The sequence below is a fragment of the Meriones unguiculatus genome, chromosome 7 (genome assembly GCF_030254825.1).
Source record: "Meriones unguiculatus strain TT.TT164.6M chromosome 7, Bangor_MerUng_6.1, whole genome shotgun sequence".
NCBI classification, from domain to species: domain Eukaryota; kingdom Metazoa; phylum Chordata; class Mammalia; order Rodentia; family Muridae; genus Meriones; species Meriones unguiculatus.
This window is the reverse complement of record NC_083355.1, coordinates 29,045,796-29,117,884: the sequence shown is the minus strand read 5'-3', so window position 1 is coordinate 29,117,884 and position 72,089 is coordinate 29,045,796.

The following is a 72,089-nucleotide window of genomic DNA, read 5'->3' as shown; positions in this document are numbered from 1 at the left end:
TCCCCCCCAGGGGGAGGTGATCAAAGAGCACAAAACTGAAGTCCAAATGGATCAAAGACCTCAACATAAAACCAGACACATTAAATCGGCTTGAAAAAAAAGTGGGAAATACCCTAGAACTCATTGGTACAAGAGAAAACTTGCTGAACAGAACACCAACAGCACAGGCTCTAAGAGCAACAATCAATAAATGGGACCTCATGAAACTGAAAAGCTTCTGCAAAGCAAAGGACACCGTCATCAAAACAAAGCAACCGCCTACAGATTGGGAAAGAATCTTCACCAACCCTTTATCTGACAGAGGACTCATATCCAGTATATATAAAGAAGTAAAGAAGCTGAAAAGCAACAAACCAAGCAATCCACTTAAAAAATGGGGAACAGAGTTAAACAGAGAATTCTCTGTAGAGGAATACCGAATGGCAGAGAAGCACTTAAAGAAATGCTCAACCTCACTAGCCATTAGGGAAATGCAAATCAAAACAACCCTGACATTTCACCTTACACCCATGAGAATGGCCAAGATCAAAAACTCAAGTGACAACACATGCTGGAGAGGTTGTGGAGAAAGAGGAACCCTTCTCCACTGCTGGTGGGAATGTAAACTGGTACAACCACTCTGGAAATCAATCTGGTGTTTTCTCAGACAACTAGGAATAGTGCTTCCCCAAGATCCAGCCATACCACTACTGGGCATATATCCAAAAGAGGCTCAAGTACACAAAAAGGACATTTGCTCAACCATGTTTGTAGCAGCTTTATTTGTGATGCTATCTTTTTAAAGCGAACATATAATTAGCTAATATTTATTTCAGATTTTGCAGCTAAACTAAAGTCAAACAGTCCTCAGAATTGTCTCAGATATACATAATCCAATATAAAAATTTTAAAAATTACTTAACATGGTCTTATATCATTGAATGTATCAAAAAAATCATTATATTTAGTTGGTTACTTTGAATACCTGAATATAGTCATAGTATATTGTTGTTTAAAAAAAGGACATATTTTAACACAAATATTTATGGTGTATGTACATTATTAATATGTTCTTTTTTCATGTTCTTTTCCTGTTGAAAATATTTAAACCAGATTTTGGACATTTATAAGTGCATTTTACTTATACGTTAGTAATTAAGAGTGGGTTTGGTAGTTGATTTTGATAGCCTTAGTCTATCATTGGTTACAGACTCTAGAATTGTGTTCCTTTCTACTTTTAATTCTGACAGGACTCAAGTTCAAGTGAGAGACTCTAATTGCTATTTCTCATTGTCAGTAACTGTGATTTCCTTAACTCAGGGTGCACAAAAGAAGATTTACTCAGAATAAACTACAACCTATCTTGCATGCTGTTTCTACTTTTGTACCCCCTAAATTTCTGGAAAAATTAATACAATGGTCTTAATAATAATAATAATAAACTGTCACATTTAGTTTCAACTTCTTCCAACACATTTTTTCTTAATCCTTAGTGCTTAACAAAGTTTAACAAATTCTTAATCATGAATCTACAGTTGTCTCTGCATCATGCTCTATCTTTGTTTTCTTCCCCTTTCTTCTCTTCCCTTGTAATTAAGAAACACTATGACAAAATCTGAGAGTCATTAATATTACAAGACAGGTTAGTAACTGAGCTTACGTGAAATAAGCTCAGTTTATATTTCAAAAGACCTTTATAATAGTTATATTATATTAATTATATTATATTATAATAGTTTATGTAACAAAAGAATTTTATAATAGTTATATTGTTTTTACTTTTACAATAGTTATATTGTTTTTCTCATGTATAGAAGATGCAATTATTAAACTTCACTCTGTAAATATACCAAGTACTAAAAGTTATGGTGTTCTATGATTTAGTTATTTTTCATGTCTAGTCAGTCAGTTACTTAGTTACTGTTTGGTGTTTGTTTGTAATAGGGTCTCACATAGCTCAGGCTATCTTTAAGGTTGATATGTAGCAGAGAGCATCCTTGAACTCTTGATGATATCGCTCAACCTCCAGAGGTCCAAAGCACTATGATGATCAGCATTTGACATTGTATCAATCTTGGTCTATGATTTCTATTACATATTTGCACCTATATTGTTCTCTGTCTTATAAGCAATTAAAACAGGTATCAATTCATATTTTTAACCTCAACAATTTCTTTGTAATATAGATTTTACTTGGATAAGTATTTTAGTAAGTGGTTTGCTTTGACCTTGCAAATTTACAAATTTCAAAACAATTCTGTGCTTTTATAATTCTCACTTCAAAGAAGATTTTTTTTATTGTTCATTTCTCTATTATGTTTGATTTAACATTTGGAGCCATTTGGTAAATGTATATGTCTTCTCTTTCACATCAGGAATTGATATAAACCCTGATTAAGTCATGGACAGTCTTCTATCCTCATTTCACACACACACACACACACACACACACATACAGAGAGAGAGAGAGAGTGAGAGAGAGAGAGAGAGAGAGCGCTGTGTGTAAGGATCATTGGACAGAGGGGGTTGGTTTTCCATGTATAAGAGTACTAGCATACTAGTCGCTACAGTGAGAATCACACACTAGATTCTAAGGTCTGTTAAGCATAACATATCTATGGTAATAAAATAACAGATGCACCACAGTAAGGTCACAACCCACCACCAATTGGATGTGCACAAACAACCTTAAACAGGCACTCGATAGACCTTGGGAACACAATGCTCTTCCACATATGACAATCATGCTTTCTATTATCCTGTAACTTTGATCTTAAGTGTAGCATTGATGAGCATGAATTCTTTACATTTAGAGAATTCTTTTAGTGTCTGGAGAGAAAACAATTCTGTCAGAGATACAATTTGGGGTGGTTAGAATGAGATGTGCCCACCCACATGTCTCAGAAATGTGAGTACTTCTGATCCTAGTCAGTAGTTGTTTGGGGGGTATTAGGTTCTATGTTTTTTTCTGGAGGAAGTTTGTCAATATGGGGCAGGCTTTGAGGTTTCAAAAGATTTGTACCCCTCCGGGTGCACTTTCTGCATTCTGCTTGCAGTACGAGATGTGAGCTCTCAGCAATATCTACCACCATGCCTTCACTTAGCCATCGTGAACTCTAACCCTCTGAAACTTTATTTTCAATTAAACACTTTCTTTTAAAATTTCCTTGCTCACAGTGTTCTTTTTTTCTTTTTAATCACAGCAGCCTAAAAGTAACTTACATACACCATTTAATTCCTAGGTTATTTTTGATAGGGTTTTTCCTGACCCAAGAATCTCACAAAAATCTGTGCACTCTTGCTCTTCTCTGTACAGTGAACCTTTGACTCCTAGGATAAAGGAAGAGTTGCCACAGGATAGCTTGTGTCATTTCTACCTCCATATCATCCCTCTCCTCCAACTCATGGCCCATGACTTCTTCATGCACAATCACCTTTTTCATCACATTATTTAAGTAGGTCTTTCACTCTCCCCCAATCACTTGGCTTAACAGTTACAGATTCACAGCTCATTTAAACAGGCTGGCAACATGCCTCTAAGGAACAATGACATATCTTCTATATACTGTGCCCCTGATACACTATTGAACATCCTTTCCATATCCCAAGAGAACATTTTATTTCAAACTTTTTTTCCTATTTTATTTTTTCAATGCCCACCTGCTAGAAGTTTTCTTTGTCTCACCCACTTATGTCATTTAAAATGACTTTAAAACATCAGTTTAACACAAATAACAAGAAATCCAATTTTTTTTTCTTGTAAGAACACCAATGTAATTACCAAACCATCAGCACTGATGACTATTGCTTAGTTCTTTATATTTGATATCTGATGGTGGCTAAAGGCAGTATATTTATTAATGACTAACAAAAGGGTTTTAACAACACAATGTATTTTCTAAATAAATTCTACAGACAAATTCTCAGTGTGCAAAATAGTCTAGCTTGCCAATGAGGAGTTTACAACGATTAAAAGGATAACTCTTTCTTAACTTACAGCATAGCTGCTAACATCAGCTTATAAACGCCATTGAGCTCAGCAGAAGGTCTATGCACATAAGACTGTTTACAGAGATGTCATTATTTATATGTTTTATTAAAATGCATTGCAATACATATTTGAAAGCTTCACATAGGATTAAAATACATCAAGCTTATTCTAAGATTACTCCAGCAAGGAGTATTGTCATTGTGAAAGATGAGTAGAACTAAGACCTATTTTAATGTTTTATGAAAACATTATTAAAAAATCCATCATTAGTCACATTCTCCTTCAAGTCGCTTAGCTCAGTTAAAATACATTAAGCTTTCTTTAAAATCAATAAAGTGTTTTAAAAGGTTTCTTCCTGGCACAAAGCAGATGGAGGATATATTTATTTTAATCTCCCTTAAACACCCATGCCTAATCCATCATTTTGGCTTATATACTCCCCCCACCAATACCTCTTTTGTTGTTGAATGAAGCAACATTTCAAAATGTATGCTTCAATTATTTCCTTGCTCCATATTACCGCTTCCATTTAGCTTTATATTATATTATTTGTATAGTTCTCAACGGTGGTCACTTTTTAGTTTAGTTTGGTATTGTATTATTTCTATAGTTCTCAGGGGTGCTCACTTTTCCACTGTGAGGATCCATACAAACCTCAATTGACTCTAAAACTGGGAAAACACAGGGCTCACAAGTCAAACACTGTGACCAACATCTACAAGAACATGGATTTAATCTGCACCCCATAGTGATACACACACACACACACACACACACACTCACAACATGAAGAAGGAATCTTTCGTGTATTATATAGATAAAATCCCTGTCAATTTAAAAAATATCTTCTGGTTTACCTCACTCAGGATGGTCTTTTTTAGTTCTATCCATTTGCCTGCAAAATCATGATTTCCATGTTTTTAATTGCTGAGTAGTATTCCATTGTGTAAATGTGTCAAAATTTCTGTATCTATTCCTTGGTTGAGGGACATCTATGTTGTTTCCAGAATCTGGCTATTATGAATCAAGCTGCTGTGAACATACTTGAGGAAATGTCCTGGTTGTGTGGTTGAGCAGCTTTCGTGCATGTGCCCAGGAGCATTATACCTGGATCTTGAGGCAGCATTATTCCTAATTTTCTGAAAAAGCGCCAGATTGATTTCCCAAGTGGTTGTACAAGTTTACATTCCCACGAGCAGTAGAGGACAGTTTCACTTTCTCTACAATCTTTCAGAAGCAGAAAGATGCAATCATATGGATCTCACTTACAAGTGGATATTAAACATATAATATAGGATAAACATACTAAAATCTATACTCTTAAAGAAGCTAAACATGAAGAAGGAATATAGGGAAGATGCTTAATCCTCATTTAGAAGAGCAAACAGGGTAAATATTGAAAGTAGGAGAAGACAAGGAACAGTATAGGCACCTTCCATAGTGGACCTCTGAAAATTTCTACCCAGCAAGGTATCAAAACAGATGCTAAGTCTCATAGCCAAGCTTTGGTTAGAGCGCAGGGAATCTTATGGAAGAAGGGGGAGATAGAAAGGGACAGGAGCTGTACAAGGAGACCAACAGAGTCAAAAATTCTGGGCTCGGGGCGCCTGAAGAGATTGATGAATAGAACATGTGCCATGTCCTTGGTTTGGAAGGTTAGATATTTCATTGAGTCAGGGAGTCTGAAATCAATGTGAGCCACTGTGTTTTATAAAGCCATCTGCCTTTACACACTCAAAATCAGCCAATTTGAATTGTTGTTTCTTTGTTTGTGTGTTGAATGATAGGGTTATAACTCAGTTGGTAAAGGACCATGCATATAGAGAACCTAGACCCCTGCCCAGAGGAAGCCCATAGGCTGCTCAGTTTCCAAGTGGGTTTCCAAGTAAGGGGAGTGAAGACAGACATGGCATGAACTTGGTTGCCTGCTCTTTGATCAACTCCTCCTGGTGAGGTGACCTTACTAGGCTACAAAGAAAGAGGATCCAAACAGTCCTGATGAGACCTGATAGGGTAAGGTCAGATAGTAGGGAGGAGGACCTCCCCCCATCAGAGGGCTAGGGAAGGGTAGAAGAAGGAAGAAGGGTGAGAAGGGGAGGAGATGAGAGAAGAGTCTAGAGCCAGGGTACAGAGTGAATAAATTGTAATTGATGATGATGATGATGAAGATGATGATGATGATGATGATGATGATGATGATGGACTATAGCTAAAGAAGAAAATTGATGTGAAAGGAGGTATTCTAGAATAGAACCAGGTATATGAGATTCACCTGGCAAGTTGTGAGGATAGCAGAGACATGGCACCTGAGCTCAGGTAATCAGCCATGTGGCAGAATATAAATAGGTAAAAATGGGTTATTTTAAGTTATGAGGTAGTCAGAGAAGATCCTAGCCATAGGTATTTGTGAAATAATAATTGAGTCTCATGAGTCACTACTCTGGGAACTTAGGCAGGAGAAAAAAAACCTCTTTCTACCACACCACCACTATGTCCACCACCACCAAGTAACTTTGACTTTTATAGAACATGCTCCATGTCCTTGGTTCAGAAGGCAAGTCATTCCACTGAGCCAGGGAGTCTGAAAACAACGTGAGCCATTGTGTGACTCTGCCTTTTAGACACTCAAAACCTGCCAACTTCAATTGCTATTTGTTTTGTGAGTGATAGGGTTATAACACAGTAGGTAAAGTGCTTGCTGAATGCTCACAGAGCCCTTTTTTCAATGCTCAGCATTTTATATACTGGGTTTGGCTGTACATGGCTGTTATCTCAGCACTTTGCAGGTAAAGACAATGGGATCAGAAATTCAGAGTCATCCTGTGTAAATATACTGTATAATTGTTTTGGCTTGATATATTGAAAGTAATTAATATTGAATGAAGAGAAAGCAAAATGCTGGGTCTGGACATTAGGGAGGAGAAGGGATGTTAGCATCCAACTGGTTTAGAGATTAAGATTTGCAAGATGCAAATCCAGAAGAATCTGTTACATGACACTGAGAATATGTTCAATGCTACTACGCCACCACTAATTAAGAATGAAAACTAATTCAGGTGGCATGTTTACTATTTTATGTATTTTCCCCTAAATCTAGTTATACATATTATTTCTCCCTTTTTTAAAAATTTTATTTATTATTATCATTTACTAAAATTTATTCAATTTGTATCCTGGCTGTGACTCCCTCCCTCATCACCTCCCAATCCCACCCTCTCCCACTTCTCTCTCTCTGTCCCTCCCTTACTCCACTGATAGGTGAGGTCCTCCTCCCCTTATTTTTGACCCTAGCTTACCAGGTCTCATCAGGACTGGCTGCATTGTCTTCCTCTCTGGCCTGACAAGGCTGCACCCACCTGGGGGAGGTGATCAGAAAGCCGGTCACTGAGTTCATGGCAGAGAAATCCCCTACTCCCCTTATTAGAGAACCCACTTGGAAACTGAGTCTATGGGTTACATCTGAGCATGGGTTTATATCCTCACCATGCATTGTCCTTGGTTGAAGTATCAATCTCTGCACGGTCCCCAGGGCTCAGTTTTATTGGCTCCATTGGTCTCCTTTTGGAGCTCCTGTCCCCTCCAGGTCTTTCTATCCCCTTTTCTTTTATAAGATTCCCTGTACTCTGCCCAAAGTTTAGCTATGAGGCTCAGCTTCTGCTTCAGATAATTGATTTTTTACTAAGAAGCCAATACAATATATGGGGGGAAAGATAGCATATTCAACAAATGGTGCTGGTCTAATTGGATGTCTACATGCAGAAAAAAATGCAAATAGATCCATATTTATCACCCTGCATACTAAAGTCTAAGTGAATCAAAGACTTCCACATAAAGCCAGACATACTAAATCTGTTAGAAGAAAAGTGGGGAAAAGCCTTGAATTCACTGGCACAGGAGACAATTTCATGAACAGAACACCAACAGCACAGGCTCTAAGAACAACAATCAATAAATGTTTTGTGTATTTTTAATAATAATTTTAAAAAGAAATAAAACAAAAACAAAAGCCAAAGGGAATGACTACTCCATTAATGGACACTTTCTTATGGCATGTGTTGATTACGTTATTTTTATATATTCAATATATGGATTCCTTCTGTTTTTTGTTTTTCATATCTTGCATCTAGTTTATAGTCTTCATTGTTTGTACATTTTGTGGATGAATATGATAGCCCTAATGTTATATGATTCTCTTTACAACGATTTTTGTATGTTTGTTTGTTTAATTTTGTTTTTATTTCCTGTTTCAAGTTCCTCTTCAAAGTTCTCTTACTTTGCTCAGTACAACTCAAGACTGAGTGTAGATATTTTATCTCCCTCTTTCATTCAAAATGTTATATTTAGTTGACCATTTAACAGAGGAACTATGCTGTACTCCGGTGTCAATGGAGCCAATTATATGACTCAGGAATTGGGGAATTTTCTGCAGTTGTCTTCATCACTGGGTAGAACTTTTTTTGTGTAAACATAGCTTCTAGAGCTTTAAAAAAAGTCTCATACAATAAAAATCAAGGGGGGAGGGGCAAGATGGCGGCGCCTGGAGGACTCATTCTGAGCAGCAGCACAGCAGGATCAGCACAGTGAACAGCAATCAGAACTCTCGGCCATAAAACACAGTCATTGTGTTTCCCAGGTGAGAGGATACCTTACGGTGGGGAATTCAATCAGCTTTTAACTCACCCGGCTAAACCGCGGAAGAGATCCCGTTCCGCCAGAGGCTTGGCTGCCGGCCGCCAGCCCCAGCCCCAGCCCAGAGCCAGTGTCTCTGGTCACGGTCCCAGACTGAACCTTGGGCACCACACTATCAGAGACTGGAATTTTCAGTCGAGAGATAACCCCAGGGTACAGGAAACGATTGGGACCGGCCTTAGGTCACCCAGACATCCCCTGGAAAAGACTCCGGCGGGTTCCACGGGCAACGCAGGAGCCAGCCCGGAGCCAGAGCTTGGGACCCAGGTTCCTACACAGAGCCCTGCCTGCCTGCGCGCCTGATTCGCCGCCAGAGATAGAAACGGCGGGTCTGATCTCAGAGCACTCAGCTCACCCCCAACCTGAAAAGGTCCCCGGAAAATTACCCAGCTTAGGGAGCCACTCAGGCTCCCAAAAGCTGCAAAGGCAGACACAGGCAGTTTCTGCGCACCAGACAGCTGGCAGAGACTGAGCCGCCATCACACAGCTGTGCTCCAGGCACAGGCAAATTTCTGTGGCCAGCCAGCTGGCGGACACTGAGCAGTGTGCACCAGGGCAAAAAAAGACACTAGGAGTCCTTGTCTCCAGAGAATCCACGGGGAAGGAAGGAAACTGTATTGATCTAAATCACCCAATCCTTCCCTAGAAAAAGTCTAGCAGTCTAGTGGGGCCGAGGCGCCAGCACTCAGCTGTGCTCCAGACACAAGCACAAACAGTTGAGGCGCGCCTGATGTCCAACTGGGTCACAGCAGCTGATCATTAAATTTGCAACAAGAAACCCAGAAACAGGGCAGCTGCCCTCAGGACTTCCCTGGGTGAGAGGAGAACCCTCTCGACTAACAAAGACCACAGTTACCACTCAGGTCTATATCCCTGAGGTGAGCAACTCCTGAAAAAACACCAGCCATCCAGGGACTATACCCAAAAAGCTGAGAAGACATCCTTCAGGAAAAACCAGGTTTCTGCAAAGAGGATTCTCTCCACCACAGGATCCCCAGGAACCACCAGAAAATAACCCCAAACTCCTAAGGTAACACAATGGGTAGAGGCCAGCGTAAAAGCTCAAGCAACAAAAGACAGAGCAATATGGCATCTCCAGAACCCAGTTACCCAGGGGCAAGTAGCCCTGGACACCCCACCATAACTGAAATCCAAGAAGATGACCTAACAAGTATGCTCATGAAGATGATAACAGAGGAAACAAATAAGATTCGTAAAGACATAGAGGAAGATAAACTCAAACAGAATATTGCCATCCGTAAAGAAATAGAGGAAGCTGCAGCCAAACAGTTTATGGCCTTTAGAAAGGAAATGCTTAAAACACTGAATGAATGGGCTGGAGAGATGGCTCAGTGGTTAAGAGCACTGTCTGCTCTTCCAAAGGTCATGAGTTCAATTCCCAGCAACCACATGGTGGCTCACAACCATCTATAATGTGAACTGATTCCCTCCTCTGGCAGGTGTAAATGCAGATAGAACACTCATATACATAAAATAAATAAATCTTAAAAAAAAAACTGAATGAAATGATAGAAACAGAGTTGAAGGAACTAAAAGAAAAACAGGAAAGTACAATCAGACAGGTGAAGGAAGTAAACAAAACAACTCAAGACCTGAAGATAGAATTGGAAAAATTAAAGAAAACACAAATGGAAGAAATAATGGAAAGGAAGAATCTAGGGAAGAAAACAGGAACTACAGAGGTAAGCATAACCAACAGACTACAAGAGATGGAAGAAAGAATCTCAGGTGTAGAAGATACAATGGAAGAAATCGATGTATCTGTCAAAGAAAATGTTAAATCTGAAAAATTCCTGACACAGACCGTCCAAGAAATGCAAGACAATATGAAAAGACAAAACCTAAGAATAATAGGTATAGAGGAAAAAGAAGACTCCCTTCTCCAAGGCCCAGAAAATATTTTCAACAAAATCATTGAAGAAAATTTCCCCAAGCTAAAGGAGAGGCCAATTAGAATACATGAGGCCTACAGAACACCCAACAAATTTGACCAGAAAAGAATATCCTCCCGCCACATAATAATCAAAACAGTAAGTATACAGAACAAAGAAAAAATACTAAAAGCTGCAAGGGAAAAAGGCCAAGTAACATATAATGGCAAACCCATTAGAATCACACCTGACTTTTCAACAGAGACTATGAAAGCCAGAAGGGCCTGGACGGATATCATGCAGACCCTAAGAGAACACAGATGTCAGCCCAGGCTACTATACCCAGCAAAACTCTCAGTCCTCATAGATGGAGAAAACAAGATATTCAATGACAAAAACAAATTTCAACAATATCTACAAACAAATCCAGCATTACAGAAGACACTGGAAGGGAAAATACAACCCAAGAAAGCTAGCTACATTCAAGAAAACACAGGAAATAAATAACCTCACTTCAGTAAAACAAAAAGCAACCAAGCACACAACCTGATGACCACAGCCGACATCAAAATCAAGAGATCTAACAGCCACTGGTCATTAATCTCTCTCAACATCAATGGACTCAACTCTCCAATAAAAAGACACAGATTAACAGAATGGATACGTAAACAAAACCCAGCAATCTGTTGCATACAAGAAACACACCTAAGACACAAAGATAGACATTACCTGAGGGTAAAGGGTTGGAAGACGACTTTCCAAGCAAACGGACCCAAGAAGCAGGCAGGAGTAGCCATTCTAATATCTGATAAAATAGACTTTCAACCAAAATTAATCAAAAGAGATGGGGAAGGACACTTCATACTCATCAAGGGAAAATTCCACCAGGAAGACATCACAATCCTGAACATCTATGCCCCAAATACAAGGGCACCCACATTTGTGAAAGAAACATTGATAAAATTTAAAGCACATATAGATCCACACACATTAATAGTGGGAGACTTCAACACCCCACTCTCAACAAAGGACAGGTCAACCAAACAGAAATTAAACAAAGAAACAATGTCTCTGACAGAGGTCATGAATCAAATGGACCTAACAGACATTTACAGAACTTTACACCCAAACACAAAAGAATTTACCTTCTTCTCAGCACCTCATGGAACCTTCTCCAAAATAGACCACATAGTGGGTCACAAAGTGAGCCTCAACAGATACAAGAAGATTGAAATAATCCCATGTATCTTGTCTGATCACCATGGAATAAAGCTGGACCTCAACAATAACAGAAATAACAAAAAGCCTACACACACATGGAAACTGAACAACTTGTTACTAAATGACAGCTGGGTCAGGGAAGAAATAAAGAAAGAAATTAAAGTCTTTCTAGAAATCAATGAAAATGAAGACACAACATACCCGAAATTGTGGGACACAATGAAAGCAGTGCTAAGAGGAAAGTTCATAGCACTAAGTGCCTTCAAGAAGAAATTCGAGACAGCTCATTCAAGCGCCCTAATGGCTCACTTAAAAACCCTAGAAAAAGAAGAAGCACACACACCAAGAAGGAGTAGACGGCTGGAAATAATCAAACTCAGGGCTGAAATCAATCAATTGGAAACAAATAAAACAATTCAAAGAATCAATGAAACCAAGAGCTGGTTCTTTGAGAAAATCAACAAGATCGACAAACCCTTAGCCAGGCTAACTAAAAGGCAGAGAGACACCACCCAAATCAACAAAATCAGCAATGAAAAGGGGGATATAACTACAGACACTGAGGAAATCCAAACAATCATTAGGACTTACTTCAAAAGTCTATATGCCACAAAATTTGAAAATCTAAATGAAATGGACAATTTTCTTGATCGATTTGACTTACCAAAGCTGAACCAGGACCAGGTAAATCAACTAAATAAACCTATATCCCCCAAAGAAATAGAAGCGGTCATCAAAAGTCTCCCATCCAAAAAAAGCCCAGGACCAGATGGCTTCAGCGCAGAATTCTACCAGACCTTCAAAGAAGAGCTAACACCAATTCTCTTCAAACTATTCCACAAAATAGAAACAGAAGGAATATTACCAAATTCATTCTATGAAGCCACCGTCACCTTGGTACCTAAACCTCACAAAGACTCAACAAAGAAAGAGAATTTCCGGCCAATCTCCCTTATGAACATTGATGCAAAAATACTTAATAAAATACTTGCAAACCGAATCCAAGAACACATCAAAGATATTATCCACTATGACCAAGTAGGCTTCATCCCAGGTATGCAGGGGTGGTTCAATATACGGAAATCCATCAATGTGATCCACCATATTAACAAACTGAAAGAAAAAAAACCACATGATAATCTCCCTAGATGCTGAAAAAGCCTTTGACAAAATCCAACATCCATTCATGTTCAAAGTATTGGAGAGATCAGGGATACAAGGCACATATCTAAACATAGTAAAGGCGATATACAGCAAGCCTATAGCCAACATCAAACTGAATGGAGAGAAACTTAAAGCAATCCCACTGAAATCAGGGACAAGACAAAGCTGCCCACTCTCTCCATATCTCTTCAACATAGTGTTGGAAGTCCTTGCTAGAGCAATAAGACAGTTGAAGGAGATCAAGGGGATACAAATTGGAAAGGAAGAAGTCAAATTATCACTATTTGCAGATGATATGATAGTATACGTGAGTGACCCCAAAAACTCTACCAGGGAACTCCTACAGCTGATAAACACCTTCAGCAAAGTGGCAGGATAAAAATTAACTCAAAAAAATCAGTAGCCCTCCTGTATACAAAAGACAAAAGGGCTGAGAAAGAAATTAAGGAAACAACACCCTTCACAATAGCCACAAATGACATACGGTACCTCGGAGTAACCCTAACCAAGGAAGTCAAAGACTTGTATGAAAAAAATTTCAAATCTCTGAAGAAAGAATTAGAAGAAGATATGAGAAGATGGAAAGATCTCCCATGCTCATGGCTTGGTAAGATTAACATAGTAAAAATGGCCATCTTACCAAAAGCAATCTACAGATTCAATGCAATGCCCATCAAATTACCAACACAATTCTTTACAGACCTGGAAAGGAAAATTCTCAACTTCATATGGAATAACAAGAAACCCAGAATTGCTAAAACAATCCTCTACAATAAAAGATCTTCTGGAGGTATCTCCATCCCTGATCTTAAGTTGTACTATAGAGCAACAGTTTTAAAAACTGCATGGTACTGGCATAGAAACAGAATGGTGGATCAATGGAACCGAACAGAGGACCCAGAAATAAACCCACACACTTATGGACACCTGATCTTTGACAAAGACGCCAAAACCATACAATGGAAAAAAGATAGCATCTTCAACAAATGGTGCTGGTCTAACTGGATGTCTACATGTAGAAAAATGAAAATAGATCCATACTTGTCACCCTGCACAAAACTGAAGTCCAAGTGGATCAAAGACCTCAACATAAAACCAGACACATTAAATCGGCTTGAAAAAAAAGTGGGAAATACCCTATAACTCATTGGTACAGGGGAAAACTTCCTGAACAGAACACCAACAGCACAGGCTCTAAGAGCAACAACCAATAAATGGGACCTCATGAAACTGAAAAGCTTCTGTAAAGCAAAGGACACCGTCATCAAAACAAAGCGACCACCTACAGATTGGCAAAGAATCTTCACCAACCCTTTATCTGACAGAGGACTCATATCCAGTATATATAAAGAACTAAAGAAACTGAAAAGCAGCAAACCAAGTAATCCACTTAAAAAATGGGGAACAGAGCTAAACAGAGAATTCTCTGTAGAGGAATACCGAATGGCAGAGAAGCACTTAAAGAAATGCTCAACCTCACTAGCCATTAGGGAAATGCAAATCAAAACAACCCTGAGATTTCACCTTACACCCATGAGAATGGCCAAGATCAAAAACTCAAGTGACAATACATGCTGGAGAGGTTGTGGAGAAAGGGGAACCCTTCTCCACTGCTGGTGGGAATGTAAACTTGTACAACCACTCTGGAAATCAATCTGGCGCTTTCTCAGACAACTAGGAATAGCACTTCCTCAAGATCCAGCCATACCACTACTGGGCATATATCCAAAAGAGGCTCAAGTACACAAAAAGGACATTTCCTCAACCATGTTTGTAGCAGCTTTATTTGTAATAGCCAGAAGCTGGAAACAACCCAGATGCCCCTCAACTGAAGAATGGATGCAGAAATTGTGGTACATCTACACAATGGAATATTACTCAGCAATGAAAAATAAGGAAATCATGAAATTTGCAGGTAAATGGTGGGATCTGGAAAGGATCATCCTGAGTGAGTTGTCCCAGAAGCAAAAAGACACACATGGTATATACTCACTCATATAGACATACAACATAGGACAAACCCACTAAAACCTTTGCATCTAAAGAAACTAAGCAAGAGAGAGGACCCTAATTAAAACGTCCAATCCCCATCCAGAAAGGCAAAGAGGATGGACATCAGAAGAAGAAGAAAACAGGAAACAACCTAGGAACCTACCACAGAGGGCCTCTGAAAGCCTCTGCCCTTCAGACTATAAAAGCAGATGCTGAGCCGGATGGGCAACTGTTGGGCAGGTGAACGGAATTTTAGGTAAGAACTGGGAAATAGTAAGAGCTGGAGAGGACAGGGTCTCCACAAGGAGAGCAACAGAACAAGGAAATTTGAACATAGGGAACTTCCCAGAGACTCATACTCCAACCAAGGAGTATTCATGGAGATAACCTAGAACCCCTGCACAGATGTAGCCCATGGCAGTTCAGTATCCAATTGGGTTACATAGTAATGTGAAGAGGGACTGCCTCTGACATAATCTGATTGACCTGCTCTTTGATCACCTCCCTCTGGGGGGGAGCAGCCTTACCAGGCCACAGTAGAGGACAATACAGCCACTTTTGATGTGAACTGACAGACTAAGATCAGAAAGGAGAGGAGAACCTCCCCTATTAGTGGACTTGGGGAGTGGCATGCAAGCAGAGGGAGGAGGGAGGGTGGGATTGGGAGGAGAGGAGGGAGGGGCTTATGGGGGGAAGCAGAATGAATAAAGTGTAATTGATGAAAAATTTAAGAAAAAAGGGAAAAAAATAATTTAAGAACCTTAAATGACTTTCAAAATTGGAGGAAAACATGGAGTTAGTCAATTGGCATGGAGCACGTCTCGCCCCTGGGGGCAATGGTCTCCTGAACCTACTCAGACCTTGGACACCACCACTGCTAGTTCTAAAACTGACGCAGGATGTTTCAACGAGGGGTTAAGGCTTCTCATAATATTTCCTATAAGCCCACACCTGTTTGTCTATATCCCCCATTTTTATTCATTATTAGCCAGATAGAGCCAAGTAATTGTGGTAATGATACTTGCTTTTTTGCCCAATGCTGGAATGCTAGTAAATTTAGGTATGCCCTGGTTACTCGCATGCCTCACTGGGTGCCTGTGCCCGTTGATGCCCCTCACGCTATGACTCTCTTCAGACAGAAAAGGGATCTTGGAACTACAGCCACCATTGTTACTACCATCTCATTGACAGCTGTTGGAGCTACCACCAGGGCATTAGCCATGAGTCATACTGAGCAGACTGCTCAGACCCTGAATAATCATTTAGCCAATGTAGCTCATGCCTTAGTTGTACATAAAGGAATTAATGCTCAACTAAAAGGAAGCTTGATGGTGTTCAATCAGAGGATTGACCTCGTGCAGGAGCAAATTGATACCCTATGGCAAATCGCTCAACCTGGCTGTCAATAAAAGTATGCTGGACTTTGTGTCACTAGCATACAACATGAGAATTTTTCCTGTGCTGCAAATCTGTCTAAACAATTGTCGAGCTATATTTTAGGTAATTGGACTGGAGAATTCGATACTACGATGGAGCAGCTGAGAGTGGCCATTGTCACAGTAAATCCTACCGGAGTGGACGCAGGACTAGCCACAGGATTATCAACATGGATTGCTGCAGCCATGAATCATCTGAAGGAATGGGCGGGCATGGGAGTGTTAGCAGGCCTTCTGGTGTTGGTCTCCTTGGTTTGCCTGTGGTATATATGCAAGATTAGAGTCTCACAACAGTGTGATGCAGCCATGATCATTCAGGCCTTTACAGCCATTGAAGCAGGACATTCTCCCCAAGCATGGTTGGATACCATAAAAAGCTAAAATGATACGCTCAGGATGCGAGGCTAAGCACTGCACTCAGGGTCAGCCGCTTTGGACCCAGAGAAGAGCATGTCTGATTGTATGCGGGTTGATGCCCCAGGTCCCACCTCTGAGAAAAAGGTATCGGACTGGTCTGATGCTCTTTGGGTGGATGACACCTAAATGAACATCTGTACAAAGTCCCAATTAATTTCTAATATCAGAGATCAGACTTCTACTCTTGCCTGATGCGTCTAAAACAAAAAGGGGGAACTGTAGAGAGCTGCGGAATGCTATGCCTTAAAGATGGAGCTGGTTTCTGCCTTCCACCTTCCCGATGGTGAGTGCTCTCTGTCATGAACAATTCCACATTTGGCTAAGGCTGAGGATCTGGCTTGCTTCCATGTATGTGGACCTATCTGCATTGCCCCCGTGGCACGCCTGGGTTGGCTACCCAGAGGCTATTTAAGCTGTGGGCTGGCTTTCCCCGGGGTCCGAGGATTGTTCAATGTTCCGGAATAAACTGCATTGAAAAAAAAAATCAATAGAAGTTTCTGCTCCCTTTCCCCGCCACATCCCATATCCCCAGATCCACTCCTCCTTCTTTTATCCCTTCAAAAAAGGGCAGAATTCCCAGGGATGTCAACCAGACACATCATAGCAAGTTACAATCAGGCTAGGTACAAACTTCTATATCAAGGCTGGACTGGACGAGGCCACTCAGTAGGAGGAAAGGGGTCATAATTGTGTGCAAATGAGCCAGAAGCAACCCTGACTCCCATTGTTAGGAGTCCCACACCACAAATCCACAAGGTACACAACCATAATGTATCTGCAGAGGACCTAATACAGACCCATACAGGACTTTTGATTGTTGCTACAGTCTCTGGGAGCCCTACGAGCTCTGGTTAGTTGATTCTGTGGGCTATGTTCTCCTGGTGTCATTGATTCCTCTGGGGCCTATAATCCTTCCTCCTCTTCCTCCAGGTTCCCTGAACGTCACTTAATGTTTGGCTGTGGGTCTCTGCATCTGCTCCCTGCAGTTAAATCTTTCTGATGACAATCGGGCTGGGCACTGATCTCTGAGTACAGCAGAATATCATTAGCAATCATTTCATTGACTGCCCCCCCCGTCCCCCAATCGTGTTTGACTCTATTCTAGGTCTCTGAGCTATCCAATCTCTGCTTCCTGGCTATCCATGTATCCATGTACCATCAGGTGTAGGCTCCCGGTTGTGTAGTAGACCTCAAGTTCAATGGGTCATTGGCTGGAAACTCCCTCACATTCTGTGTCACCCCAGCATATTTGTTTCCAAGTTGGCCTCAAAGTCTTAGGCTCTGTTGATTTCGCCCTTCTTCCTCTGAGTAACCTGAGACCTGAGTTAGTTATATCATCTCACAGGAGGAAACTTTTTTCTTTAGCTTCTAAATTATGTAAGGATCATTTCTTGATTTTACTTCCTGAATTGATTCATAATGATGAACAATATAATGTAATAAGTAAGGTGTCTGTAATAACTTTTTCTGTTTGTCATTTCATAGTCCTGTGGATCATAATGGTCTGTAACTTGTTTTCCCTTGAAGGTATCATCCATGTATTAATATTAAATGTTTTATGAAGATGAAGAAATATACCTTGTATGTTTACACTTAGAATTCATCTATTCCCTGCAGTGTCTCACAGCCTCCTCTTTGCACAGATGTCACCCCTTCTTTTACTCCCATTTTGATATGATAGATATATCAGATTTCAGTTTTCTAGTCCATTTTTGTTGTTCTAAGTACTTTGAGAGTTTTCCTGTTTTTAAAACTCAAGTCCAGTTTCTGTTAAATGGCAACACTCATTTTCTACCCGTAAGTTCTTAAAATTGATGTTGTCTTAGTCTATCAGATCTCATCAGGAGTGGTTGCATTGTCCTCTTCTGTGGCCTGGTAAGGCTGCTCCCCCCTCAGGGGGAGGTGATCAAAGAGCAGGCCAATCAGTTTATGTCAGAGGCAGTCCTTCTTCCCATTACTATGTAACCCACTTGGACACTGAACTGCCATGGGCTACATCTGTGCAGGGGTTCTAGGTTATCTCCATGCATGGTACTAGAGGGAGACCTCCCCTATCAGAGGACTTGGGGAGGGGCATGCATGAAGAAGGGGGAGGGAAGGTGGGATTGGGAGGGGAGGAAGAATGGAGTTTATAGAAGGATACAAAGTGAATAAAGTGTAATTAATAAAAGATAAAAAAAAATAATGTGGTCACTTTCATTGGGAACTGTAGGTTTCATTTAAATATATGAAGGTCTCAACCCAAACAGCATGCATGGTCTTGACCTAGACCGTTACTCATACATAGCTTGGTCTTTATGTAGATTACCCAGCAACTGGAGTGGGGCTGTCTCTGACACAGATGCAGTTGCTTGCTTTTAGATCACTTTCACTAGCTGGTCTTCCTTGTATGGCCCCAGTGGAAGATGATACGCTTTGCCCTGATGTCATTTTTTGTGTGTTGGGTGGGTTGGTATGGGAGAGGGACTTCCCTTTTCTGAGGAGAATGGGATAGAGGAATGAGGGAAGACGGTATGAGAGAGAGACCTGGAGTAACTGAAGGAGAGCACTGTGATGGGGATGTAAAGTGAATAAGTAAATTAATGAGGAAAAAAAAAGTCTCAAAGCCAAAAAAAAAAAAAAAATGTAGCATTTCAATGTTTAACTAACAAAAGAAAAGTAGTAAAAATAGTATAAAGGTTCAATTATCCTACAGTATTTAGGTTTGCTGACAAGCCATTTGACCTCTGGGTTACCACGTACGTATTTGCAAAATTAGCCTGGCAAAACCTACCACTTGACATTTACAACAAGTAAAATAAGCATGTTTGTTATTATCTTAATTCCAGAGCTTGTTCCAAATTACACAATCCTACTTTATAAATCATCACTTTTCACTGTGGGGTACAGAAAAGAAGAATAGGCCCATGAGATATTGAATAATTGAATAGTACCGAACAGAAACCAAAGTTCCATCTGTTCTTTTGTATAACCCACGGTTTATTGTCAAGAGAGACTTTTCTGCCTTAGAATTTAAGATAAAAATACCTCCATCTAAAGGTGGCTCATTGGACCTGGACTCTAAACAAATACTCCAGGCTATGAGAGGTCGCTTTCCAGTGAAAGTATCTCTACATCCCTCTCTCTAATGTCCATGTGCTAATATATCCATATATATGATATATATATCCGTATATATAGACACATATTTATACATACATACACATATATGTGTATATATGGATATGTATGGCTCTATGAATATATATGGACATCTATCTATCTATCTATCTATCTATCTATCTATCTATCCACATATATATGTATGTATTTGCCTTACAGACATGAAACTTAACTTGGCTTATTTATTTTATAAAAAAATAGTTTATTTTATGTCTATATTATAGGTGTGTATGTTTGTCTTAGGATGTCTATGGCTACAATAAAAGCTTCATGACTAGAAAACAAGTTGGGTAGAAAAGGGTTTATTTGCCTAGCACTTCCAGATCATTGTCCATCATTGGAGGAAGTCAGGACAGGAACTCCAGCAAGGCTGGAACCTGGAAGAAGCTGGTGATGCAGAGACCAAGGAGGGGTGCTGCTTACTGCCCTGCTCCATGTCTGCTTTTCTCAGTCTGCTTTCTTATAGAACTCCAGCAGCTCTGAGATATCACTGCCCGGCATGGATTGCTCCTTTCCCCATTGATGACTAATTAAGAAAATGCCTTACAACTCTGTTTCATGGAGGCACTTCCTCAACTGAGGCTCCTTCCTCTCTGATGACTCTAGCTTGTGTCAGGTTGACACACACAACCAGCCAGTACGAGCTCTCTATGCCAAAGACTGCCAATGTCGCTGAAGTTATGGGCAGTTGGGGTTTTTCTGAGATGGGTGGTAGGAACTGAATTTCAGGCTTCAGTAAGAGCAATATGGGCTGTTAATTACTGAGCCATCCCTCCGTCCCTGATAATTTTGTAAGTATCTAATGTATTTTGATAAACAGGTGTTAGTACGCTAGAAAATAATGACAACACCAAGAAACAAGTACTTTGCTTACTAATATACCTCCAAAACAAAATGCCGTGCACTTGGATAAGCTAAATGCATTTTTAACCTCTAGAATGACCTGTCATTCTAAATACTGCCCTTCAGTCATTTTTAAGCCAGGGTATCCTTCTCCTCTGGTCCCTATAAACGAAGTTTACATTTCAGTGAGGTCTCAGAAGCAATTTCCTACGGTTTCTCACAGGCTCTCAAGCTGCAAACATTATTACATTTTTTTCCAGTATACATAATAAACCATTCTGCATCAGGGCAGTGAATCATCATAATTTTGTTATGTCAAATCTGCAGGTGATAGAAACAGTAATAATAACAAGAACAAAACAAGAAGATTTTAGTGCATTCCAGTAAGTGGCTTTTTACCAGCTGGACAGCTTTAGAAAAGTCTAGGAAACATTGTTATTATTATTATTATTATTATTACTTTACTGACACCTCTGATATCACATGGTGAGCAGGGTGAGTGTCACCACACCGCATTCACTGCCATTCACTTTCCATGTCTCTCTGTGTCAACCATAATATTCAAAATGAAGGGAGAGAGAGATCAAATGTTATGGATATAGACCTGCAGATTTACTTATATCAGGTGAACAGGAGCAAAGGATCCTGACCGCACAATGCTAACATAACCTACAGTGCTCAGTGTGTTCTCCTGTAGACCTTATCTATCTGAACGAGCATTTGGTGCACTTATAAATAGCAATCTGATACGTTTATATCTGAGTAAATTTTAAATCGCAGGAGTATTTTACATTGTTGTGGAACATCCATAAGCATATTTCATTATATTTTTTTTTATTTCTCTGACCACTTATTTGGCATAGTTCCTAGCAGGCTGTTAAAACATGTCCTTTCATTACTTTAGACATGCATAAAGAATTTATGCTCCAATAACATCACAAGGATTTCCACTGTTCTTTGCTATGTTCTAAATGAAAGCATTCAGGTGGATGTATTATCTCCATTGCTATGAAGTGGGATATTACATATTTAATAAGAATTAATTTTATATTATTTAACTGTATATATTTTATTAAAATTAGGATCATGATGGGTTGCAGACATTCTTGCAAAAGTATTTCTTAATACAGTTGTTTGTGTGTATGTGTGTGTTTGTGTGTGTGTGTGTGTGTGTGTGGTGTGTTGGGGGGCATATGCTACAACATGCATGTGGAGGTCAGCAGATAACTTAACAAAGTTCCTTCTCTTTTACATTGTGGGTCCCACACAATGTACTGAGGCTTAGCAGAATCTCCTTTACCAAGTTTACATCACACTGGCCCCATTCTTCTTGGCTTGAAGCTTGTAAGAAAATGAACACATTATCTATTCACTTCATACAGTTTTCTTTTGCTTGGTTATTTCATTTTGTAATTTAAATTATAATTTAAACATTACATAGGTTTTTTTTTTCATTCTAACCCTTTTTTTTTTTTTCAATGCAGTTTATTCAGGAACCTTGAACAATCATCTGACCCTGGGGAAAGCCAGCCCACAGCTTAAATAGCCTCTGGGTAGCCAACCCAGCGTGCCATGTGGACAATGCAGATAGGTCCACATACATGGAAGCAAGCCAGATCCTCGGCCTTAGCCAAATGTGGAATTGTTCGTGACAGAGAGCACTCACCATCGGGAAGGTGGAAGGCAGAAACCAGCTCCATCTTTAAGGCACAGCATTCCGCAGTTCTCTACAGTTCCCCCTTTTTGTTTTAGATGCATCAGGCAAGAGTAGAGGTCTGATCTCTGATATTCGAAATAAATTGGGACTTTGTACTGATGTTCATTTAGGTGTCATCCACTCAAAGAGCATCAGACCCGACCGATACCTTCTTCTCAGAGGCGGGACCTGTAACCCTTTTATGCCCACCACCAACTACCTCCCATATTCATTCTTTCTTTTTCTATCCTTTAAACATACATATAATGAGTAAATATATAAACCCAATGATCTCTTAATATGAATCTGTAAATTTTTATTTTATATAATAATAATCTTGTCCTTCATATCTTAATACAAATTTCAAAAACATTTTATTAGTATATCATCTCAAAAGTATTTTGTTTTAAGTAGATAAGCAAGACTTGTCTACTCTAGTGCTACTTAGAAGCAGTTTTCTGTGATTCTGCTCATAATTTTTTATTAAACCAGACATACTTGGGGGTAAACAATGATGGTGACAGACTCTTGGAATTTCTACAAAACAATTTAATATCCAAGGAATATGTTTAATCTAACTTGACAAGGGAATTACTTTCATTCTGACTGAATTGCTGTTTGATGGCAGTGTTTCTGAGACAGCTATTGCTTTCTTGTACTTCAGACTTCGTTTATAACACTAATATTTACACAGACATGCACTAATTGTAATAATTGCTTTAAATAAAAGGATTCACTTCTAATGAGTAGCATTTCTGGATGAAATACTAAGTGTTTTTTCTTCAGGAACCATACATACAAAAACTGTGCTATTTTAAGGGGTGAAGGGATACTGTTTAATGAAGTATCTTGAAAACATCAAGCCATTTAATACCTGTGTAGTTACTCCATCCATCTTAGAACTAAAGGAGTAATTCCTGACCCAAATCCCTGAAAGGGTGATTCCTTTTCCTCCTCATCTTTTTCCTCTTCCTCTTCTTTTTCTCCATCTTTTCTTCCTACTCATTTTTGTGTGTGTATAAAATATATATATATATATATATATATATATATATATATATATATATGAGATGGAATCTCACAATGTATATTTGGCTTATAGATCAGGTTGGCTTCATGTTCATGGCTCTCCACCTGCTTCTACCTCTTGGGTGTAGAAATTAAATTTCTGTCCCTAGATATATTCTTAAGCAAATATTGTACAATGTTTTTAGTTTAAAATTTGGTAATATCTTCCTTAATGAGCTGTTATTCAGAAATACACTCAAGAAAATGAATTAAAAAGCAGTCAAATCTGAAAGTTAATCCTGAGTTACCATCTGTTCACAGATGACATTTTTTTGTCAAACCCTAGAATATTCAGATTACAATAAAACAAAACCCTGTTACAGCTAACATATGCATTGAACACACAAAATACAACATCAACACACACAAAAAATCAAAGAAGTACCAGTAAACTATAAACTTCTCCCAGAGAAATTAGGAAAAATACGTCCAATTACAATATCACTGGAAAGTAACTGATAAAAAAATAGTTATGGTAGTAAAAGGCATGTTTGCTGAAACTATAAGGAATCAATAAAAAAAAATGAAGACATGTAAATATAAGGCTATCTTATATTTGGAATATAAGAGTGTTTATTAAATTTATTACCCAGTGCTATATTTAGATTCTATTTATTCCTACAAAATTATTAATGCTATTTTAACTAATAAATAGAAAGAAAACTGAAATTGTAAACTACAAATGAAACCACAGAGGTCTGGGAATAGTATGAACCATCTTGGGAAGGAGCAAGTCTTGAAGACACCATCCAACTTCATAACAAAAACACATTATAAAGCTACAGTAACTAAAGATAATATGCAGACATAGGTCATAGTGTGATAGAATTGAGAGCCCCTCAAATACACTCAAATGTATGGGCCATCCAGTCTTCAACAGAGATGGTTTTCATCATTTATTTATCAACATATATATATATATATATAAATGCATTATGTATACCCAGAACTATGTAAGATGTTAGTAAGAGGGCAATGGAAGCAACGTGATAGAACAGCTCTCAAAATAGACATCACTTTAATGGATAGGTTAAGCAAAATACCAAGTAAGTCTATTGTAGTCAATGTTGGAACAGAACAAAAAAAATTAAAATGATTTGGAAAGAACATAGTTACAAATTTTATCTGCAGTAACATTTTCTTGAAATGTTTAGAAACACTATTTTAGAAAAAATAAAAATGAACAAACAAAATTGTTCTCAGTGTCCTGAGGTGAGTTTTTCTTAAAGATACTTTAAGTTAGTGCTCTGATTTTATATGTAGCTACCTTAAATTCTTCATCTCAAAGAGTAGACTCAGATAAAACTATGGCATCTTTATGATTGGTTGGTGACTTGGGAATTTCCTGAACTTTTCATTGTTGGTTTTCTGGGGAGTTAATTGGTTTAATTACCTATATTAAAACTATACCCACGAACTGAGATAGATATACATGCAAACAATTTGGTTTGGTAGGGCTTGTGAACTCTAGGTCTGTAGAGAGGCTCAAAGCACTCCTCGTTGAAAACACTCTTCATTGAAAGAAGGTAAAACACTGAAACTAATGAACAAATGGTTGGAAAACATTTTCTGAAAGTATGTTTTGAAAGTCTGTCCTTTGAACAAACCACTTCTGGATATCTTGAATTAATCTTTCATTTAGGAAGCACTACTGTACATTTTTGGGGTTGTTACTGGATAAAAATAGCTTTTCATAAAAATACACATCATACCAGAATGTAAATCTGTACCATTTCTTACTGCTGCCCATGGCACTACTATTATATCAACATGTGTAAGTTAATTAGTGAAGGGTTAATGTGGTAGTACACTCCTATAAACTGGCTCTGTAGGAACAAACGCATGAAGATCATGAGTTCCAGGCCTGCCTTGACTACATCAAGAATTCAAAGACAGTTTGAGCAACATAGCAAGATACTGTCTCCAAAAGAAATTTTAAAAAAATGTATCCATATTTATATGCACCTGGATCTATTTCTAGGTGCTACCATATTTCTATTCATATGTTTATTTTCATGCCAGTATGTACACTTACTGTTATAGTTAAATACTTATTATTCATACTAAACATATTCACATTACTACTCCTTAAATAAATTTCAGTAGCTGATCTAAACTTATTCTTCAATAACCTTTAAAATGTGTTGTGAATTTCAAAGATCATTACCTTGAGAGATCATTCTATTTGGATCTAATTCACATACCATACGATTCACCTATTTTAAATCAACAGTTCATGGGATTATTTTTGGCTATTTGCAGATGTGTTTATGCATCGGTGCAGTTAATTAGGATTTATCACCTTAAAATATAGTCACATTTAGCTATTACCCTCATACTACCTTTCCCACATCACCACCTGCATTCTTTCTGTCTCAGTGTATTTGGTTATTCACTGCATTTCAGATCATAGAAACGTGTGTCCCATGGTCTTTAGCAACTGGATTCTTTCACACAGCAGATTTTTCTTGAGATCGATTTACACTGAAACTATTATCTGCCGTTTACTTCTACTTTTATTGATGAATAACATTCCACTTTGCTGAAATTCCAACTTTTCATCAATTTATCATTTGTTGGGCAGTTAAATTTGTTTACCTTTTGCTTCTGTAAGTAAAACGGTGGGACATTTGGTTTCAATGTATAGGTAAACATGAAATCAGAATGATTTTGTCATATGGTAGCTATAATGCCAATCATTGAGATAACCGGAAACTCATGGTCTGGCACAAAGCCTAAGCCAATTTATAAACCTCCCAACAGTTTTCAGTGGTTATAATCTTCCCATTCTCAATCAAAGCATGCATTTTTCTGCCTTTTAAATATTATTGGTTTTAATTTTTCCAGAATTTAACACACCAATAAAGTATGTTTATATAACAATATGCATGCTGTCCTCTGCGTGCCCTATATGTTACCAACGTATCCCTAAATGTATATCAATTTTTGATAACCCACTAAATTAAGTTAGTGTTACTCATATGTGTATTTTTTTTTTTCAATGCAGTTTATTCAGGAACCTTGAACAATCATCTGACCCTGGGGAAAGCCAGCCCACAGCTTAAATAGCCTCTGGGTAGCCAACCCAGGCGTGCCACGTGGGCAATGCAGATAGGTCCACATACATGGAAGCAAGCCAGATTCTCAGCCTTAGTTCGTGACAGAGAGCACTCACCATCGGGAAGGTGGAAGGCAGAAACCAGCTCCATCTTTAAGGCACAGCATTACGCAGCTCTCTACAGTTCCCCCTTTTTGTTTTAGACGCATCAGGCAAGAGTAGAGGTCTGATCTCTGATATTAGAAATAAATTGGGACTTTGTACCGATGTTCATTTAGGTGTCATCCACCCAAAGAGCATCAGACCCGTCTGATACCTTTTTCTCAGAGGCGGGACCTTGGGGTATCAATCTGCATGCAATCAGACATGCTCTTCTCTGGGTCCAAAGCGGCTGACCCTGAGTGCAGTGCTTAGCCTCGCATCCTGAGCGTAACATTTTAGCTTTTTATGGTATCCAACCATGCTTGGGGCGAATGTCCTGCTTCAATGGCTGTAAAGGCCTGAATGATCATGGCTGCATCACACTGTTGTGAGACTCTAATCTTGCATATATACCACAGGCAAACTGAGGAGACCAACACCAGAAGGCCTGCTAACGCTCCCATGCCCGCCAATTCCTTCAGATGATTCATGGCTGCAGCAATCCATGATGATAATCCTGTGGCTAGTCCTGCGTCCACTCTGGTAGAATTTACTGTGACAATGGCCACTCTCAGCTGCTCCATCGTAGTATCGAATTCTCCAGTCCAATTACCTAAAATATAGCTCGACAATTGTTTAGACAGATTTGCAGCACAGGAAAAATTCTCATGTTATATGCTAGTGACTCAAAGTCCAGCATATTTTCATTGACAGCCAAGTTGAGTGATTTGCCATAGGGTATCAATTTGCTCCTGCACGAGGTCAATCCTCTGATTGAACACCATCAAGCTTCCTTTTAGTTGAGCATTAATTCCTTTATGTACAACTAAGGCATGAGCTACATTGGCTAAATGATTATTCAGGGTCTGAGCAGTCTGCCCAGTATGACTCATGGCTAATGCCCCGATGGTAGCTCCAACAGCCGCCAATGAGATGGTAGTAACAATGGTGGCTGTAGTTCCAAGATCCCTTTTCTGTCTGAAGAGAGTCATAGCGTGAGGGGCATCAACGGGCACAGGCACCCAGTGAGGCATGCGAGTAACCAGGGCATACCTAAATTTACTAGCATTCCAGCATTGGGCAAAAAAGCAAGTATCATTACCACAACTACTTGGCTCTATCTGGCTAATAATGAATAAAAATGGGGGATATAGACAAACAGGTGTGGGCTTATAGGAAATATTATGAGAAGCCTTAACCCCCTCGTTGAAACATCCTGCGTCAGTTCTAGAACTAGCAGTGGTGGTGTCCGACGTCTGAGTAGGTTCAGGAGACCATTGCCCCAGGGGCGAGACGTGCTCCCCTGCACAGAAGTAGCCCATGGCAGTTCAGTGTCCAAGTGGGTTACATAGTAATGGGAAGAGGGACTGCCTCTGACATAATCTGATTGGCCTGCTCTTTGATCACCTCCCTCTGGGGGGAGCAGCCTTACCAGGCCATAGTAGAGGACAATGCAGCCACTTTTGATGTGAACTGACAGACTAAGATCAGAAAGGAGAGGAGAACCTCCCCTATCAGTGGACTTGGGGAGTGGCATGCATGCAGAGGGAGGAGGGAGGGTGGGATTGGGAGGGGAGGAGGGAGGGGCTTATGGGGGGATGCAGAATGAATAAAGTGTAATTGATGAAAAATTAAAAAAAAAAAGGGAAAAAATAATTTAAGAACCTTAAATGACTTTCAAAAGTGGAGGAAAACATGGAGTTAGTCATATGTGTATTAATGTAGGGCCATTCACTCCCTCCAGTATGGGTAACCTAAAAAGGACCACATCCTCCAAATATAATGATTTTCCTCTCCCCTAGAAACTATTCCCAGCCAACAGTGATGGAATCTGTTTCATCCTTGCTGGAGTTTCCAATGGCTTGAGCTTGTGTAGGATTGTACAGTTAATCACAGATACTGTGAATTCATAAGTACAGTAGCTATGTTCTGTCCAGAACATAACATTTCTCAGCACTCCTCATTCTCAGCCTCTAGCATTCTTTCTTTCTCTTTCTTTGCAATGTTCACCGAGCCTTAACAGAGCTTGTGTTAAGATAGATACTCTGTTTACAGATGTGTTAGATCTCTTATTATTAGTATGTTGATAAGTTTCCTAACTTTACATTGAATGTTAACAACGAACTGTAAAGAAGCTTCTCAAATCAAAGTTGAGAGCATCTCAGGTCAAAGGACACAAACATAATGATTAGGCAGATTATTTGACAACATGAACACTTAGCAAAATAACAATAGGAGGTTCTTCCCTGGGGCATTGTAAAGACTCCAGCCATGTGCCTCTACTCATACTCCAGTACTGCATGTGGAATTCCCTGGTGTAAATCAGACCTCAAATCAAATCAGACAGTTAGTTTCCCAATAAGAGCTGTGACAGCATTACTACAACAATAGGCACCTGTCAGTTTTGCAGCATGCTTGGTCTTGAACTGGTAGTGGCATTGATGTGTTTTATCTATTGCTTTGACAGTTTCTTTGCACATTTAATGCATGATTTTGCTTCACACATCCATTGCATGCCTGTTCTTGATGTATGTTTACATATTAACATTACTTGAAGCGTTCTGTTGAGTCATTAATGGTTTTCCCTCATTCGTAGATTTTCAGTCATGATGATGCTGTGATTTCACTGCTGTTTTATTTTATTCAGCCTGTTATTCTTTTCTCATTTTGGAACCTGCAGTGGTCATTTGACTTTGTTTCTTTTAAGGATGCCACACGTTATTTTTTTCTCTTGTTCTGGGCCTTGTTCATGTTTCTTTATGATTTTATCTATGTTTCCAATTATGATAATAATTTTTCTACCATACCAAGAAACGTGAGTTCCTCTGGCGAAAAATTTTATTTCTGGTATTGATTTTTTGAAGAGGAGTACATACAATGTTCCATGCATATGTGGTATACATTCAGATTTGTGTGCATGTGTGTATGCAGTATGTTTGCATGACTCAGTGTGATTTCTGGGAATTTGTTTTAATCTCATGAAAAAAAAATACCCAGACAAATCAGTTATAACCCCTATTATGCTGCTGAATGATGCTGTGCCGGCTGTTAAGATTATCTAGAAAACAATATCTCTTACTGATTTTCAGGCCCTCCTCCATATAAATACGGTAGTACATTTGTGGCACTCTCCTGTGAAAATGTTGCTGGATCAGTATGCTATACTTGATTACTGATTTTCAAGTGCAAAATTGTCATTTGATTCAGTTTTACAACTTTTATTTTTTCTTATTTTTAAATTTGTTAATTTATTTATTTAATTACAGTTTATTCACTTTGCACCCCAGCTATAGCCCCCCTCCATTCCCTCCCAATCACACCCTGCCTTTCTCATCTCCTCCCATGCCACTCTCCAAGTCCACTGATAGGGGAGGCCCTTCTCCAATTCTCTCTGACCCTAGACTACCAGATCTCATCAGGACTGGCTGCATTGTCTTCCTCTGTGACCTAGTAAGGCTGCTCCTCCCCTCAGGAGGAGCTAGCCACTGAGTTAATGTCAGAGACAGTCCCTGTTCCCATTATTAGGGAACCCACTTGGACACTGAGCTGCCATAAGCTACAACTGTAAGGGGTTCAATGTTGTCTCCATGCACTGCCCTTGTTTGCTCTATCAGTCTCAGAAGAGCACTGTACCCAGATTTTTTGATCTGTTGCTCTCTCTGTGAAGCTCCTGTCACCTCCAGCTCCTTCCCTCTCCTCTTTCTCTCATAAGATTCCCTGCACTCTGCCCAAAGATTGGCTATGAGTCTCAGCATCTGCTTTGATACAATGCTGGGTACAGTTTTTCAGAGGTCCTCTGTGGTAGGCTTCTGTCCTGTTTCCTGTTTTCTCCCTCTTCCGATGTCCATCCCATTTGCCTTTCTGAGTGAAGATTGATCATCTTACTCAGGGTCTTCCTTCTTTCTTGCTTCTTTAGGTGTACAGATTTTAGTATGTTTATCCTATATTTTATGTCTAATATCCACTTATAAGTGAGTATATATCATGTGTGCCTTTCTGCTTCTGGGATACCTCACTCAGGATCATCTTTTCTAGTTCCCACCATTTGCCTGAAAATCTTATGATTTCCTTATTTTCAATTGCTGAATAGTATTTCATAGTGTAAATGCACCAAAATTTCTGTATCCATTCCTCAACTGAGGGACATCTGGGTTGTTTCCAGCTTCTGGCTATTATGAAGAAAGGTGCTATGAACATATGAGCAAATGTCCTTGTTGTGTACTTGAGCATATTTTGGATATATCTCTAGGAGTGGTATAGCTGGATCTTGAGGTAGCACTATTCCTAATTTTCTGAGAAAGTGCCAGATTGATTTTCAAAGTGGTTGTACAAGTTTTCATTCCTACCAGCAGTGGAGAGGGTTCCCCCTTCTCCACACTATATACATATCAGAATGGCTAAGATAAAACCCCAAGTGACATTACATGCTGGAGAGGATGTGTAGTTTATAATTTTTAAACCTTAACACATAATATAAAGATATGTCTATATCATTATACACATATATGTATGTATATATGCATACATGCACATAAACATGTGTATATATGTATATTCCCTACACACACACACACACACACACACACACACACACACACAAACACACACACATACATATATTTCCCTATGGTGAGCAATTGAAAAGCAGTTATGAACAGAGCTGATTGGAGAGCTTTGACTTGTTTTCTTTTATTTTATCAACCAACAATCATTGGGATACATATATATGTGTGTGTGTGTTTGTGTGTGTCTAGGTAGGTGGGTATATCTGTATATGTATACATTATCAGCTAACTACCATTGAGTCACATATATGTATATGTGTGTATACATATACATGTGTCCTTATGTGTTTGCGTGTATGTCTCTGTGTATCTTTGTGTTTATTTTTCAGCGGTTATTGGCTGATAATCTCTCCACAAAACAAGTCAAAGCTTTCTAATCAGCTTTGCTCGCTACCATCTTTTAACTGCTTACCACAGGGAATTCTCAGACCAGCTATCCAGATACTATAAAGTAATTCTCTAATTTAATAAGTCTAGCCTTGATGAAAAGACCTCTTTTTCTGAAGGGCCCCAGGACATTCCAATAAGAATGGAATGTTGAAATATCAAGAAAATTGTGTTGGTTTTTCTCAAATTTGTCATCAATGGATCTTACTTTCTTTTATTTATTTAATTAAATTTTTATTTTGTATATTAATTATAGTTTATTCATTTTGTATCCCACCTGTAGCCACTTCCCATAGTCTCTCCCAATCCTACTCTCCCTCCCTCATTTCCTCTTATGCCCCTCTCCAAGTACAATGATAAGGAAGTCCTCTTCCTTTTCCATTTGACCCTAGCCTATCAGATCTCATCAGGACTGACTGCATTGTCCTCTGTGGCCTGGCAAGGCTGCTCCCCCATCAGGGAGATGTGATCAAAGAACCAGCCACTGAGTTCATGTCAGAGACAGTTGCTGTTCCCATTTTAGCTGCCATGGGCTATATCAGAGCAGGGGTTCTATCCATCAAAGCTCCTTGGTTGGAGTATCAGTCTCAGAAAAGACCCCTGTGCCTAGATTATTTAGTTCTGTTGCTCTCTTTGTGAAGCTCCTGTCCTCTCCAGGTCTTACTCTCTCTCCCTTCTTTCCTAAGATTCCCTGCACTCTGCCCAAATTTTGTTTATGGGTTTCATTATCTGCTTTTATACAATGCTAGGTAGTCTTTCAGAGGCCCTCTGTGGTAGGCTCCTATCCTGGTTCCTGTTTTCTCCTTCTTCCAATGTCCATTCAGTTTGTCTTTCTGAGTAAGGATTGATCATCTTACCCAGGGTTTTCTTTCTTGCTTAGCTTCTCTAGGTATACAGATTTTTGTAGGTTTATCCTAGATTATATGTCTAGTATCCATAAGTGAGTATATATCATGTGTGTCTTTCTGTTTCTGAGATACCTCACTCAGGATGATTTTTCTAGATCTTACCATTTGCCTGCATATTTCATGATTTCCTTGTTTTTAGTTGCTGAGTAGTTAGATCTTACTTTGTATTTCCAACTATACTTTATTATGATCACCTATTCTTTAGTCATTTTGATTCCAGTCTTTCTACAAACGCAAGACAAGTTATAGAGAGCTTGTCAGGATCTGAAAATAAACAGTTTTTTCCTCTTTTTGAATTTTTAATTTTTTAAATAATTTATTTACCTCCTGCTGGTCCCGGCTTTCTTTCCTCTTCCCCTATCCTCTCCCCTAGACCACAGAGTGGGGGATGCCTACTCTCCTAACATCTGACTCTAACCTATAAAGCTTCATCAGGACTGCCTGGATTCTTTTTCTTTGTGGTCCTGGAAGGCCACAGTGCCAGGGGGAAGTAACCAAAGGGCAGGTAACAAATCTTGAAGTGTGCTTTGTCAAGAGAAGGGTTCAACACCACTTGACCCCTCTCCTTCCTTCCCTCCCTCTCATAGGCCAATCCAAGTCTTCCCCAGAGGTCCCATTAAAGGACAAAAAGGATTCAAATTCTCTGTCCTTGCCCAAGAGTGGGTTTGGCCAAGCCAGTGTAGAGCTGGAAGGGTAACATGGGGCATGATCTCGAAGGAATTAAGGTTACAGTTCTTGTGATCTTGACTTTGCCCCTGAAGAGATTGGAGGGATTCTTAGTCCTAAGGCCTGAGTGTGCTCTATTTGTTACGCTCTTGAAATACTCTGTGTAACATTGCCTTATTAGTCTCCTGGTAACTTTGTCCCATTGTATTATAGATGTTGCCAATTCTATTCATTTTCAAAAATGATAGCATGTAAGGTACTGATGCTGTACTCGTTCTCCTCCTTGTCCTCCTCCTCCTCCTTCTTCTAGATATGGTTCCTCCATGGAGAACTCTCCTTGAACTTTCAGAGAAGCCTCTGCCTCTGTCTCCTGAGTGTTAAGATTAAAGGTGTGTTCCACCACCGCCTGGCAGTTGTATTTCTTGATAAATTTGTTGGGCATAAGGCATAGTTTATGTACAATCTTCTGACCCCAAACTTTATTATCTTCTCCACCTTCTATCTTTATCTTCTGATAACTTGTTTTCTCTCTGGAACCTGTCACTGAATAACAACCTGCTACTTGTCCAGGTCACTTAGTAAAATCCTTCATTATGAAGGTAACTTACATAAATAAACCACTGAGAAAAATTAAACATGTCCAAGTGTGTGGTTATGAGAAGCCAACGTTTTATCTGACCACCCAGAAATTCAGCTAAGACAAACCTGCAGTTTTCATCTAACAGAGGCAGAAGAGCTTGGGAACTGTATCATCAGATTTTGTGATCAAATGCTGTTTCCAGAATGATAGCAGTTGTATGGAAGTAGAGAAAATCAATCTGTCCACTGGAGGACAAGACATACTGTTTGGTGTGCAAGGAAAATAATTTTACACTTCTGGTCCTAAGATGTTACCTCTTTTGTAAGCATGCAGCAAGAGAAGAAACATGTGCAATTCTGTTCTTCTACATACTAAGTCTATATTTAGTGAACTATTGTCATTATGATCCTAGTTTTGCTGCTTTTCTCCTCCTTTGTTGTTGACACATGTCTATTAAGGTATTGTGAATCTTCATCCTCTGCCTGAGTCGTGGGATCCTGCCTTCTGTGACATGTTCCCTTTAGCTTTCTGGATATATTTGGAAAGATTGCTTTGTTGCCTACTTTTCAATTCCAGGACACTGTCAAAGTATCCATTCATTGTCCCGTGTTCCCTCATAAGTTATTTTTCTGTATATATTTGTTTTTTTTTTCTTTTGAGAAATTTTACCATTACAGCAACTGTGGATAATGATCCCTCAATGCCCCCGGGTTTGTTTGTCTTGTCGTTTCCTTTCCCTACTTGTTCAGCAGCATGACTGTACTATTTTAGCAAATTGAGCGTTTCTTCAGTGTGGAGTCTCAGATGGCTCACCTTAATCATGCTCACAGGAGAGAGAGAGTGGCAAGGGTGTCAGCAGGACCACTTCTGCTGTCTTTCACTGACCTCAGGATGAGCAGTTTATCTTTGCTGCTGTCCTCTGCAGCTCTAAGGCTCTAGTAGCTGCCTGACGATCACTCCATCTTGTGATAAATTACAGGTTCATAAATTGCATCACATTTTTTTTTTACAAGTGAACTAGACTAACTCCAGGAGGTAGTTTTATGCAACAGCTGTATTCTGACTTTAAGAGGTCTTTTTTTAGTCAACTTTTTCTTTGCTATTTTTTCTATATGAGATGTTCTCAGAGTTAGCTGTTTGATCTGAATTAGTTTAGACCTCAACAATCCACTATTTTTAATATAATATTTTTATTTATTACAATTTATTCACTTTGTATCCCAGCTGTAGCCCCCACCTTTGTCCTCTCCCAATCCTGCCTTCCCTCCTTCCCTCCCATGCCCCTTCCCCAGTATACAACAAGGACATTTGCTCAACCATATTTAGAGTAGTTTTATTTGTGATAGCCAGAATCTGGAAACAGCCCAAATTTCCCTCAATTGAGGAATGGATACAGAAATAATCTACTATTTTGAAAGGCTCTTTGGCCTCCCCACCCCCAAAGGGAGGAGCAGTCCTATTAGGCCACAGAGGAGGGCTTTGCAGCCAGTCCTGAAGATACCTGATAAAACAGGATCAGATGAATGGGGAGGAGGTCCCCCCCTATCAGTGGACTTGGAAAGGGGCACGGTGGAGATGAGGGAGGGAGGGAGGGACGGGGAGGGAATGAGGGATCGGGACATGGCTGGGATACAGAGTTAATAAAATGTAACTGATAAGAAAAAAATAAAATTAAAAAAAAAAAAAGAAAGGAGCCTTACATTTGAAATGCCTAATGATTTGTTTCAAGTAATATCATGCCGTTTGGAGATGGTGTCAGGCATTTTTGTATGCACTCATTCTTTACTACCTTTGCTTGTGTTGAGATTCTATGAGCCTCCATATGGAGCTCAGCATGGAGACACCAGCTGACTTCTTTCAGTGCAGCAGCTCTACCTCTTACACATGGTACCAGAGGCAGCTGTTTGACTTGCTTTTCTAACTTCATTTTACTAATATGGGAGTCCTTGCTCTGTGATTTAGGAGAGCTAAGGGTCTTCGTGACTGTAGGAGTCTGGACCTGCCTCTCCTGGTAAGGGGATCTGATAGTTTGTTATCCTCTTGCTATACTGGCCAGAAATCTAGCCTTCTAAGCTGAAAGGCTGACCTGTACCATGAGATACCTTAGTCCTTTACTTGGGTCCTCTGTCTTTTATCCAGTCCCTGCCCACCTACCCACCTAAAGTGGCTCACCCCACTTTAGGCCTGTAGCATCTGCTGTAATAACAATTTCGAGGGGGGATTATGTAGGTCAGGGGTTACAGAAGATTCTTACTGAGAATTAATAGCTTTTCACAAATAAACAGGGTTTTTTTGTTTTGTTTTGGTTTGGTTTGTTTTTTTCTGATGACAACCTTGGGAAATCTTACAAACTTGATTACAACAGTTATGGCTGCCTCCCAGGAAGTAGATTCACAGATTTCGCCATTTTTTCCTGCCATTTTCTCAGGAAATAAATATGCTTAGATGTCTACACAGATTTGATATTATGATTTATTATGGAGATGGATGTCCATGAATACCTTTGTGCTGGGTAATTTTGTGATAAATTGATACAAGCTAGACACATTTGGAAAGGTAAATCTTCAGTTGGGAAAATGCCTACATAACAGTGGCCTGTAAGATTATATTGACTAATTTTTAAGGATTGCTGTGGAATGGTCTGCTCATCATGGGTGATGTTAACACTGGACAGGGAGTCCTAAGTTGTATAAAATGCAGGCTAAGCAAGTCAACAACCAGTGTTCTATCATGACCTCTGCTTCATTTCTTGCCTCTGACTTATGCCTTGAATTCCATCCCTGGCCTCTTTTAGAAGCAAAGTGAACCTGGAAGCTATAAATTGGAAAAAAAAAAAAATCCTTTCCTCTCCAAGTTGCTTTTGGTCACAGTGTTTTATCACAGCAATACAAATATTGACTAATAATCTCCTGCTCATGTATATTGTATAATCCATAGCTGATGTTTAACTGTATTCTAGATACTTCTAGCCAAATCTACAATGCTGTTACTTTCCCTCCCACAATCACCATCTCCTCTTCTGCTGCCGTCCTTCCAGATTTGAAAGACCCCTCTGGCTGAGTCTCATTTTCATTCCTGGGCTGCAGCAGAAAATATCGTGGTCAACTATAAGTGACAAAAATATCAGAAAAAAAAACGTGGTTTAAACAATGAAAGTAATACATTACTTATTAAGACGTTTCATCACCTCTTTTGAATTGGTACATATGTTTTTAAAACAAAGCACTTGAATTTTTGATACTCATTTGTAGCTTCTCTCTTTAAAGATGGTCTTTTGTTTTTCCACCCTGTATTTTCTTCAATACGTAAGAAAGGAATATTAAAGGTCAAAGAATAATCTGTCAGTTTACCATTTTTAATACTAGACCCTACATTTTTATATACTAGACCCTAGTTCTGCTGAGAAGACCTTCAGTTCTGCCAAGACTAAGACATAAGTGGTCTGAAATAAGTGTTATGTATGTATTCAAGAAAGAGAGTTGGGAAGCAAGTGCCTGTAGCTTGCACATTAAGGTCCACCATACAGCACAAGGAAATGTCTTCAGTATTTTTGTTTTTAAGGTTTATTTGGTTTTGTTTATTTTAAAACATAATTACTTATGTCTACATGTACATGACATATACTTGTGCTTGTATACATGTGTGTGTTTGTCCATTCATATTGGTGCTTGTACAAATATGTCAGGGCATAGATGTGAGAGGTCATAGGACAACCTTGGGTATAAGCCCTCAGTTTCCACAGTATGTTGCTGCTTCAATAGCATGCTGTTTTTGCTACTGTGTACCTCAAAGTAGCTGGCCCAAGAGCTTCTCAGAATTCTTCATTCTCCAAGTGTCATCTCTAGGTTAGGGATATATGAGGAAAATAGATGCACACTAACCACAATGGTCTTTACATTGGTTCCAGGGATTTGAATTCAGATTCCCACACTTATAGCCAAGTTCTTCATCGACTGCACCATCCCTCCCAGACCACATGACTCTCCACAGTTTTTATTGGAATTTTAAGCTGGAAACATGAGATTCCTGAATCATCACTCTGTCTGGTTTCTGTAATTAATCAGGGTGCTATAGCCCCCTCCCTCATTCCCTTCCAATCACACCCTACCTCCCTCATCTCCTCCCTGCCCCTAAGTCCACTGATAGGGGAAGTCCTCCTCATCTTCCATCTGAACCTAGACTATCAGGTCTCATCAGGACTGTCTGCATTGTCTTCCTCTATGGCCTGGTAAGGCTGTTCCCCGTTCAGGGGGAGATGATCAAAGAGCCAGCCAATGAATTGATATCAGAGACAGTCCCTCTTCCCATTATTAGGGACACCCACTTAGACACTGAGCTGCCATCTGTGCAGGGGTTCTAGGTTATCTCCATGCATGGCCAGTCTCAGAATAGACCCCTGTGCCCAGACATTTTTTGGTTCTGTTGTTCTCCTTGTGGAGCTCCTGTCCCGTCCAAGTTTTTCTGTCTCCCCCATTCTATCATAAGATTTCCTGCACTCTGCCGAAAGTTTGGCTATGAATCTCAGCATCTGCTTTGATACCCTGCTGGGAAGAGTCTTTCAGAGGCCCTCTGTGGTAGGCCCCTGTCCTGTTCCACGTTTTTTCCCTTTTCTGATGTCCATCCCATTTGCCTTTCTGAGTAAGGATTGATCATTTTACCCAGGGTCCACCTTCTGCTTAGCTTTCTTAGGTGTACAGATTTCAGTATGTTTATCCTATATTTTATGTCTAATACCCACTTATAAGTGAGTATATACAATGTGTGTCTTTCTGCTTCTGGGATACCTCACTCAATATGATCTTTACTAGTCCCCACCATTTGCATGAAAATTTCATGATTCCTTGTTTTTAATTGCTGAGTAGTATTCCATTGGTTGTACAAGTTTACATTCCCACCAGCAGTGGAGGAGGGTTCCCCTTTCTCCACATCCTCCCCAGCACGTATTGTCACTTGAATTTTTGATCTTAGCCATTCTGATAGGTGTAAGGTGAAATCTCATTGTCATTTTGATTTGCATTTCCCTGTTGACTAAGGATGTTGAGCATTTATTTAAATATTTCTCTGCTGTTTGATATCCTCTACTAAGAATTCTGTTTAGCTCTGTAACCCATTTTTAATTGGATGACTTGATTTGTTGCTTTTAAGCTTCTTGAGTTTTTTATACATTCTGGATATTAGCCCTCTTTTAGATATAGGGTTGGTGAAGATCCTTTATCAGTCTTTAGGCTGCCATTTTTTTCTGATGCCACAGTCACCTTGAAACCTAAATCACACAAAGACCCAACAAAAAAAGAGAACTTCAGACCTATCTCTCTTATGAACATTGATGCAAAAATGCTCAATAAAATACTTGCACACCAAATCCGAGACCACATAGAAGATATCATCCACCGTGACAATGTAGGCTTCATCCTAGGCATGCAGGCATTGTTCAATATATGAAAATTCAGCAGTGTAATACACCATATAAATAAACTGAAGGAGAAAAACCACTTGATCATTTCCTTAGATGCCAAGAAAGCATTTGACAAAATCCAATGCCCATTGATGTTTAATGTCTTGGAGACATCAGGGATACAGGGCATATACCTAAAGTTAATAAAGACAATATACAGCAAGCCTATAGCCAACAACAAACTAAATGGAAAGAATCTTAAATCAATCCCACTGAAATCAGGGACAAGGTAAGGCTGCTCACTCTTTTCATATTTCTTCAACATAGTACTTGAAGTCCTAACTAGAGCAATAAGAAAACTAAAGGAGATCAAGGGGATACAAGTTGGAAAGGAAGATGTCAAAGTATCACAATTTGCAGATGATATGATAGTATACATGGAATAGATTTAATATGCATGACCCCAAAAATTCAACCAGAGAACTCCTTAGGCTGAAAAACACCTTCTGTGAAGTGCCTGGATAAAAAAATAAACTTAAAATAAATCAGTAAACTTCCTGTATATGAAAGACAACAGGGCTGAGAAAGAAATCAGGGAAACAACACCCTTCACAACAGCCACTAATAACATAAAGTACCTTGGTGTACTAACCAAGCAAGTGAAAGACCTCTTTGAAAAAACCTTCAAGTCTCTGAAGAAAGAAATTGAATAAGATAGCAGAAGATGGAAAGATCTCTTATTCTTAAAGTCAAATTAAAGCCTATGTTTCTTAACTCCCTGTGTATCTACTCTCAGACATTTTTTCTTCCTCCCGTACACTTAGTTTTCATTAACTTTAAAATTATACCACTAATCTGCCTTAGGATGTGGGTGTGATTTTAGCACTTAAAAATTCTTTACGGTTCATCCTCTTTCAACATTCTTGTGGCCTGTATCTGATCTATCCCCATGAGTTCCTGTGTTAAAGGCCTGGCCCTTTGCTAGCAAGGATCTTAAGAGGTGATGTCTGGTTATTAGAATTACATCATAGGGGGTGAGACTTTGTAGGCCACTCTGCCCTGGTTCTGGACTCTTGTCACTCTTTCCTGTCTGACAGAGTGTGAACAGATGATCTGTCTCATGCAGGAGTCGACTCATGAGTGAGCCACCATGCTTTCCTACCAGGAAAGCCTGGAATCTCGCTGAAACCAGGATCCAAAATTGCCCTTTCTCTTTTTCTTTTCTTTATTGTATATTAATTTTTATTTTTTAATATTAATCACAGGTTATTTACTTTGTATCCCAGCCATAGCCCCCTGCCTCATTCCCTCCCAATCCCCTTCTCCCTCCCTCTTCTCCTCCCTCTCCATTTCCAAGTCCACTGCTATGGGAGGTCCTCCTCCCCTTCATCTGACCCTAACTTATCAGGTATTTTCAGGTCTGGCTGCAATGTTCTCCTCCTATGAGATTGTTTCTCCAACCAAGCACCATGGATGGATATAACCTAGAACCCCTGCTCATATGTAGCCCATGGTAGCTCAGTATCCAAGTGGGTTTCCCTAGTAAGGGAAACAGGAACTATTTCTGACATGAACTCAATAACTGGCTCTTTTATCTCAGTCCTTTCTATCCTTTAGTTGCTTCTGTCAGGGTATTTATTCCAACTAACACCAATGTAATATACTTTTTATTAAATAAGGGCAGAGTTAATCTTCCAAAGTTCCTAAAGTCCACAGGATAAATAACCCATGTTGAGGATCCAAATTATTATATTGACACCTACTATTTCAACACACTTCATGAATCTTATATAATTTATAGAATCTTATAGAATTTTCTGTTTTTATTGTCATTCAAATGAAATATAATCACATATTCTATGTGTTGTAAAAGCAATCTGTTATCAATAGGTCTTAATTATGCAAATGTCCCAATGTCAAATACAGGAGCAATTCAACAATGATGAAAATTGTTCCTATAGCTTATTGATATTGTAATAATTTTTGAGTCTAAAATTTAGTAATCAATTCCTGTGATGAACAAAGAAAATTAATGAATGGCTTAGTTAATATTTTTGTCTTAAGAGCTTTCCTTCATGCTCTGGCTACATGTTATGTGAAAACAATTTGTTTCTCATGAGGAACAAGAACAAACACCAAAATAACATTTATATATTTAATTCAAATAAAAAATATTCCAGTTATTAGAAAGGTAATTATATTAATTAAAATAGAAAAGAAAAATTACTATAAATATTTAGTGTCTGAGGGTCAATACAACCTTGCATTCTTTTTTAAAATAATAAAATAGAAGTAACCATATAAGATGACCAAGGAAAAGTAATTAACTCTTTGATTTATCTAAAAATAAACATCCATTTTTTTAGCTATATATGCATGTGGAAAATAGCTGTAAGCCTATTGCTTTGAAGTATGAAAAATGGTATCATTTAAAAATTCAAATCCATCCATATTTATATTGAAATCTGTAAGAGGATACAATTAAACATTTCCCCCTGTTTCACTTGATAAAAATGTTAATAATACACTACAGATATTAGACATCTGGACTGAAGTGATATTGGCATGGAAGAATAGGCTCATTAGGTATTAATACTTATGTAACAGAAGTTCCTCATTTTGTTCCTTGGGGTAGAAGAAAGAAATACCACTCAAGAAAAGCCCTTCAAATGCCCTTTCCCTCAACACCACGTGGTCAAGGCATGTCTTATCATTACATAGATATGTCATTTGGCTTCTCTGGTGGTTTTACTGCTAGATCAAGACTATGGGATACAATTTTAAGCAACAATTTTATTTTTACATATTAATTCTATAAAAGTGTAGATTACATGATTTATTTAGTTACAATATAGATTTTCATACATTTGCACAGCATATATGTACACACCCATCATGTGTCTTTTTACCACTTTAATGAATGGCTGAAACCTTTGTACATCTGCACTGTGCCTTTCTTATGTTGGCAATGTTTATTTCATATTCCCTAGAATTTCGGTACATGTCTACAAGTCTAAGACACTTTTTTAAGCAACCAAACAAGAAATGTTAGAGTTTATCTTTGTGGAAACTTTAGTTTTGATGTTTCTGTTATTTTTTAGTGGTGAATCAATTTAGTTTTAGAATCTGTCTCACTGACTTCCCAAATATAATTCAAGATTTTTTTAAACTTTATTTATTTATTTATTTATTGTTTTTTTATTACAATGTATTCACTTTGTATCCCAGCTGTAGCTCCCTCCCATGTCCCCTCTCAATCCAGCCCTCCCTCTTCTCCTCCCATGCCTCTTACCCAGTCCACAGATAAGGGCGGTCCTCCTCCCCTTCTATCTGACCCTCGCCTATCAGGTCTCATCAATACTGGCTGCATTGTCTTCCTCTGTGGTCTGGTAAGGCTGCTCCACTCCCCCCACTCCAAAGAGTGGGAGATTTTTGTCTTATTCCTATTCTTTACATTTCTATAGAGCAGCAACCCCAGAAATATGTACTGACACAGTATATCAATAAAACTTGAGAGGAAAAAGAATAACAGTGAATTCTAGCAAAAAAAATAATTAAAATAATCTGAATTTTAGCTGTGAAAGGGTTTTTGGGAACAACAGTCTGAATTATATACTCTGGAATTTCGTACGCCTAATAGTCAGGCTCCTTCCAAGGCTATACATATCAAAAGTCAGAACACCCCAGCAAATTATCATACAAATATCCTTACTACTTATTTTCTTTTTAAATAACTTATTAATTATTAATCCATGTTTCTGAGTCTGTGTGAGCTTGTGGGAAATTCTTCCTTCCTTCCTTCCTTCCTTCCTTCCTTCCTTCCTTCCTTCCTTTCTTTCTTTCTTTCTTTCTTTCTTTCTTTCTTTCTTTGATGGTGAGGTGTGTAAGGCCTGTGGAATTTAGAGAATAACTTTTGGGAGTCAGTCTTCTCCTCTTACCATGTGGGTGCCAAGGTTTGAACTTATACCATCAGGTTTATTTACCCACTCACTAGCCTTTGCTTGATTTCTTAACACTAAACACTGTTATTTCTGCCTTGTAGTAATAGAAGATTTATTTTCATTGACCAGAAAAGTAGACAAAGATTTAAGAGCTTGTTGAACTTGTTATATTATTTTGTTGATAACAAATATCAAGAAATTAGTACATAGGAGAGTTGATTAATTCATGGTGACTGTAGAGCTATTGAACATGTAAGATGAAAAATGTAGAATAAATTTAGATTGGACAAAAGACAAAAAAATAAAAGAATGGGTAGCAGTGTTAACGAAGATGCCTTAGGGGTATTAAATTCAGTAAATTGTTTTTAAACAATATAAAATTTTAGAAGAAAAGAGTAGGGAGTATTAATGAATACAATCATCTGAATAATAGAATACAGTAGTAGGAGCTAACTTAGAGTGTAATGGAAAAATAAAATTGACCTCCTGTATTGATTGTACCCTTTCACTAGACTGCATCATTTCTCATAGTTCCCCTGCTGCTGCTGAGCACTGTTGTTTCTTACGTTTTACAAATAAATGTTAATACTGAATGGAGAAGGTAACTGTTTTTCTTTTTCTTTTTATTTATTTATTTACTTAATCACTTTCCAGCCTGATCCACCCCCTTCCTCCTCTCTTCCCAGTCCCACCCTCACATCCCTCCCTCCATTCTCCTATTTCCCACGTCTTAGAGAAGAAGAAGGATCCAAGGGGCACCAACCCACTCTGACACCTCAAGTCTCAGCAGGACTAAAACACTCTCCCACTGAGGCTAGACAAAGCAGCCCAAGTATGCAAAAGGGATCCAAGGACAGGCAACAGAGTCAGAGACAGTCCTTACTCTACTCCTATTTTGGGGGGACCCACATGCTAACCATGCTGCATATCTGCTACATATGTGTATGGCTTTTAGGTCCAGCCCATGCATGCTCTTTAGTTGGTGGTTCAGTCTCTATGAGCCCCCATGTGCCCAGGTTAGTTAACTCTATAGGTCTCCTTGTAGTGTTCTTGTCCCCTCTAGCTCATTCTATCCTTCCTCCCACTGTTCCACAAAATTCCTTGAGCTCAGCCTATTGCTTAACTGTCTTTGCATCTCTTTTCACCAGCCCCTGGATGAACCCTTTCAGAAAACAGTTATGCTAAGCTACTATCTGAGGTGGAGTATCATTAGTAGTGTCAGAGGTTGGCTTTTTTCCATGGGGTAGGTCTCATTGGTGAGCCAGTCAGTGGTTTGCCATTTCCTCAATATCTGCTCCATCTTTATCCCTATACTTCTTTTAGGCAAGAAAAAATTTGGATCAAAGTATTTATGGGTGGTTGGCGTCCTCGTTCCTCCACTGGAAGTCCACCTGGCTACAGGAGGTGGCCACTTCAAGCTCCATAGCCTTTACTGTTATCATTCTCAGCTAGGGTCATCCCTTAGACTCCCAGGAGCCTCCCCTGTCCCAGATATGCCCCCACAACTATTTCTGTTCTCTCTCCTGGTCCTATCCCCACCTCACCTCCAATCTCCTCACACCTGATCCTCATCCCCATTGCACTTCCCACCCAGGTTCATTCCTCCATCTACTTCAGATGTCTGAAGACAAAACCTAAGAATAATAGGAATAGAGGAAAAAGAAGATTCCCTGCACCAAGGCCCAGAAAATATTTTCAATTTTTTATTTTTTATATTAATCACAGGTTATTTATTTTGTATCCAAGCCGTAGCCCCTCCTTTTTTCCCTACCAATCCCACCCTTCCTCATCTCCTCCCTGCACCGTTCCAAGTCCACTGATAGGGCAGGACCTCCTCCCCTTCCATCTGACCCTAGCTTATCAGGTCTCTTCAGGACTGGCTGCAATGTCTTCTTCTGTGGCCTAGCAAGGCTGAGCTAATATAGCTGGTCTTGAAGCAGATCCATTCACCCTTTCCTGAGAAGCCTCAAAATTGATTTCCACAGTGGCTGTACAGGTTTACACTCCAAAGAATTATTGAGGAGTATGCTCTTTGCTCCACATCCTTGAAAGCATGTGCTGTCACTTGAATTTTGATCTTAGACCTTCTGACAGATGTAAGATGGAATTTCATAGTCTTTTTTATTTGCCTTTCCTTGATGACAAGAGCCTTTCTTCAAGTGCTTCTTGGTAATTAGAGATTCCTCTGTTGTAAATTCTCTGTTTGGCTCTGTACTTCATTTTTAAATTGGGTTATTTGGTTTGTTGGTGAATAGCTCAGGCACTAAAATCAACAATTAATAAATGGACCCTAAGAAACTGAAATGCTTCTGCAAGGCAAGGGACACTGTCAATAAGACAGAGTAGCAGCCTACAAAATGGGAAAAGATATTCACCAACCCTGCACCTGACAGAGGGCTAATATTCAAAATATATAAAGAACTTGAGAAGGTAATTTTTTAAATCCTCAACATAGATTTAAAACATTTTTTGGGATTTTATTGATGTATTGATGATTTGCTTGTAGGTCTAGCAGTGCACTATATGTCTGTACTATCCACGAGGCCAAAGAAATTACCAGATTTCTTGAGACTTTAGTTTACAAACTGTTGTGTGCCACCATGTGAGTGTTGGGAGTCAAACCCTTGCCCTCTTGTAGAGCAACCAGTGCTCTTAATCACTAAGCCATCTCTCTAGTCATACAAGGTTTATTCTGATAACAACTGGAGTTTTTTCTCCAACATGTAAAACGTCTATTTTTTTAAGGAGAAGCCTTTTCCTTTAACATAATAAAGAAGACATTAGAGAAACAAAGGAATGAAAGGCAGGGAAAGTGTGGAGGAGAGGAGAAAAGTACAAGAGACATTAATTAGTTACTTAAGTGGTCTTAATTTAACAAACATAAATATTATTCTTAATGTCTAAAATTTATATATGATTTTAAGAATTCTAAGATCATTTATTTGTTGTCCAGATCTAAAAATATTTGAGTTATGCTTTGCATATCTGTTATTACAATGAATAATAATTCATCTGGCTGCAGTCTCACACATGTACAAGCCCTGCGCTTGGAGAGACAGAGGCAGGCAGATCTGAGTTTGAGACCAGCCTGGTCCACAAAACAAGTCCAGGAGAGCCAAGACTATACATAGAAAACTGTCTGAAAAACCAAAACCAAAAACCCAAACCCAAAACAAAACAAAAGATTAAAGATACCCAAGTAGTAATTGTAATAGTATTATATTTTTGTCTTACTCTCTGTACTTTTGTTAAGAAACTGAAAAAGGAAGATATGGAGGGAGATAGTATTAATGACCAAGTGAGGCATCCTAAAACTTCTCTTGCACAACTAACTAATAATTGTCAATCCATCTGTTTTTGAATCTGTAACACAGGATAACTCGGTAGAGATATCTTAATTTATGATTAGGATGGCCAACTAGAAAAATTAGACTGTAGTAAAGATATCCAAGATGATCCAATATTTACTCTGTGTCCCTTGTATGTGCTTAGCTTCGTAGAACCTTGTTTTCTCTCAAGAAGAACCTAACATCCTTAAAACTTTGCCTCTTCTCTTTCCAGATTAGTAATTGCACAATTTTATGATAATCTAGAACTCAAAAAACAAACAACAAACACACCAACATCAAAAGCAAATGACCTTAGTAATCACATGCTTACTTTGGCTCCATTTCATAATTCGTGCAAGCCACTTGGAGAGTCCAAAAGAAGAGTGAAATAACAGCCATGCTTATCAAGAACAATTGCCTGTATGTTCAGAGATGCAAAGAATCATTATGTCCTAATTGCAAATAAACAACTATGAAAAGAAAAAGAGGATGAAGGACAAGAGAAAACAACAAAACACAAACCCATAAACCCTTACAAAACTTCTTTTCCTATAGTATTACCTAAAGAAATGCTCAATATCCTTAGTCATCAGGGAAATGAAAATCAAAAGCCCTAAGATTTCACCTCACACCCATCAACATGGCTAAGATAAAAAACTCAAGGGAATTTGTGGAGAAATGGAAATTCCGTTGCTGGTGGGAGTGTAACTTTGTACAACCACTTTAGAAATCAATATGGCATTTGTCAGAAAATTATGAATAGTGCTGTAGTACTCCAACTATAGTACTCCTGGATATATATCCAAAAGATGCTTATCATTCAATAAGGACATTTACATAGTTATGTTCATAGCAGCTCTATTTATAATAGCCAGAATCTGGAAACATCCTAGATGTTCCTCAACCACAGAATGGATACAGAAAGTGTGGTTCAATTACACAATGGAATATTACTCAGCAATTAAAAACAAGGAAAACATGACATTTTCAGGCAAAATGATGGAACTAGAAAAGATCATTCTGAGTGAGGTAACTCAGAAGCAGAAAGACACATAAGATATATACTCACTTACAAGTGAATATTAACCATATAATATAGGATAAACAGGATAGCACCGGAAGTAATAGAAGACAATTAACAGGACAGGAGCCTTCCACAGGGGACTTCTGAAAGACTCTACCCACCATAGTATTGAAGAAGGTGCTGAGACTCATAGCCATACTTTGGATAGAGTACAGGGAGTCTTATGAAAGAAGGGGGAGATAGAAAGACCTGGAGGTGACAGGAGTTCCACAAGGAGAGCAAAAGAACCAAAAAGTCTGGGCTAAGGGGGTCCTGTTGAGACTTATATTCACTCCAACCAAGGACCATGCATGGAGAAGACCTAGACCCCCTGCTCAGAGAAAGTCCATAGGCTGCTCTTTGATCACTTCCTCCTAGTTGGCGTAAAGGGGCCACAGAGGAAGATGATGCAACCAGCCTTGATGAGAACTGATAAGCTAGAATCAGATAGAAGGGGAGGAGGTCCTCCCTCATTAGGGTCCTAAGAGAAAGGGCATAGGGGAAGAAGAAAGGAGGATGTGTGGGACTAAGAGGATATGAGGGAGGGGGCTATGATTAATTAATCAATAAATTAAAAAAGCCTCGCTGCCCGGTGCCATTCATGTCTACTATAGTTTATAATGCTCTACTGTTGTCTTTCATCTGGATGACTAAGATGAGCCTTTTCTCTCTATCACTGTATTAAAAAAAACTGCACAGTAATCCATTTAAACAAAAATGAATGTTGTTTTTCTTTTTTCAATGTCTTGAATATCTTAAAACTGCATAAACTATGAAATCTCAATTTCTTATCATTTCATATTAGGTACCCTGTAACCTACCTCTTTCCTGCTATAACATTTTGGTTCTTGCTATTTTTGTACAGATATACAACTTATTCATAGATGTGCAAATGTACCAGAGTCATTTCTATCTGACTATTTTTATGTCTTTCTGTCTTCCTGGAAAACTTGCTTCATTCTGTAGGATTTAGCCAATGACTTCCCATTCTCTAGCTAAGCTGGAATGCTAAGCATCAGGAATTGTTTTATTTTTTATCAAATATTTTTTTTACATAATTTATTTTATTTTATTATTATTTTTTTTATCTGTTACATTTTATTAACTCTGTATCCCAGCCATGTCCCGATCCCTCATTCACTCCCAGTCCCTCCCTCCCTCCCTCATCTCCACCGTGCCCCTTTCCAAGTCCACTGATGGGGGGGACCTCCTCCCCATTCATCTGATCCTGTTTTATCAGGTATCTTCAGGACTGGCTGCAAAGCCCTCCTCTGTGGCCTAACAGGACTGCTCCTCCCTTCGGGGGTGGGAGACCAAAGAGCCAGTCATTGAGTTCCTGTTAGAAATAGTCCTTGTTCCCCTCACTTTGGGAAACCAATTGGTTACTGAGCTACCACAGGATACATCTGAGTGGAGGTTCTAGGTTATATCCATACATGGTCCTTGGTTGAATGTCAGTCTCAGAAAAGACCCTGTGCTTTGTAAACACTGCTAGTTAGAGTCTTACAGATGCGCTCAGTAGACTCCTGTCATACGTTCAATGCACATCCCATCTGTCTTTCTAAACGAGAATTGATCATCTTACCCCATGTCCACTCAATTGATTATCTTTTTTAGGTGTATAGATTTCATTATGTTTATCATATCTTATAGGTCTATATAAGTGAGTATTTCCCATGTTTGTCTTTCTCCTTCTGGGATATTTCACTCAGAATGATCTTTTCTAGATCCCACCATTTGCCTGCAAATTTCATGATTTCCTCCTTTTTGATTGCTGAGTAGTATTCCATTGTGTAAAAATACCACAATTTCTGTACCCATTCCTCCATTGATGGACATCTGGGTTGTTTCCAGGTTCTGGCTATTACAAATAAAGCTGCTATAAACATGGTTGAGCAAGTATCCCTTTTGTGTACTTGAACGAACTTTGGGTATATACCTAGCAGTGGTATAGCTGGGTCTTGAGGAAGCAGTATTCCTAATTGTCTTAGAAAGCGCCAGATAGCTTTCCAGAGTGGTTGTACCAGTTTACATTCCCACCAGCAGTGGAGGAGGGTTCCCCTTTCTCCACAACCTCTCCAGCATGTGTTATCGCTTGAGTTTTTCATCTTGGCCATTCTGATGGGTGTAAGGTGATATCTCAGGGTCTTTTTGATTTGCATTTCCCTGATGGCTAATGAGGATGAGCATTTCTTTAAGTGTTTTTCTGCCATTCGATATTCCTCTGTCGAGAATTCTCTGTTTAGCTCTGTTCCCCATTTTTTAATTGGATTACTTGGTTTGCTGCTTTTCAGCTTCTTTAGTTCTTTGTATATACTGGATATTAGTCCTCTGTCAGATAAAGGGTTAGTGAAGATTCTTTCTCTATCTGTAGGCAGTCGTTTTGTTTTGATGATGGTATCCTTTGCTTTACAGAAACTTTTCAGTTTCATGAGGTCCCATTTATTGATTGTTGCTCTTAGAGCCTGTGCTGTTGGTGTTCTGTTCAGGAAGTTGTCTCCTGTGCCAATGAGTTCTAGGCTGTTCCCCACTTTTTTTTCCAATTGATTTATGGTATCTGGTTTTATGTTGAGGTCCTTGATCCACTTTGACTTTAGTTTTGTGCAGGGTGATAAATATGGATCTATTTTCATTTTTCTGCATGTAGACATCCAGTTGGTCCAGCACCATTTGTTGAAGATGCTGTCTTTTTTCCATTGAATGGATTTGGCTTCTTTGTCAAATATCGAGTATTCATAGGTGTGTGGATTTATTTCTGGGTCTTCTATGTGGTTTCATTGATCCTCCTTTCTGTTTCTATGCCAATACCATGCAGTTTTTATTACTGTTGCCCTGTAGTACAGCTTGAGATCAGGGATGGAGATACCTCCAGATGATCTGTTGTTGTACAGGATCGTTTTGGAGATTCTGGGTTTTTTGTTTCTCCATTTGAAGCTGAGAATCTTTTTTTCAAGGTCTGTAAAGAATTGAGTTGGTATTTTGATGGGAATTGCATTGAATCTGTAGATTGCTTTTGGCAGTATGGTCATTTTCACAATGTTAATCCTACCAATCCATGACCACAGGAGATCTTTCCATCTTCTGATATCTTCTTCGATTTCTTTCTTCAGAGACTTGAAGTTTTTCTCAAACAGGTCTTTCACTTGCTTGGTTAGAGTCACACCAAGGTACTTTATGTTATTAGTGGCTATTGTGAAGGGTGCTGTTTCCCTAATTTCTTTCTCAGCCTTTTTGTCTTTGGTATATAGGAGGGCTTCTGATTTTTTTGAGTTGATTTTGTATCCTGCCACTTTGCTGAAGGTGTTTATCAGCTGAAGAAGTTCTCTGGTTGAATTTTTGGGGTCGCTCATGTATACTATCATATCATCTGCAAATAGTGACACTTTGACCTCTTCCTTTCTGATTTGTATCCCCTTGATCTCCTTTAGTTGTCTTATTGCTCTGGCTAGGACTTCAAGTACTAAGTTGAAGAGATATGGGGACAATGGACAGCCTTGTCTTGTCCCTGATTTCAGTGGGATTGATTTAAGTTTCTCTCCATTGAGTTTAATGTTAGCTATAGGCTTGCTGTATATTGCCTTTACTATCTTTAGGTGTGTGCCTTGTATCCCTGATCTCTCCAAGACTTTAAACATGAATGGGTGTTGGACTTTGTCAAATGCTTTTTCGGCATCTAAGGAGATGTTCATGTGGTTTTTCTCCTTCAGTTTGTTTATGTAGTGGATTACATTGATGGATTTCCGTATGTTGAATGACCCTTGCATGCCTGGGATGAAGCCTACTTGGTCATGGTAGATGATATCTTTGATATGTTCTTTGATTCCGTTTGCAAGTATTTTATTGAGCATTTTTGCATCAATGTTCATAAGAGAGATAGGCCTGAAGTTCTCTTTTTTTGTTGGGTCTTTGTGTGGTTTAGTTATTAAGGTGACTGTGGCTTCATAGAATGAGTTTGGTAGTGTTCCTTCTGTTTCTATTTTGTGGAATAGCTTGAGGAGAATTGGGGTTAGCACTTCTTTGAAGGTCTTGTAGAATTCTGTGCTGAAGCCATCTGGTTCAGGGCTTTTTTTGGAGGGGAGACTGTTAATGACTGCTTCGATTTCCTTGGGAGATATAGGGCTATTCAGTCTTTCTACCTGAACTTGACTTAGTTTTGGTAGATGGAATCTTTCAAGAAAATTATCCATTTCATTTAGATTTCCAAATTTTGTGGCATATAGGCTTTGTAGTATGACCTAATAATTGTTTGGATTTCCTCAGTGTTTGTGGTTATGTCCCCATTTTCATTTCTGATTTTGCTGATCTGGATAGTTTCTCTCTGCTTTTTAGTTAGTTTGGCTAAGGGTTTTCTATCTTGTTGATTTTCTCAAAGAACCAGCTTTTTGTTTCATTGATTCTTTGGATAGTTTTATTTGTTTCTAGTTGATTGATTTCAGCCCTTAGTTTGATTATTTCCAGCCGTCTGCTCCTCTTGGGTATATCTGCTTCTTTTTTTTTCTAGGGTTTTCAGTTGGGCCATTAAGTTGTTTGTATGTGATGTTATGAATTTCTTCTTGCAGGCACTTAGTGCTATAAATTTTCCTCTGGGCACTGCTTTCAATGTGTCCCATATATTTGGGTATGTTGTGCCTTCCTTTTCATTGAATTCTAGGAAGTCTTTAATTTCTTTCTTTATTTCTTCCTTAACCCAGCTGTCATTGAGTAGTAAGTTGTTCAGTTTCCATGTGCGTGTCGTCTTTTTGTTGTTTCTGTTTTTGTTGATGTCTAGCTTTAGTCCATGGTGGTCAGATAGTATAAAAGGGATTATTTCCATCCTTTTGTATCTGTTGAGGCTTGCTTTGTGACCCACTATATGGTCTATTTTGGAAAAGGTTCCATGTGGTGCTGAAAAGAATGTGTACTCTTTTGAGTTTGGGTGAAACGATCTGTAGACGTCTATTAGGTCCATTTGATTTAGGGATTCTGTGAGTGCTTTTATTTCCCCATTTGGTGTCTGTCTAGTTGATCTGTCCCTTGGTGAGAGTGGAGTGTTGAAGTCTCCCACTATTAAGGTATTAGGATCAATGTATGATTTAAGCTTTAATAATGTTTCATTTACAAATGTCGGTGCTCTTGTATTTGGGGCATAGATATTCACGATTGTGATGTCCTCTTGGTGGATTTTTCCTTTGATGAGAATATAGTGGCCCTCCTTTTCTTTTTTGATTAACTTGGGTTGAAAGTCTATTTTATTAGATATTAGGATGGCTACTCCAGCTTGTTTTCTGGAACCATTTGCTTGAAAAACAGTTTTCCAGCCCTTTACTCTGAGGTAGTATTTATCTTTGTTGCATAGGTGTGTTTCTTGGATGCAACAGAATGTTGGATCCTGTTTCCTAACCATTCTGTTAGCCTGTGTCTTTTTATTGGTGAGTTGAGTCCACTGATATTGATAGATAATAGTGACCAATGCATGTTAGTTCCTTTTATAATGGAGTCGGTGATCTAACCCTGTTTCATTGCTTGTTTTCTTTTCATTTTTGTTGGGATATTATCTGTATGCCCTGTTTTCTTGGGTGAATTTGTTTTCATTGGATTGGAGTTTTCCTTCTAGTATCTCCTGTAGGGATGGTTTGCTGTGTAGATATTGTGTAAATTTAGTTTTGTCATGGAATATTTTGTTTTCTCCATCTATGTTGATTGAAAGCTTTGCAGGGTATAGTAGTCTGGGTTGACATTTGTGATCTCTTAGAGTCTCCATGATACTTGCCCAGGCCCTTCTGGCTTTCATAGTTTCTGATGAGAAGTCCGGTGTGATTCTGATAGGTCTACATTCATATGTTACTTGGCCTTTTTCCCTTGCTGTTTTTAATATCTTTTCTTTGTTCTGTAAATTTAGTGTTTTGACTATGATGTGACGTGATGTGTTTCTTTTCTGGTCTAGTCTATTTGGAGTTCTGTAGGCCTCTTGTATATTTATGGACATCTCTTTCTTTAAGTTGGGAAAATTTTCTTCTATGATTTTCTTGAAAATATTTTCTGGACCTTGGAGTCTGGAGTCTTCTTTTTCATGAATTCCTGTTATTCTTAGATTTTGTCTTTTCATAGCATCCTTGATTTCTTGGATATTTTGTGATTGGAACTTTTCTGATTTTACTTTTTTCTTTGAGAGAAGTATCCATTTCTGTAAGTGTGTCTTCATCTCCAGAGATTCTCTCTTCCATCTCTTGTATTCTGTTGGTGATGCTTACTTTTGTGGTTCCTGATCTTTTCTCCAAGTTCTCCAGCTCAAGGGTTTTCTCATTTTGTGTTTTCTTTATTGATTCTAATTCTGTTTTCATGCCTTGCACCATTTCTTTCATGTGTTTGAATTTGGATTCCTGTCTCTCTACGATGGCCTCTATTTCTTTTTTCATTTCCTTTTTATATGCCACTAATTTTTCCTCTACTTGTGTATCTATTTGTTTGGCTATGTTTGCCTGTGTTTCTTTAAGGATATTGTCTATTTCTTCTTTCTTTGCCTCCAATTGACTGGCCATCTCTTTGAAAGACTTGTTCATTTCCTCCTTATGAGCCTCAAATAATTGGGCAAGCATGGCTTTAAAATCATTTTCCTGTGCTTCTGCTGAATTGGAGTATCCATTGATTTTGGGGTTTGCTGGTGAAGTCATGATGTCCTGATTTATGTTGGAAGTGTTCTTTCACCTACCCCTGGCCATTGGCTTATCTGAAACCTTCCCTGTTTGTTTTTGGATTCTGCAGATCAGACTGGTGCTGTCTCTCTCTGGTGTCTGGAGAGTTCTTCAGGAAGCTGAGCACTCTCAGCATGTGCTGAGGACTACCTGTACCTGTGGGAGGAAAGTACGCAGGCCCAAACGGGGCAAATGCAAACGTGTGTGCGCGCGCGCGTGTGTGTGTGTGTGTGTGTGTGTGTGTCTGTGTGTGTAAGTGTGCGTGGGACAGAGAGACAGAGTGATGGCTAATGTTGAACCCTTGAGTGTGTGGGAGGGGCTCTGCACTGTATATGTCGCAGGCGCTAATGATGATCACAGCACAATTTCTGGCATTAACTGTCTTAACGCCTCAATCAGGCCCACAGGGCAGGAACTTCAATGTCCCTAGTGCCCCTCTGTTTCCCAAAGTGGGTATGTGGGTGGGAGGGGGGTTCAATACATGGCTTCTGATTTAGAAGGACCCAGTATCTGGGGAACAGCAGATTCTCAAGGGTGCACTCACTTACAGGCAGGTCTCTTGGCAGAGATCGTGGTATCCGGGCTGTCTGCTCTCTGGTTTGGCCCTGTTTCTTTGATGTGCTCCGCCAGTTCTGTGCTGCTGTCACTGCCAGGTTCTGAGGTCTTGGTGCAGCTGGAGATTTCAGGGTGGTCACTTCAGCAGGGATGGGGTAACCAGGCTCTCTGTTCTCTGGTTTGGCCCTGGTTAGTCTTAAACTGGAGGGCTGTGGTGCCCCACCAGTTCGGTGCTGCTCTGCTGCCAAGTACCGCTGTAACTGGAGACTGGGTAGCTAGTCCCAATGCTTTCTGGGAAGTCCGGGGGTCTCTTTGCTGTGCTCTCCAAGCTTGGGAGGCCCAGCGCCTGGTGTGTCCAGGTTGTATGACGTTTCTGCCTGGTTTTGGTGAGTATATAGCGTATTCTCTGTCACTGTGGGATTGGGTGGGCCGTACCGTCAGTGATGGCGATCCTGCGGAGCTAGTATGGTGTCTAGCAGATTCGCGCCCTGGGAGGATGGTGCAGCCGCTGCGCGAATCTGGGACTCCGGGACACGTACTGCTGGCTTTTGTCTGCCGCTAAAGTGCTTGGGGCTCCATCTCAGCGGCTGTATACCCCAGGCAGTTAGGTCTGCGCTGAGAAAGATGAGTCCGCTGTGCCACTGTGCCGAGGAGGAAGGAGGTCTGGGGGAAGGGAGTGCCGCAAGAACAAAGGATCGTTTCTCTCCTTCCCCAAGCAAGTCCCCGGGTGACCAGAGACCAAAGTTTTCACCTCCTGCGATGTTCCCTGTTGTTCAGAAAGCCTCACCGTGGTTTTCCTGGGTTAGGGGTCCTTCCATTCACCAACTCAGAAGTTCAGGTGTCCCACCGCTCAGAAACTGTGTGTGCTAGTCGCCATCTTGGCTCCAACCCCCAACTTAATTTTTTATTTTTATTTTTTTCTTCACAATTTATGTACCAAATAATTTTCATAATCATCCTTGTAGGTAATTTATACCTAACTAGATCATGTTCAACAAATGCCTTGTGGACAACAATAACAAAGTGCTATATAAAATGGGTGATTTCATAACATTCTTCTTAGTGCATATAACACTCACCATGCAAAGGATGGTATGATCTAGGACTAGGTGGGCCATATCTAAACTGAGCAGAAACCATGACTGCATAACTATATTAATTTAAACTACAAATTTTATGATAGAAATCACAAAACAGTAATTTAATTAAATGTTTTATATCACTCATTCAGAATAATCTATTTAAAAAAAGGAAGGCAAGAGCAGAGAAGATCACTAGAAAAGCTAATTATATATCACCAAGTGTACAGTTTCGCAGTTGTTGGATTTCCACCTTCTATTGCCATTTTTGTAAAACCCATTATACCTATAAGCCCTAACTGAAAGTATTGATGAGATTTCTATTGAAATGTAATATCCATTCCAAATCCATGCTTTCTAAAGGAGATTATTCTAGCTAAGCAGAAACCAAACATTAAATTATAAAAATGAGTTTAATAAAAACAAGGCATTTTCCTATACCATAGCATATAAGCTTCAGCAAATCTTAAAGCACTATGACAAAAAGCAACATGAGAATTACAAAGAGGTCCAAACGACCAAACAATACGCATGCACAGAGTTAGTAGTGAGATTCTTTTATCTGGACATTGAGGCAGCAATGTTTTTAATTACAGTAGATTTCTTAGGATCTAGTCATGTTTCTGATACATGGAAATTTGATCCCTGGGTCTTCAGATTTTGAAGATTTAATGATATGCATATTCAAAACATTCTACCATAATAGCTCTATATCCCTGATTCTGCTTCTGAATACATATTGAAACTATATATCTTTATTTTTCTTAATGAGTATATGTGTGTGTGTGTGTGTGTGTACACTCATAAAAAGTGTTATCAAAATAATGAGACAGGAATAAAGCTATTTCTTGAGTGGCTAGCATTTGCCAGGACTATGCTTGGCATTTCTGCATGAACTATTTTAGAGAACTGCAATGGCCACATACAATTATTAGTACCATCCTCAGTTTACAGATAAATATATAAACCACAAATTTTAAAATAAAAGCCCCTGACCAAAGTCCCATCCTAGTAAAACACAGATAGAGGTTAGAATTAAGGCCATTATTTTCTTGTTTTGCTTGTTGGGCTTCCATAGAATTCTACTGAAGATTTATAATTTTTGCAGCTCAGTGACCCAGAACATGATGTCAAAAAGGTGACATCTGAAAGATATTTATTTTTATTTTTAAATTTAAATATAAGTACACAATTTCCACTCCTATCCCTTTTCTCCTCCCAAGATGTTCAATGTTCTACCCTCCTATTCATGGCCTCTTTTTATTTAATTGTTATATAAGCCCAGGAAGTACTGAGAAAGAGGGATTTGGAAAATTATAAGAGGCAGAGGAACAGAAAATCTGATGTGAGATTGTGGCTTTTAGAAATGACTTCACCAAGACGGTGGCTTAAACAAGACCAGAACAAGTACAGCAATAGAAAACTAGTATGAAAAGGGGAAATCTCATGAGGCCTCACTTCTGAAAAAGAACTACAGACAACTAAGGAATGTTGAGAGTGGGAGATAAATTCTTTCCCAGGATGAAATGTTAATCAATTACCCAGTACAAATTTGTCAGCCCTGAAATCATATACATACCAGGAATACTAAATGTACTAAGCAAGTCATACTTATATATTTAAGTACTGAAATATATCAGCAATAGTAGCTGAAGAAAGTCATTTTTGAACACTATGGTAAGAAAATGTTTGGGAGAAAGTAATCAGTTATCAAACGTGATATTTGGTGGAAAAGTTACTAAGGATTGGAGATTCCTCAGATTTGGGAATTACATTTACATCAACCAGGACATTTACCCCTTCCTGATATTCCTTCCTGTAAACTGGTTAATTATTTACTATCCATGACCCTCATCCCAGTATCTTCACACTGGGAAGCAGACACTTCTAGGTAAATATATTGCTCCTGAAATATCCCAGTGAACTCGTGTTTGATTGCCTAAAAACAATTGGCACAATAGCTTCACTGAAGAGGAGCAGTGAAACCCTCCTTCTGTACTTGTAGGAGTGAATAAAAATTAAAAAAAAGCACAATTAGTTCCTTATGGACATCTTCGTCTAATTTCATATCTCAGTTACTGAACTGCATTTAAATCAAGGCTTTTAAACCTCAGAGCCAATAGTTTTTCTTCCTAAAGAAAGAACCAACAAAGTAAAAATGCATTTATACAAGGCGAAAATCATTTGCAAACTACATTCCTGATAAAGGAGTTAATATTGAAAATGTGAAAGGGAAGTCATACGGAAATGAACACATTTTAAAACTGGCCACTGAACTTGAAAAAAAATCACATAAAAAAATTAGACATAGCTGAGGATATAGCTGAGTAAGGAGCATGCTTTTCTAATATTTAGAATGCCATAATTCAGCCCTCAGAATTGTCCAACAGAGCTTGATGGCATGCGCCAATAATCCCAATGTTCAGAATGTGGAGGCACAAGAATCAAAAGTCCTGGAATTTAGGTTACCATGGGTTCCATAGTAAATTAGAAACTGTCCATGATACCTTGTTGCGAAAACTAATAAATAAATAAGGCCCTCAATCCATAAAACTAAACATCCTCAAAACAGCATGTTTTTGGTACAGGACATGGAGAAATTTGACTTGAACTATGAGACGTCTCCTTACTTCTGACTAGTGTACATAGTACCAGATGATACTATATAGGCTATTGGGAATGAAAGGCCATCAGGGATCAAGGATAGCTATGGTTCTTCATGCCACAACACCCATCTTTCTGAAAGACAGGTTCATTAGTACAACAATGTCACAAACATTTCAGGGGTAACTAACAACTGCCCGACTGCATGTGAGGCCTATTCCATAGGAGGGAACTCACGCTTATGGCTGTAAACTGGGCCAAAGGCCTATGGTTAAAGAAACCACAAGTCCTATGAGAGAGTATACTACTGTTGTTTTGAGAAATGAACACACAGTTGGATTTATTTCTACATGAGTATATGGTCTAAAAATCCTCATGAGGTGGTGGACAGCAGATAGACAAGAGTCTGAGGAATAACAGAAAGACAATAACAGAAGTCACTCTCTACATTTTGCCTGTTTGAACTTGTTTCTGGTATTCTACTATTGCTTTTTTTAGGCAGCCATTCCTTTGCCTCTAACCTGTACCCAAATGATTGTTTACATGATGGTGGGCTTTGTCTCATGTAGTTGAGCATTAACTTTTCATTTGGGAATTTTGTTGCTTTTGTGTTTATTTTTGTATCCTGATAAAATCATTGTAATCCAAAACTGTCCCAAGCATTTTACAGTATGATCTTTCTTTTGGGTAGTCCTGGAATTTTTGCTTTGCTTTGTTTCATAATACATTTGTTTATGTATATAGATATGAATGAATGTGTACATAAACAAAGTACATAATATAAATATGTATATATAGAAAGATAAATGCAACACAAACTATTTCACACACATATAATTGCATTCACCAATCTCATATAAATAATTGAAATTTGCTTTCTGTGAACAACAAAGTATCCTAACATTGTAGTTGAAAATGGTGACTCATATCTGTCATCTCAGAATGTGGAAAGTTGAGGAAGGAAGATCACACATTTGACACCAGCATAGACCACACTGTAATTCTGAGAGCAGCCAAGGATACAGAGCAAATCCTATCCCAAACAAAAAGAGAGCTAAACTACAACCAAAACCCAACAAAACTCCCATAACATAGAATGTTGCTGAATTCCTCCAATGGCCCCACAGAGATGGATTTATATGTATATGTAGATCTATATTATAGATATCTGTCTATCAATATTCTTCTTTTTCATAAAGAAGAATGAAGAAGAACTAGGCTGTGTGGCTGGGAAATGATGGAGAACATGAAGGAATCAGTCACTGAAACTGGCAAACTAAATTTTGTTAAATTGCCCCCAAATTTGGCGATTTCACTTGAAATAGTTTTCACATAAGGGAATGGGTAATAGGTCAGACCAAAGAAAATGATAGAAAAATCTGTAAGCACCCTACTGCTAACATATTAATTAGGTCATATGTAAAATCAATAACAAGTAAGAGTAAGTTTGGTTAGTGGTTTATTAAGCTTACATATAATCAAGTTTCCACTAGGATGCTTCAGAACTATAACATAGATGATATCAATGTTCTATTAAGCCATGTCTGATTCATTGGTAGACAATATTAGTCAAAACCAAAACATCATATACAACAACTCTATTTTAAAAGAAAAAGATAGAAACCACAGATAAGCAAAAAAATTTAACTTCAGAACGTTATCGAAGACAAAGGAAGAAATTCAAAATTCAAACTGTTATCCTTACATTAAGTAAATACTTGTAAAATGTATATGTTTGGGTTGAACTGACAGCAACACGTTTTAAGGAATTTAAATTTAGTCTTTACTTTTGGTGTAACATTATGTTGGATGTATGTTGTCTTTAAATTTTTTCTAGTTTTATTGACTATAAAAGATAAATTATTCTTGTAGCACAGTTATTCCATACTTTATGACTAATATCCGCTTATTAATGACATACCATGTTGGTCTCTCGGAGTCTTGGCGACCTCACTCAGGATGATCTTTCCTAGTTCCATGCATTTTCCTGCAAATTTCATGATGCCATTGTTCTTACTGCTTGAGCAATACTCCATTATGTAAATTTACCACATTTCCTTTATCTTTATTCCTTTATTTTTTTATTTTACTTTATCTTTATATCTTTATTATTCAGTTGAGAGATATCTAGGTTATTTCCCATTCCTGACTATTATGAATAATGCTGCTATTAACATAGTTGAGCAAGTGTCCTTGTGGTATGTTGGAGCTTCTTTTGGGTATATGCACAAGAGGACTATAGCTGCCTCTTGAAGTAGAGCTATTTCCAATTTTCTGAGAAACTGCCAATATGATTTCAGAAGTGGTTGTACAAGTTTTCATTCCCATCATCAATGGAGGAGTGGCAATTAAGGCTGGCTGAAGAGGGAAATGCTTGAATCTGACTGAGATAAGAGGGATGAACTGCAGAGAGGTTGGAGGGAGAGAGTACTGGGAGAGACGATTTGAATGGGTAGGAGCATCTCTGGGACAAGCTAGAATCCTTTGACGATGGAAACTGCCAGGAATCTATGATGTTGACCCTAGTAAGGCTCTTAAGAATGATGTATATGGAGCCTGAACTGGCCATGTCCTGTAACCAGTCATGTCTTCTAATGAAGAAATTGGGACACCAACCCAAGAACAAAAGCTTACACCTACAATTTCTCCTGCCTACAAGATGTGGAGGGATAAAACCTAAAGCAGACTTTGAGGGAAAGGCCAATCAATGACTGACCCAGTTTGAGACCCATGCCATGATAGAACCCAACCCTTGACACTACTAATGATATTCTGGCTATACTTACAGACAGGAGCCTAACATAAATGTCCTCAGAGAGGCTTCACCCAGCAACTGATGGACACTAATGCAGAGACCCACAGACTAACATTAACTGTAGCTTGGGGAATCTTGTGTACAGGAGGAGGATTGAAGAAGCCAGAGGGGCCAAGGACTCCACAGACAACCTATATAATCAAGGAACATAGGCCCACATGGGCTCATAGAAACTCAACTGCCAACCTGAGAGCCTGCATTGAGCAGACCTAGGCACATATGCTAGCCACAATTGTGCAGCTGGCTTTTCATGTGGGACTCCTAAAGTGGAAACTGGAGCTGTATCTGAACTATATGCCGGCCTCTGGATCCCTTTCTCTTAACTGAACTTCCTTGTCCAGCCAGGATAGAAAAGATGTGCCTAACTATAACTGCAGCTTGATACACCAAGGCTCGTTGATATTTATGGGAAGCCACCCCTTTTCTGAAGTATATGAGAAGAGGGGATTGAGGAGGTACACGGGGATAGGGTGAAAAGAAAAGGAAGACCTGGGAGAAGGGGCTGGAGGAGAAGGTGTGATTTGGAGGGAAAGTGAATAAAATAACTTAAAAAAATAACTTAAAAGGGATACGTACTCTGAAAAAATATAGTAAGAATATAAAGTGCTACTCACAAAAATAAATTTAAATAACCAACAAGCAAGGATAAATAACAATTCAGGAAAATTTATATCCAGTTTCCGATGTTTAAGTTGCCATCACACATGGCTTCCTATCACTACACAATACTTACTCTTTGTAATTTAAAAGCCCTTTGGGTTCCATTTTTATTTTGAATTTTCTGGCTGTTGCACAGTAAATGTTTTAAAGGACTGTTGTTGAATATTAATATTTACTATTGATTTATTTTTAGTTAAGCAGCATTTATCCCTAAACCAGCTGTATACCCAAATCACCACAAAGAGACTAGAATTTATTTAATTAACCTAGAGCACAATTCTGGGCAATAGCTACTCTATCCTAAACTTCCAAGCACACATACTTTCCTGTCATTCAGATTTCACCCATTATACTTGCTTTTAGTCATATCTTAGGTCTGGTTCATCTCTCCTCATGGTTCCAAGACCTCTCCTGCCAATCCCTGCTGACGACTTCTCCTCCCACTTGCTTCTTTCTCCTCCCCTCTGGACCAGGATGTCCCACCCTATTCTCTCCATTGCACAGCATTGGCTGATTTTTTTTGGTTTGTTTATTTTGTTTTGTTTTATTGAAAGTACAGAGAACATTGAATCTGTAGATTGCTTTTGGTAAGATGGCAATTTTTACTATGTTAATCCTGCCCAGCCATGAGCATGGGAGATCTTTCCATCTTCTCATATCTTCTTCTATTTCTTTCTTCAGAGATTTGAAATTTTTTTCATACAAGTCTTTGACTTCCTTGGTTAGGGTTACTTCAAGGTACTTTATGTCATTTGTGGCTATTGTGAAGGGTGTTGTTTCCCTAATTTCTTTCTCAGCACTTTTGTCTTTTGTATACAGAAGGGCTACTGATTTTTTTTTTGGAGTTAATTTTGTATCTGGCCACTTTGCTGAAGGTGTTTATCAGCTGTAGGAATTCCCTGGTAGAGCTTTTGGAGTCACTCACGTATACTATCATATCATCTGCACATAGTGATAATTTGACTTCTTCCTTTCCAATTTGTATCCCCTTGATCTCCTTCAACTGTCTTATTGCTCTAGCAAGGACTTCCAGCACTATGTTGAAGAGATATAGAGAGAGTGGGCAGCCTTGTCTTGTCCCTGATTTCAGTGGGATTGATTTAAGTTTCTCTCCGTTCAGTTTGATGTTGGCTGTATGTTTGCTGTATATCGCTTTTACTATATTTAGATATGTGCATTGTATCCCCGATCTCTCCAATACTTTAAAAATGAATGGATGCTGGATTTTGTCAAATGCTTTTTCAGCATCTAGAGAGATTATCATGTGGTTTTTTTTTTTCTTTCAGTTTGTTGATATGGTAGATCATATTGATGGATTTCCGTATATTGAACCACCCCTGCATGCCTGCGATGAAGCCTACTTGGTCATAGTGGATGAAATCTTTGATGTGTTCTGGTATTCGGTTTGCAAGTATTTTGTTGAGTATTTTTGCATCAATGTTCATAAGAGAGATAGGTCTGAAGTTCTCTTTTTTGTTGGGTTTTTGTGTGGTTTAGCTATCAAGGTGACTGTGGCTTTGTAGAATTCTTTACAGACCTGGAAAGAAAAATTCTTCACTTCGTATGGAATAACAAGAAACCGAGAATTGTTAAAACAATCCTCTACAATAAAAGACATTCTGGAGGTATCTCCATTCATGATCTTAAGCTGTACTATAGAGCAACAGTTATAAAAACTGCATGGTACTGGCATAGAAACAGAATGGTGGATCAATGGAACCGAACAGAGGATCCAGAAATAAACCCACACATCCATGGACACCTAATCTTTGACAAAGATGCCAAAACCATACAATGGAAAAAATATAGCATCTTTAACAAATGGTACTGGTCTAACTGAATGTCTATATGTAGAAAAATGAAAATAGATCAATACTTATCACCATGCACAAAGCTGAAGTCCAAGTGGATCAAAGACCTCAACATAAAACTGGACACACTAAATCAGTTAGGAGAAAAAGTGGGGAATACCCTTGAACTCATTGGCACAGGAAACAACTTCCTGAACAGAACACCAACAGCACAGGCTTTAAGAGCAACAATCAATAAATGGGACCTCATGAAACTGAAAAGCTTCTACAAAGCAGAGGACACTGTCATCAAAACAAAACGACTGCCTACAGACTGGGAAAAAAATCTTCAACAACTGTTTATCTGACAGAGGGTTAATATCCAGTATATATAAAGAACTAAAGAAGCTGAAAAACAGCAAACCAAGTAATCCACTTACAAAATGGGGAACAGAGCTAAACAGAGAATTCTCTGTAGAGGAATGTCGAATGGCAGAGAAACACTTAAAGAAATGTTCAACGCCATTAGCCATTAGAGAAATGCAAATCAAAACCACCCTGAGAGTTCACCTTACACCCATCAGAATGGCCAAGATGAAAAACTCAAGTGACAACATATGCTGGAAAGGTTGTGGAGAAAGGGGAACCCTCCTCCACTGCTGGTGGGAATGTAAACTCATACAACCACTATGGAAATCAATCTGGCGCTTTCTCAGACAACTAGGAATAGCACTTCCTCAAGATCTGTCCATACCACTCCTAGGTATATATCCAAAAGGGGCTCAAGTACACAATAAAGACATTTGCTCAACCATGTAGCAGCTTTATTTGTAATAGCCAGAAGTTGGAAACAGCCCAGATGCCCCTCAACTGAAGAATGGATGCAGAAATTGTGGTACATCTACACAAGGGAACATTATTCTGCAATGAAAAATAAGGAAATCATGAAATTTGCAGGTAAATGGTGGTACTTGGAAAGGATCATCCTGGGTGAGCTGTCCCAGAAGCAGAAAGACACACATGGTATATACTCACTCATATAGACATATAACATAGGATAAACCTAATAACCCCTGAACATCTAAAGAAATTAATCAGGAGAGTGGACTCTGACTACAATGCTCAATCCCTATCCCGAAAGGCAAAGAGGATAGACATCAGAAGAAGAAAACAGGAAACAACCTAGGAACCTGCCACAGAGGGCCTCTGAAAGGCTCTGCCCTACAGACTATCAAAGCAGACACTGAGATTTAAGGCCAACTGATGGGCAAAGTGCATGGAATCTTAAGTAAGAAGTGGGAAAGAGTAAGATCTGGAGAGGACAGGAATCCCACAAGGAAAGCAACAGAACCAGAAAATTTGAACACAGGGTCTCCCCAGGGACTCATATTCCAACCAAGGAACATGTATGGAGATAACCTGGAACCCCTGCACAGATGTAGTCCATGACAGCTTAGTATCCAAGTGGGTTCCATAGTAATGGGAAGAGGGACTGCCTCTGACATAATCTGATAGACCTGTTCTTTGTTCACCTCCACTTGATGGGAGAACAGCTCTATCAGGCCACAGAAGATAACAATGCAGCCATTCCTGGTGGGATCTGATATACTAAGATCAGAAGGAAGGAGAGGAGGACCTCCCCTATCAATGGACTTGGGAGGGGCAAGAGAGAAGAAGGGGAAGGGAGGGTGGGGTTGGGAGGGGAGGAGGGAGACTCTTATGGGTGGATACAAAGTGAATAAACTGTAATTAATAAAAAATTTAAAAAGAAGTAAAAAAAAAGAAAATACAGAGAACAAATGGTGGCATATTTACACAAACTTGAGGCAGATGATGCTAAGAATAAGCTTCACAGTGCAATGTCAGGACTGAAACCAGATGGAGAGGTAGATAAATCATCATTTGAGTGAACAAGGTTAGATTGTATACATTGCAAAAGAACATTATACCAACAGAGGAACAAAAGGAAAAAAATAAAAGTCCATTATTCTCTGTCTCATTAAAACATGAGGCTCTATATAATTTCATAAACATGGCAGACAAAATAAATAATGGTTAATTTTACTAATTAAAACACAGCATTTATTAAATAAGTAGATCCAAATTTGTGTAATGTTCTTTGTTATCTATTACTTAGGAATGTATTCAAATTATAATAGCCCCCTTACCCCAAAAATGGCTCAGTGGATTAAGCACTTGCTATGCAAATGTACCAGAACTCTGATCTCCAGAGTCTGTTGATGGCCTGGATGGCATAGGGGCCTTGTAATTTTTTTGTGCCTCCATCTCCTGTTCTCTGAGATTATGGGCTTGCAGAACTAGGTCAATTTTATGAAAATTAATAGATAAAACTATGCATGTGTTATACATAGACATCATCATATTGAACAAGTCTCATTTCTTCTCTTGTTATTTTGCTTTATTCAATATTGTACATTAATAATTACTCTTTGGAATAAGAGTACATCACAATTTATTCTTCTTACCTAAGTATATCTCTTAAGCAGAATGTCTGCATCTTTCTTTCACGTCCGTACTCACCATACCTCTGGCAAGCACTATTCTATTCTCAAATTTATTATATCAATGCTTTTGATTTCATGATAGAAGTGAACTCTTGTGCTAGGAGACTTTCTTTGCCTACATTATATTACGATCCATGTTGCCACATGAGAAAAGATATTTGTTGTTTTTTTTTTTTTGAGTACTGTTCTTTGTGTTTACCAGATTGTATTTAACAACTCATACAGTGATAGATGCTTAAGCTGATTCCATATCTTGCCCATGTAATCTGCTTTTACAAATATGCCCAGCCAGAATATTTCAACACACTAAAATCTCTCAGGGCACACCTTCCATTGAAGTAGATAGGCTGACTACATACTTTATCTCTCCTTCTGCTCCTCCAGTCCCAACAATCTTGCCTAGTCTCAGCTCCAGCTCTATAGCAGAAATCCTGCTATAGAAAGATCTCCTCCTGCCTTCCTTCCTCCAACTCTTATCATTATTCCTGTCTCCAGCACCAGCAGGCAGTCCCTGCTGACAGACCAGCTTAGCAGGCCAGGAAAACAGCTAAGCTAACTGAAGACTTTCACCACTCTTTCCTCTTCTCCAAACCCAGTCCATGAGTCTCATCCCTAGCTCTGCAACTGATCACTTGCTGCAGCCTCCCCTGCCCTGTCCACATCTCCTGTGGATCCCACAGACTTTCATTTCCTAACCTCTTCCCCCTACTTGTTGCTTTATCCAACACAATCAAGCACTTACTGTTAACTCACAGCTAACTCTTGCCCTGGAAGCAGGTAAGATAGGTTGACTGTAGACATTATCCTCTCTGTTTCTGCAAATCTAATCTCCCAGTGTCCTGCCTATCTCTATAGCAGACTTCAGGAGTAGCCTATCTTTACTATCTACCTCCATTCCAAGGAGACTAAACAAGAAGATTCTGTTTGGATAATCTGCTTTCTTCTACCCCATGAACCTTCCTAAAACCACTACACTATGTTAGAAAACATGCGTTTGTGAAGGTTGCATGATGGGTTCACAAATCACACCACGAGACCTGTTCCACGTGAGAGGTTTATTAAGGGAAGGGAAAGGGGGTCACAGAGAGGTGAGGTGGAAGAGGGGCGGGGCTCCAGGAGTCCTCTTATAAGGTGACCCAGGGCATGTGCAGGTAGTTCCAGGTGATCAGCAGGTGGTCTTCTTGGTGGCTTCACAAATGCCTGATAACCGGTTTGTCAGGTCCCTTGGAGCTGGCCGTAGAGATGCCTGCTTACTGATCCCAATACACTAGCCTATTCCCATTCCTAAATGTCAGTTCCCAATACCCAGGAACTCATTTTACCTGAACCCCAGTGCCCATACCTGTCAGATCCATAGAAAACTTCCTATCACGAAATACACACTCATCACACTCTCTTAAACACCAGAGAGAAAACAGAAACCAAGAAACAAAACAGACAACTATAGAAAATAAGTCACAAACCTATGATCATCCCAATCCCAGGTACATAGAGGGCAACCTAAAAACTAAATCAATAACCCCCATGGCAAAAGACATCCAGTAGAGCCCAGAAACCCTACCATAGTAAGAGGTGAATATTTCAGCATAGCACAAGAAAAAGTCCTTAAAACAGCCTTATGGAGCTTATAGAAAGAGTAGAAAGAGGAAATTAATAAGTTCCTCAAAGAATCCAGGAAAATACAAGCACTGATAGGAAAGAAAATTGTTCAAGACCTGAAATGGAAACAGAATCAATAAAGAAAACACAAGCTGGAGGAATTCTGGAAACAAAAAATTTAGTGATTCAAACAGGAACTACAAGGCAAGCTTCATGAACAGAATACAAGAGATGGAAGAGAGAGTCTCAGATATTGGAGATACCATAGAAAAAATGGATATAACAATCAAAGGAAAATGTTAAATCTAAAAATATGCTAACAGAAGACAAACAGGAAATCTTGGACACTGTGGTAAGACCCAATATAGTTATAATAGGATTAGAGGGAGGAAAAGAAGACAAGCTCAAAGAGCTAGACAGTTTTTCAACAAAATCATAGAAAAATTCTATAACCTAAAAACTGACATGTTTATAAAGATACAAATAACATACAGAACACCAAAAAGATTGGACCAGAAAAGAATACTTTCAACACATGATATTCAAAAACACTAAATGTAGAGAACAAAGAAAGAGTGTTAAAACCTGTAAGGGAAAAAGACCAAGTTATATGTAGAGGCAGACCCACTAGAATTACACCTGACTTCTCAAGGGAGACTCTAAAAACCAGAGAGCCTGGACAGATGTCCTACGGAGACTACGAAACCAAACAGGCCACCACCAACTACTATATAAAGAAAACTTGCATTGAAAAATAAGGTATTCCAGGATAAAACATTTTTAAAAGAAATAAAAACTTATACCAGACTTACGTTTGGTATTTTTTTTCTTTTCTTTTTAACTTTCTAAAATTGTGATACTGTAACATCAATCAATAATTTTAATGTATGAAAGTGTCTTTATTCACTGGTGATAGAATTCTAGTTGTTTCACTATCTCCTTTTTACTCATCAACACTTCCTCACTTCTGCAACGTCCCTCATGCTTGAGTGACATAAATTAGGGCAAAGAAAGGAATATGCTCTGAGCTACTCACTCATCTGTCTCGATTATGAAAAACTTGTGAAACAGGTGTAAGAACCTTTGTTTTTGTTTCTGTAAGAAAATAGATTAGGAAAATTCAAATATTTATTTTAAAATAATGAAGCTGTAAAAGCAGAATTTGAACACAATTTAGCTTAACTCCGTACATTTCTCTAAATATAATGCCAATTGAGCTTCTGAATGAAAGGCCAATAACAGTTTATAGTTGTGACTTATATGTTGACATTTCAAATTGATGCTTTGGGAACTAGACTGAAGAAATTAACATGATAATAGTAGGACATCACTTAAGAAATGTTGATTTGCTGAATAATATTCCATTGTGTAGATATAACACAATTTGTGCATCCATTCCTCTACTGAGGGGCATCTGGGCTGTTTCCAGCTTCTGGCTATTACAAATAAGGCTGCTACAAACATGGTTGATCAAAAGTCCTTATTGTGTACTTGACACTCTTTGGGGTATATGCCTAGGAATGATATAGCTGGATCTTGAGAAAGTGCTATTCCTAGTTGTCTGAGAAAGCTCCAGATTGATTTCCAGAGTGGTTGTACAAGTTTACATTCCCACCAGCAGTGGAGGAGGGTTCCCCTTTCTCCACAACCTCTCCAGCATGTGCTGTCTCTTGAGTTTTTGGCCATTCTGACGGGTGTAAGGTGAAATTTTAGGGTCGTTTTGATTTGCATTTCCCTTATGACTAAGGACGTTGAACATTTCTTCTTTGTAGCAGCCTTATTTGTAATAGCCAGAAACTGGAAACAGCCCAGATGCCCCTCAGTGGAGGAATGGATGCACAAATTGTGGTATATTTACATAATGGAATATTACTCAGCAATAAAAACACAAGGAAATCATGAAATTTGCAGGTAAATGGTGGTATCTGGAAAAGATCACATTGAGTGAGCTATCCCAGGAGCAGAAAGACACACATAGTATATACTCACTCATATAGACATATGATATAGGATAAACCTACTAAAATCTGTACACCTAAAGAAATTAATTAAGAGGGAGGACTCTTGCTAAAATGCTCAATTCCTATCCAGAAAGGCAAAGAGGCTGGACATTAGAAGAAGGAGAAAAGAGGGAACAAGTCAGGAGCCTGACACAGAGGACCTCTGAAAGGCTCTGCCCTGCAGACTATCAATGCAGATGCTGAGACTTATGGGCAACCTCTGGGCAGAGTGCAGGGAATCTTATGAAAGAAGTGGGAAACAGTAAGATCTGGAGAGGACAGGAACTACACAAGGAGAGCAACAGAACCAAAAAATCTCAGCAGAGGGTTCTTTCCTGAGACTGATACTTCAACCAGGGACTATGCATGGAGATAACCTAACACCCCTGAACAGATGTAGCCCATGGCAGTTCAGTATCCAAGTGGGTTCCATTGTAATAGGAACAGGGACTGTCTCTGACATGAACTGATTGTCCTGCTCTTGAATTACCTTCCCCTGAAGGGGAAGCAGCATTACCAGGCCACAGAAGAAGACACTGCATCCACTCTTGATGAGACCTAATTGACTAGCATCAGAAGGAAGGAAAAGAAGACCTCCCCTATCAGTGGACTTGGGGAGGGTATGCATGCAGAGGGTGAAGGAAGGGAGGGATTGGGAGGAGGGAGGGAACCACAGGGGGGATACAAAGTGAATAAAGTGTAATTAATAAAGAATTACAAAAAAATTAAAAAAACACAAAATTGGTTGCATAGGAACAACAGTGTATGTGGGAGTATTATAAAAACACATATGAAAATATCAAACAACTAATAAAAATTCATGGAAAAAAAAGAAATGTTGTTTTGTTGCTTTTCAACTTCTCTAGTTTTTTATATATACTGGATATTAGCCCTCTGTTAGATAGAGGGTTGGTGAAGATTATTTCCCAATCTGTAGGCATTTTTTTTTTTTTTGATGACAGTGTCCTTTGTTTTACAGAAGCTTTTCAGTTTCATGAGGTCTCATTTATTGATTGTTGCTCTTAAAGCCTGTGCTGTTGGTGTTCTGTTCAGGAAGTTGTCTCCTATACCAATGAGTTCAAAGTTCTTCCCCAATTTTTCTTCTAAGAGATTTAATGTATCAGGTTTTATGTTGAGGTCTTTGATCCAGTTGGACTTTAGTTTTGTACAGGTTGATAGGTATAGATCTATTTGCATTTTTCTACATGTAGATGTCCAGTTAGACAAGCACCATTTGTTGAAGATGCTATCTTTTTTTCCATTGTACGGTTTTTGCATCTTTGTCAAAAATCAGGTGTCCATAAGTGTGTGGGTTTATTTCTGGGTCTTCTATTTGGTTCCATTGATCCACCATTCTGTTTCTATGCCAGTACCATGCAACTATGTAGTTTTTATCACTTTTGCTCTATAGTACAGCTTGAAATCAGGGATGGAGATACCTCCAGAAGATCTTTTATTGTAGAACCAAAAAATCTGAGCACATTGGTCTTTCCTGCAACGCATGCTCCAACCAAGTACCATGCATGGAGATAACCTAGAGCCCCTGCACAGCTATAGTCATGGCAGTTCAGTGTCCAAGTGGGTTCCATAGTTATGGGAACAGGGATTGCCTCTGACATGAACTAATTGGCCTACCCTTTGATCATCTCACCCTGATGGGGAAACAGTCTTACTAGGCCACAGAGGAAGACAATGCCGCCAATCCTGATGAGACCTGATAGACTAGGATCAGAAGGAAGGAAAGAAAGACCTCCCCTATCAGCAGACTTGGGGAGGGGCATGCGTGGAGAAAGGGAAGGGAAGGTAGGATTGGGAGGGGCAGAGGGAGGGGCTTATGGGGGCATACAAAGTGAATAAAGTATAATTAATAAAAATTAAAATAAAAAATATTTTAAAAAAGAAATGTTGAACCCTGGCAGCCTAAAGCTAAATAGCTTGAATCCTTACACTCATAAATATTGGTATGTATATGCACATTTGTAAACACATAATACACACTAATTTTACCATGTTTTAATTAATATAACATAATTATTTAGTTAAAATTTTGTTTTAATTAGCATCTGAGCTTCACATACATGGTACATATGTGGACATAAGAAGACAACTTTTTTTTCTACTGTGGCTTCCAAGGAACAAATTTAGCTCTTTTACCCACTATGCCATACCATAAGGCTGGATTTGTCTAAATGGAAACCAAATGTCACT